This window comes from Salvelinus sp. IW2-2015, linkage group LG5 (assembly GCF_002910315.2).
Source record: "Salvelinus sp. IW2-2015 linkage group LG5, ASM291031v2, whole genome shotgun sequence".
In the NCBI taxonomy this organism is placed as follows: domain Eukaryota; kingdom Metazoa; phylum Chordata; class Actinopteri; order Salmoniformes; family Salmonidae; genus Salvelinus; species Salvelinus sp. IW2-2015.
Window position 1 is genome coordinate 16,749,316 of NC_036844.1, and position 70,969 is coordinate 16,820,284.

The 70,969-nt window shown below is 42.4% G+C and overlaps 4 protein-coding genes across 13 annotated transcripts in view; 2 read left to right on the forward strand and 2 right to left on the reverse strand.

Annotated features, from left to right (window-relative positions):
- The first annotated feature begins 6,783 nt into the window (after positions 1-6,783).
- On the forward strand, positions 6,784-20,250 carry smpd4 (sphingomyelin phosphodiesterase 4). 6 transcript variants are annotated; one of them, XM_023987591.1, is made up of 20 exons: positions 6,784-6,889; positions 7,304-7,389; positions 7,563-7,649; positions 9,674-9,810; positions 12,496-12,571; positions 12,681-12,789; positions 12,922-12,974; positions 13,089-13,240; positions 14,005-14,137; positions 14,238-14,309; positions 15,698-15,829; positions 16,569-16,717; positions 16,830-16,920; positions 17,049-17,146; positions 17,298-17,461; positions 17,606-17,811; positions 18,609-18,839; positions 18,966-19,097; positions 19,186-19,314; positions 19,401-20,250. In XM_023987591.1, the coding sequence occupies exons 2-20, from the start codon at positions 7,351-7,353 to the stop codon at positions 19,722-19,724; spliced, it is 2,514 nt and encodes an 837-aa protein (XP_023843359.1). In that variant the 5' UTR covers positions 6,784-6,889; positions 7,304-7,350; the 3' UTR covers positions 19,725-20,250. The 6 variants fall into 6 exon arrangements, with proteins under 6 accessions (XP_023843359.1, XP_023843362.1, XP_023843360.1 ...); XM_023987594.1 differs by having other exon boundaries at positions 15,698-15,787; XM_023987592.1 differs by having other exon boundaries at positions 14,238-14,303.
- A 2,347-nt stretch (positions 20,251-22,597) lies between these two features.
- Positions 22,598-41,452, reverse strand: LOC111963978 (mediator of RNA polymerase II transcription subunit 15). 5 transcript variants are annotated; one of them, XM_023987599.2, is made up of 20 exons: positions 41,400-41,452; positions 38,302-38,540; positions 35,588-35,678; positions 35,007-35,094; positions 33,438-33,489; positions 33,297-33,323; positions 33,009-33,173; positions 32,281-32,579; positions 30,901-31,224; positions 30,564-30,674; positions 28,925-29,035; positions 28,194-28,318; positions 27,920-28,050; positions 27,506-27,640; positions 27,356-27,419; positions 27,191-27,257; positions 26,853-27,013; positions 26,469-26,635; positions 24,300-24,398; positions 22,598-23,143 (listed from the first exon to the last, which is right to left on the reverse strand). In XM_023987599.2, exons 3-20 carry the CDS (start codon positions 35,662-35,664, stop codon positions 23,007-23,009), a joined length of 2,340 nt encoding a protein of 779 aa, XP_023843367.1. In that variant the 5' UTR covers positions 35,665-35,678; positions 38,302-38,540; positions 41,400-41,452; the 3' UTR covers positions 22,598-23,006. The 5 variants fall into 5 exon arrangements, with proteins under 5 accessions (XP_023843367.1, XP_023843368.1, XP_023843369.1 ...); XM_023987600.2 differs by lacking the exons at positions 38,302-38,540; positions 41,400-41,452 and having other exon boundaries at positions 32,281-32,576; positions 35,588-35,718; XM_023987601.2 differs by lacking the exons at positions 38,302-38,540; positions 41,400-41,452 and having other exon boundaries at positions 27,920-28,047; positions 35,588-35,718.
- Positions 41,453-41,685: 233 nt separating this feature from the next.
- On the forward strand, positions 41,686-56,469 carry LOC111963980 (crk-like protein). Its single transcript, XM_023987603.2, has 3 exons — positions 41,686-42,900; positions 43,419-43,887; positions 54,425-56,469. Exons 1-3 carry the CDS (start codon positions 42,590-42,592, stop codon positions 54,557-54,559), a joined length of 915 nt encoding a protein of 304 aa, XP_023843371.1. The 5' UTR covers positions 41,686-42,589; the 3' UTR covers positions 54,560-56,469.
- Positions 56,470-68,143: 11,674 nt separating this feature from the next.
- LOC111963636 (T-box-containing protein TBX6L-like) overlaps positions 68,144-70,969 on the reverse strand; it is a 3,916-nt gene continuing 1,090 nt past the window's right edge. Inside the window, exons 4-9 of the mRNA XM_070443475.1 lie at positions 70,316-70,480; positions 70,039-70,185; positions 69,860-69,936; positions 69,696-69,775; positions 69,368-69,605; positions 68,144-68,986 (exon numbers count right to left, since the gene is read on the reverse strand). Of these exons, the coding sequence (XP_070299576.1) occupies positions 68,512-68,986; positions 69,368-69,605; positions 69,696-69,775; positions 69,860-69,936; positions 70,039-70,185; positions 70,316-70,480 (1,182 nt within the window). The 3' untranslated portion in view covers positions 68,144-68,511. The remainder of the gene's footprint in view (positions 68,987-69,367; positions 69,606-69,695; positions 69,776-69,859; positions 69,937-70,038; positions 70,186-70,315; positions 70,481-70,969) is intronic.

The following is a 70,969-nucleotide window of genomic DNA, read 5'->3' on the forward strand; positions in this document are numbered from 1 at the left end:
CTAGCTACATCATCCACATTGATAATGTAGCGGCTGTATTGATAGTGTAGCTAATGTAACTAGCAATGTATCCACATTGATCACAACTGAGCAACTCTTGGTAACATAATTTTCTCTGAGTGTCACACTTGTAATTACGACTTGGAGAGTAGTTCAAGTAAAACTTCCCAGTCGGAACTCCGAACTTACAATAAATCTTACAGCATGTGAATGCCCCATATGTCATTTTTTCTTGTAAGTCATCATTTGCACTGCGTGCCTACAACACTGTAAATAAAACCTTAATTTTTATCACACTAGTCCATCGGGTCTCCAACTATGTGCTACAAAATCTAACTAACTAGGCTGACGGGTCTCCTAGAATTCATATGCAGAATACAATAATACCATATTTGGAATGTCTCAGTGAATAATAATGGCTTTCCTCTCATTTGATACCCAACTTCTTACAATCACTCTCTTGTGTACCCTCTTTTCGTCACCTTTGATAATCATTACCAAAAACTTTTTTCAAACCTATGCAACCAAACCTACACAATCAAAGGAGACACGCTCAGAAGTGGTTCAAATGATTTATGAATATAATGCATAGATACATCTTTAATCATCTGCTCTCATTTCACATTGAAGTGGTGCCTTGCATAAGGTGAATTAGCATTTCTGTTCATAATACAGGAAGCAGTTTGACTCATAGGTCCTTGGAGAGGGACCAGGGAACATTTTGTTTCCCAACACTGTTGCTAAGGAACCTGTTTAGAAACACATTTTTAAAAGGTGAGACCTCTGACACCGCTCACAATGAAAACTAAAATAGGCTGATTTTGTTGGTTTAATTCATTTCTAATAAATTATAATATCACACAGGGTCTTTGTTGCCTACAATGTCCTCTCCGGGTTTCCATAGGTTTATGGGGACTTGTTCTGCATAAGTGGTATGACGTAATGGGGTGAAAGGGGATTTGAGTCTGAGGGAAATGAATCGTATTATTATTCATTTTATTTGCTTGCCCTCCACTGCCATTTGTGGTATCACTGATCATGGGCCTTTTCTTTTCCTAATCAGGTTTTACAGTAATAGGAGATTAGAATCTTCTCCAAAAGGGCATGTCTTGGTTTACAGAGAATCATTGGACCATGGGATGCATACAGTACCTCATTCAACCTTTCGTGAGCATAAATACTATAGATTATCTCTTTTTAGGGGATATTTAGTGCTTAAATGTTGTATAATCCTGAGCAATTCAGGTTTTGTCCTGTAATCCTGTTTGTTTTTCATTTGGCCCAAAGCTGAATATCCTTAAATGAACGAAGACCAAAAGAATAATGAAATTAATTACATAAAAATGTTTCAGCTTATTTCTATCGTAGGTAAAGAATCCAAGCAGTACATCTCTCCACAATAATGTAAGATCTTCATAAATGTGTTCAATTATAAATCTACTGATGTCTTGCCACAGTTTTCTTACATGAATACAATGCCAAAAAAGATGCAACACTGTTTCTGGGTTGTCATTACAAAAGGAACAATTTGAGTTGATGTTTTCCTTAAACTTCTTCATATAGTGGTTGGCAGGATAATATTTAGGAATAATTTTAAAGGAAACTTCCTTAATTTTGTTAACAAGTAGGTATGTGTGTGGCAACATCCAAACTTTTTTCCAACAGATATTATCAATAAATCCATTCCAATGAGGCATGACATAAGGTATAGATACAACATCCTGTTGAAACAAGGTTCGTATCGCTCTGTTGTTGAATGGACCAAAAGAGAAACAAATCTTTCCTACTGGTGAGTCAACAGGGTCAATGGAAGGTAGGCTCTGAGTGTCAGGTCTTGACACACCCTGAATAATAAAGCAACACCTGAGGGAATGGCATCTAAAACAATTGCAAAATCTTTAGGTGTTACAGGGACCTTGTAAAGTGATAAGAATTCCTTATAACTAAGTAAAAGACCCTCTGCATTTACCAGTTGGCTCACCAATAGGATATTATTTCGGGAACCAATATTCTAAAAACAAAGAAGTATTTTTATACAATATATCCCGATTATTCCATATATAATATCTGTGTGGAGAAAAATTATGCTTATAAATGAAGGACCATGACAAGAAAACCTGCCTATGAAAAGCAGAAAGTTTCACTGGAACTCTGTCAATATTATAATTGCAAACCAACATGAAGTTAAGGCCACCAAAAGTAGAGAAGATGATGAGGAATAAAATTCCACATAGAAGTGGGTCTTCTTAGGAATTGTTTTATCCAATTGTTTTATCCACCATTCTCATGTGTTCATTGCAACAGTTTTCCTAATGTAATGGGTACGATTTCTCCACAGAAAGTTGAAAAGCATCTGGTCTATCTCCTTGATTATTTTACCGTCAAGATATAAAGATAGAYGGCCATATGTTAGTCTAGAGATACCTTCAGCCTTGGTTATTAGGACTCTTCCTTTTAAAGATAAGTCCCTCTGTAACCATTGATTTAGCTTCTTCTTGGGGTTTTTAATAAGAGGGTTAAAATGTAGTACGCCTCTAGACTTCTGATCCTTTGTAATGGTTATGCCTAGATATGTAAGTTCTTCTTTTACTGGAATACCATAATATGAAGGTGTCACACAATCTTTGACAGCCATGAGTTCACATTGATTAATGTTAAGATATAGACCAGATGCTTTGGAAAAGGATTGTATCACATTGATCGATATGGGAATTTGGTTAGTGTCGAATACTAATACTACCCACACTAACCGTACTATTTGGGACGTGAATTGAGTATATAGTATGCTTATTGGTTATAGTATGAATATAGTTAGTATGTCAAAAGTTCCCGGATGTCATACTAAATTCGCCAAAATATGAAATATACACGCAAGGGCCACAATTTCCGTACTTTAGGGCCCATAATGCAATTCTTCAGGAGATGGGCGTGGCTTTACATCGTTTTCAGATTTGAAGAAAACGCCGGAAAATATGCAGCCGAAGTACTAGAGCGGATACAAATTCATTGCTTTAATTAACTATGWCAAATGTTAAGCAATGCAATAAAGTAATTGGCTTTAGCTACCTAAAGTTAGTTGGCTACTTATACATAAAACTTGCTGGTATAATAACTATAGGCTATSTAACTACCCAACGTTTAATGACTTGATTATTCGTCATTCTTAGCTTAGCTAAATGGTATAGTCGTTTTGCATTCTCAGTGGACATTCGGGTGCTTTCAGAAATTCGCTCTTGCTATCTACTCTGATTTCAGAGCACTTTTGTCCGAGTGTACCGGAGCGCATAATAATGAATTTTACGAGTGCTCAACACGGGTTGAATATGGCCGTGTCAGCTAACGTCTCGGCAAAAAAAATAGTCATTCAATTGTTTTCACCAACGCTCTGGATAACATGAAAACTGCCTAACCAGCTCTGCTAGGTCGAGTAAAATGGTCAGAGTGGTCACCGAGCATCCAGTGTGCGCTCTGAATTTACAAACGGACAATCTGACAACGTTGTGAATTTACGAGCGCACCCTGGTACTCCATATTGAATTTAAGAACACACTCAAAGTCGTAAAATGTCTAAGTAGTAATGTGTTATGCTAACTAGCTAGCAAGATGACCGAGGTAAAGCCAGTTTGAAGTTGGATATTTGCGCTTTCAAACCACTTGAGCCACAGACTCCAAATAAGTGTCATGATGTTGGAAAAATTGCGCACAACATTGCACAGGTCTTATTTTCACGATTTGGACATTAATTCGCTTTCAAAAGCTAATAAACGTGGAAATATGAGCAGAATTTTGTATTCCTAGTTGAATTAGTACAAACTTTTTTGTATTCCTAGTTGAATTAGTACAAACTTGTTTTACATTTGAATTTCAATAGCTCCTTGGTCATGTGGCCTACTGACTTCAAACGAGGTTCAGAATGTCCACTCAGTGGGCCTACACATTGCACACCTTTTAGTTTGTTCATTTTCATCTCACACGTTTTTACATGAATTTTTCTAACTTTCAAATTTAAATAGCTCCTTGGTCATGTGACCTACTGACTTCAAACAAGGTTCAGAATGTCCACTGACATTAAAATTTGGAAAACATCAAGTAAAATCTTGTGAGATGAAAATGGACAAACTAAAGGGTGTGCAATGTGTAGGCCCACGGAGTGGACATTCTGAACCTTGTTTGAAGTCAGTAGGTCACATGACCAAGGAGCTATTGACATTTTTTATTTGGAAAAATTCATGTAAAATCATGTGAGATGAAAATGGACAAACTAAAGGGTGTGCAATATAGAAGTGTAGTCAGTGGACATTCTGAACCTCATTTGAAGTCAGTAGGTCATATGACCAATGAGCTATTGAAATTCAAAAATGTAAATAAATAATTACAAATAGTGTGAGATGTAAATGGACAAACAAAAAGTGTATGCAATGTGTGTCTATGCTATCTGGTTAGCAACAACCAGTTTTGAAAGTAAAGAGCTATTGAAATTTGAACAATTTGATTTGTCACTATGTTAACGGTCCCTAACTGCTGTTGGTGGATGTAAGGAAAACTACAGGCGAATATCCTTCAATATCCAACCTGAAACTGTCTTTACCTCGGTAGCAAGATGTTGCATGGCAACAGCATCAACTTCCGGGAAGACCTGTGAAGAGTTAGTATGCTCAACTGAAAGGATACTGTTCGTTTACAGTATAGTAAAATGAACTAATATTATATAGTATGTAGTATATACTCATTAAGTATGTAATATACAGTATGTTAGTATGGGTATTCGAACAGCTATAGTCTTTACACTGTACCCACTCAAAGGGGGATATGCAGTGCAGATCTCTTAAAAAGAGAGATTTGAATCTTGATCCTCTCTTTACACTACACAAGTATCGTTCCTGGACCTAGTTTGTGTCTTCTAAGTAGTGTAGTGTAAAGAGGTCTAGGGATGATGATGATATCCATTAAAACTGTGTTTTTACATTCCCTCCTATTACTTATCTCCTCTACCATACTCTAAAGCACCAGTAATCATACTTGAGTAAAATTACAAATAGAAAATGACTCAAGTAAAGTGAAAGTTATCCAGTAAAATACTACTTTGGTTTGTATTTGGTTTGATTGAAATTACATTTTTAAAATTCTTATTTACAATGAAGGCCTACTTTAAAGCATGGACAAACCCTACCTTAACGCAGACAACGCTGAGCCAATTGTGCGCCGTCCTGTTTTAAATATACTTAAGCATCAAAAGTAAATGTAATTGCTCAAATATACTTAAGTATCAAAAGTAAAAGTAGGAATCATTTCTAATTCCTTATATTAAGCAAATCAGACTGCACCATTTCCTTGTGTTGTTTTTATTTACGGTTAGCCAGGGGCACACTCCAACACTCAGACATAATGTATAAACAAAGCATGTGTGTTTAGTGAGTCCGCCAGATCAGAGGCAGGAGTGTTGACCCGGGATGTTCTCTTGATAAGTGCATGAATTAGACCATTTTTCTGTACTGCTAAGCATTCAAAATGTAATTACTTTTGGGTGTCAGGGAAAATGTATGGAGTAAAAAGTACATTATTTTCTTTAGGAATGTAGTGAAGTAAAAGTTGTTCAAAATATAAATAGTAGAGTAAAGTACCGATACCCCCAAAAACGACTTAAGTAGTACTTTAAAGTTTTTTTTACACCACTGCCTTTGTAACCTTTGTTTAACTAAGCAAGACAGTTAAGAACAAATTCTTATTTACAATGACAGCCTACTGAGGAACAGTGGGTTAACTGCCTTGTTCAAGGGGCAGAATGACAGATTTGTACCATGTCAGCTTGTGGATTCAATCCAGCAACCTTTCTTTTACTGGCCTACTGGCCTACGCTCTAACCACTAGGTAACCTGCTAATACCAGAAGAACACTAGTCCGTTTCATAATGATTGAATGAAACGCTTGTCAAGTGGCATTACAGAGAGAAAAAAAAGTTTAACATCAGCGATCTTGGCGAACTCATGAGGTTTTTAGTGTTTGAACATCAGAGGTATTATCATATCAGATAAACCCACATTGGCCTCCACAGAGAAAGACAGGAGATTATTGAGTGCCTGGACAGGGATGCACCTGCAATAAAGCTCTGCTTTAAAGTGATGAAATTAGAATTATTCATCAGCCATTGATTAATCATTTTGACATACTGCCTAATTGCCAGGCAGAACAGGGAACTCCAAGGGTATTTGTGAGGGGTGAGTGCACTTAAATCAAAACAGGATGTAATATGCTTTGTATGGAGTAGGGCTGGCCCCCTGGGAGTTGATACTCAATAACACAGGGGCATGTCACTGTGAAATTAAAACACAAATACACACAAACCAAATAGTTATGCCACATACTAGGCTACACAAGCACACTTATCTTTGCATTGCAAAAAGCATACTTTGCACTTATCTTGATTTAGATTAGTTGAATTCCTTATCCTATACATTTGCAAAAAGCATACGTTGCACTTATCTTCATTTAGATTAGTTTAATTCCTTATCAATACATTTGCATGCATATACTATCCATGATGATTGATTAACCTTATTGATTCATTGTTGATACACTGGTAAATGTAACAATATTTAACAGTTAGTAATATTGCTTTATCACAATTCCACGTGGTCTATGAGCCAGCTATGAACCTTGGTTTACTACATTTTTTTGTTTTGTTGCAACACTGCCATCTACCTAGATTAGCCTACCTGACTCTTCCTTCCCTAAAGTACTATCCACATGGGTGCGCTGTGTTCACAAGAAAGCGGCGGTCGGGTGCCATATCCTTTTAGGGAAATGACATCATTTTCGCTTCAATTTGCTGTGTCTAATGGAAACGCGGTAGATTGGAACTTGAAAGTCTGAAAATTTGTAGTCGAGGGAGGTAAGACACATTTTAACCAAGTGCATGTTGCAGTTTTTTCTATAATGAGACGAGACTATTTTGAAAAACAAATTGCTTGGTCAGCCCGTACCGTTAGCTGCTGCCTGCCAGTGCCACACTGTTATAGATGGGTTAGCTTAGTTGTACAGAAAGCTAGCTAGCAGACGTTAGTGCTAGCCGGCTGATATTAGCTAACGTTAGTTAGCTAGCCAAGCCATGGTTTCAGCCACGTCTAAATGTATCGTCTAGCTAGCTATCTTGCTTCCAATGTTTAAACATTTTGTATCCATCTCTGTACTCATAGCTAACGTTAGTTATCTAGCTAGKAATGGTGCTACTGCTAGCTAGTTTGCTTGACAGAAAGAAATGTCAACAAAGCCCCTCTCAACCCTTTCTGCTTTGTGTTCTCCCCAGGTGTCAAGTAGATTTTGAATCGTGACCCGTCTCGAATAGAATCTTATATGGCTGCCCCAGCCTTGCAACAGCCCAGTTTTCTTCTGGTTAGTGGTAACTCCTATATTGTATTGCTCATCATGAGCTAGTTACATGTGAAATATATGTTGCCTGCCTGAAGTTCTCATGAGCCAAAGTCAATGTCACAGAACGTCAGTTATCTAACACTGTTACAGCAGTAACTGTTGTCAACTCTTATGATGTTCTCTTCTCGTTACAGGCCAATCTGAAAGTTGACTCGACCACCAAACCTTTTCTCCAGCGGTGCCAGGAGCTGGTGAAGGTCATTGATGACTACCCTGCAAAGGTGCAGTTTGCTTGTATAGACCAGTGTTGTCTGTCTTGCATGAGTTGTTAGAGATTGAATTGTGCGTGCTTAGGTCCAAACTATCTAAAATTTGAAGCAAGTTGTCAAGTCTGGATAAAAAATCGAAWCAAATTGTATTTGTCACATGCGCCGAAAACAACGGGTGTAGACCTTACCGTGAAATGCTTACTTATAAGCCCTTAACCAACAAAGCAGTTCAATAATTAGTTAAGAAATTATTTACTAAATAAACAAAAGTAAAAAGTAATACAATAAAATAACAATAACGAGGCCGTATACAGGGGGTTGACTGACCTTGTCTTCAAGTAATGATGGTCTGTTGTTTCTCTTTGCTTATTTGAGCTGTTCTTGCCATAATATGGACTTGGGTCTTTTACCAAATAAGGCTATCTTCTGTATACCACCCCTATCTTGTCACAACACAACTGATTGGCTCAAACGAATTAAAAAGGAAATAAATTCCACAAATTAACTTTTAAGAAGGCACACCTGTTCATTTAAATGCATTCCAGGTGACTACCTCATGAAGCTGGTTGGGAGAATGCCAAGAGTGAGCATTGTTAGGTTAGATTACTTGTTAGATATTACTGCATGGTTGGAACTAAAAGCACATGCATTTCGCTACACTCGCATTAACATCTGCTAAACATGTGTATGTGACAAATAAAATTTGATTTGAAGCTGTCATCAAGGCAAAGGGTGCCTACTTTGAAGAATCTCAAATATAATATATTTTGATTTGTTTAACACTATTTTTTTTTTGGTTACTATATGATTCCATATGTGTTATTTCATAGTTTTGATGTCTTAACTATTATTCCACAATGACTTGGGTAACTGAAGTCTTTGAAAACATTTTGGGCCTTCCTCTGACACAGCCTAGTACATAGTTCCTGGATGGCAGGAAGCTTGGCCCCAGTGATGAACTGGCCCGTACACACTACCCTATGGAAACTGCTCGGTCTAATAACGAGCAGTTATCATACCAGGCAGTGATGCAACCGGTCAGGATGCTCTCAATGGTGCAGCTTTAGAACTTTTTGAGGATCTGGGGACCCGTGCCAAATATTTTCAGTCTCCTAAGGAGGAATAGGTGTTGTCGGGCCCTCTTCACGACTGTCTTGGTGTGTTTGGACCATGATCCTTTTTTGGTGATGTGGACACCAAGGATCTTGAAACTCTCGACCCGCTCCACTACAGCCGCGTCGATGTAAATGGCAGCGTGTTCGGCCCTCCTTTTTCTGTAGTCCACGATCAGCTTCTTTGTCTGGCTGACGTTGAGGGAGAGGTTGTTGTCCTGGCACCACACTGCCAGGTCTCTGACCTCCTCCCTATAGGCTGTCTCATCGTTGTTGTGATCGGCCTACCAATGTTGTCATTAGCGAACTTAATGGTTGTGTAGGAGTCGTGCTTGGCCACGCAGTCGTGGGTGAACAGGGAGTACAGGAGGGGACTAAGCACACACTCCTGAGGGGCCTCCATGTTGAAGATCAGTGTGGCAGCTATGTTGTTGCCTACCCTGTCATTCTTAGTTGCTTGGAGGTGTATGATTTATATAGAACGCTTACTAGGGTTTTATGTTATCTTTTGAAAGGGTTGGGGCAGACCCATAAGTTGGATTCTCCAGGCTTTCATGCCAATGTGGAATGTGTCTAGGCAGCTGTTACTGTGTGGTATGGTGGGATCAGAGGGGATATCAGGGTAGGGTGACACAGTGCCTGGAAATCAGTGTCTCAGGAACAGCTGCTACACTGCAGATGCCTCACTCTGCGTGTGCGCGTTACAGAGGAAGAGCACCTATCTGGCAATAGGTCAGAAAGAGCATTGAACATCCCTATCCAAACCGGTTCAACTCAACCATGTTATCCAATCTCATTCATCCTCTTGTCTTCCACTGGAAGTTTCCTCTCCATGATCTGATGACATTGTTGTGGAGGGAGACTAAAGCAGGGATAATGGAGGTAAGCTTGTGACTGACAGCATTAATATCGTTCTCTCTTCAGGAGCTGCACCTGATCTTCCCCTGGCTTGTAGAGAGTGTTTTTGGCAGTCTGGATGGGGTCATCGTGGGCTGGAACCTGCAATTCCTGCAGGCACGCAGCAATGAGTACAACATCGTCATGGACTTTCTCGATCCTAGGTAGGCCTCACAAGCTCCTTTGGTGTTAGCTGCTATTTTCAATGCGGGTGTATTTACACTACAGCGTTGCTCCCTATTGTATTCGGTTGCACAAAAACAGTCCGTGGGAAGCCAGAAGTTACGAATATATATGTATATTTCAACTTACAATGCCAGTGGGCAAGACGGTTGGTCATTAAAATGGGGATAATGTGAGACAAAATATCTAAAGAACGTATTATTAAACCGACTTTACAAACACTTAGGGTGTTAATATTACTTTGGTGTGTGTGTCACTTCACTGTGACACACAGTATGTATTACAGTGCATTCGGAAAGTATTCAGACCCCTTGAATATGCACAAAAATCTTATTTTTCTCATATTTTGTTCCATGTTTCATGAGCTGAAATAAAAGATCCCAGAAATGTTTCATACACACAGCTTATTTCTCTAAAATGTTGTGCACAAATTTGTTTACATCCCTGTTAGTGAGCATTTTTCCTTTGCCAAGGTAATCCCTCCACCTAACAGGTGTGGCATATCAAGAAGCTGATTAAACAGCATGATCATTACAGAGGTGCACCTTGTGCTGGGGACAATAAAAGGCCACTCTAAAATGTGCAGTTTTGTCACACAACGCCACAGATGTCTCAAGTTTTGAGGGAGCGTGCAAATTTGCTTGCTGATTGCAGGAATGTCTACCAGAGCCGTTACCAGAGAATTGAATGTTCATTACTCTACCAAGCCGCATCCACCATAAGCCGCTTTTTCCACATTTTGTTACGTTACAGCCTTATTCTAAAATTGATTAAATACTTTTCCCCCTCATCAATCTACACACAATAACACCATAAAGACAAAGCAAAAACAGGTTTAGACATTTTGCAAATGTATTTAAAATAAAAAAATGTAAATATTACATTTACATAAGTATTCAGACCCTTTACTCAGTACTTTGTTGAAGCACCTTTGGAAGCGATTACAGCCTTGAGTGTTCTTGGGTATGACACTACAAGCTTGGCACACCTGTATTTGGTGAGTTTCTGCCATTCTTCTATGCAGATCCTCTCAAGCTCTGTCAGGTTGGATGGAAAGCGTTGCTGCACAGCTATTTTCAGGTCTCTTCAGAGATGTTCGATCGGGTTGAAGTCTGAGCTCTGGCTGGTCCACTCGAGACTTGTCCCGAAGCCACTCCTGTGTTGTCTTGGCTGTGTGCTTAGGGTCGTTGTCCTGTTGGAAGGAGAACCTTCGCCCCAGTCTGAGGTCCTGAGCGCTTTGGAGCAGGTTTTCATCATGGGTCTATCTGTACTTTGCTCCGTTCCTCTTTCCCTCGATCCTGACTAGTCTTCCAGTCCCTGCTGCTGACAAACATCCTCACAGCATGATGTTGCCACCACCCTGCTTCACCTTAGGGATGGTGCCAGGTCAGACATGCTGCTTGGCATTCAGGCCAAAGAGTTCAATCTTGGTTTCATCAGACCAGAGAATCTTGTTTCTCATGGTCTGAGAGGCCTTTAAGTGTCTTTTAGCAAACTCCATGCGGGCTGTCATGTGCCTTTTACTGAGGAGTGGCTTCCGTCTGGCCACTCTACCATACAGGCCTGATTGGTGGAGTGCTGCAGAGATGGTTGTCCTTCTGGAAGGTTCTCCCATCTCCACAGAAGAACTCTGATAAGAGTGACCATCAAGTTTTTGGTGACCTCCCTGACCAAGTCCCTTCTCCCTAGATTGCTCAATTTAGCCTGGCTGCCAGCTCTAGGAAGAGTCTTGGTGGTTCCAAACTTCTTCCATTTAGGAATGGAGACCACTGAGTTCTTGGGGACCTTCAATACTGCAGAATTTTACCCTTTCCCAGATCTGTGCCACGACACAATCCTGTCTTGGAGCTCTATGGAGAATTCCTTCGACCTCACTGCATGTTTTTTGCTCTGACATGCACTGTTATCTAGATAGGTGTGTGTGCCTTTCCAAATCATGTCCAATCAATTAAATTTACCGCTGGTGGACTCCAATCAAGTTGTAGAAGCATCTCAAGGATGATCAATGGAAACAGGATGCACCTGAGCTCAATTTCGAGTCTTATAGCAAAGGGTCTGAATACTTATGTAAATAAGGTATTTTTGTTTTTTTATTTGTAATTTGCAAAAAAAAATCTACACCTGTTTTCACTTCGTCATTATGAGGTATTGTGTGTAGATTTGAAGAGGGGGGGAAATGAATTTGATCCATTTTAGAATAAGGCTGTAACATAACAAAATGTGGAAAAGGTCAAGGGGTCTGAATACTTTCCGAATGCACTGTATGTGGCTGTACAAGACGTGTATGACAATGTACAGCGTCTATTTTGTACCAGTACTGTGTGTCTATGACGATTTTCCCCTCAGGAACATTACATTTAAAAAAAAAAAAAAAATTTTTTTTATTGAACTTTTATTTAACAAGGCAAGTCAGTTAAGAACAAATTCTTATTTACAATGACGGCCTACCGGGGAACAGTGGGTTAACTGCCTTGTTCAGGGGCAGAACGACAGATCTTTACCTTGTCCGCTCGGGGATTCGATCCAGCAACCTTTCGGTTACTGGCCCAACGCTCTAACCGCTAGGCTACCTGCCGCCCCAGCCTAAATGACTTCATAAAAAGCATTTTTCGAAAAATAGTAATGTACTGTATACTGACTTAATTATGATTGTATATGCTTTTCAGTGGGCCAATGATGAAGCTTGTGTACAAGCTTCAAGCAGAGGAGTACAAGTATGAAATACCTGTCAGCTTTCTCCCTGTAAGTCTCATCCCTTTTTAAACATGTTTTTTTTTCTCAATTTGAAACATGGCAAGGTCATCCACAACAGTGATTGGTATAAAGCTTGGATGTTATTTTCCTCTTGCAGGGTCCTGTAAAGGCATCCATACAGGAAGGTGTCCTCCCAGATTGTCCACTTTTTCACAACAAGCTGCAGTTTCCTCTGTCTGGTCTCCAGACACTCAGCCTGGCGCTCAGTATCCTTGATGCTCAAACTCACACTCAGTCCTCGCCTTCTCACAAACATACAATGTGGACAATGACAATGTTTGCTTACATTATATACATTTGTTTTGTAGTCTGGTGGTATGTCCTTAAACCATCTGCAGATCCATTTGAATATTACATGTTCATATTTGCTTCCAGTCTTATCACACCAAAGGTAAACCCTACTCAACTGTCATTACAACAATAAATGTTTTGATAGTTTGGGATAACTTCCATGATAATCAGACTTATTTGACCTAACATGATAGTTTTGATGTGATTTTCTCAGAACTACCCTCTGGGCCAGCATGTGAGCAGCTTGGACAATGCGTACTTTGTGCTTGTGGACACCTACCTCAAGTACTTCCTCCCTACAGAGGGCAGCGTTCCTCCCTCTCCATTCGCCGACAATAGAGGCTCTGTGTCTCCACCTGCTCCCAGGTACTCTACAGTGGGGATAGGTCTTATCAAAATAAATGTTTCTGTCAGTGGTGTAAAAAGTACTCAATGGTCATACTTGAGTAAAAGTAAATATACCTTTTTAATAGAAAATTACTCAAGTAAAAGTCACCCAGGAAAATACTCTTAGACTTTTACTCAAGCAGTATCTGGTTTGAAATGTACTTAAGTACAGTGGTGGAAAAAGTACTCAATAGGCATACCTGAGAAAAAGTAAAAGCTATACAAACCAGATGGCACAGTTTTTTTTATTTACGGACAGACGGGCACACTTCAACACTCAGGCATAATTTACAAACACATTGTGTTTAGTGAGTCCGCCAGATCTGAAGCAGTAGAGATGACAAGTTGTTGTATTGATAGGTGCGTGTATTGGACCATAATTCTGTCCTGCCTTAACATTAGAAGTGAAGCGTACTTTTTGGTGTCAGGGAAAATGTATGCTAGTAAAAAGTACATTAGAATTGTAGTGGAATAAAAGTAAAAGTTGTAAAAAATATATATAAATAGTCAAGTCAAGTGCAGATACCCCAAAAATGACTTAAGTTGTACTTTAAAGTATTTTTTACTTCAGTACTTTACACCACTGGTTTCTGTGAATGTGAAAGGGTTGTGATCAGTAGGGTGAGAAAAGATGCTACCTGAACTTGTCCAATAAGAGCACACACTTTTACCTTTGGCTCTTAGTTTCTCCTTCCTTCCTCATGCTACAACTCAGAGCTCACGGTCATGTCTTTGGCGCCCAGGGCTCCCAGCGTGCCTTTTGCAGGGTATGGCATCCATAGCACCAGCCTCCTCAAGCGCCATATATCCCATCAGCCCTCAGTCACTGCTGACCCTGCAGCCCAGGAGATCTGGAGGTCAGAAGCATTACTACAGGTGAGGCTCCTTCATCCTTTGTCAGTCATGAATGGATTTAGTCTGAATGATGTCAGTCAGGTGTTTAGGGAATCGGGAATAAGACGTGTGTTACCCCCAGGTGTTTGTGGAGATCTGGCTGCATCACTACTCCCTGGAGATGTACCAGAAGCTGCAGTCCCCCCAGGTGAAGGTAAGAGCATGTCACATGGACCCTCCCACCACCAAGCTCCCCCCTCACCCCTGCACTGCAGCAACGCACGGCTGACTGGCTGATGACCCCCCCCCCCTCACTTGAACAACGGCAGGGCTCGTCCCACTCGAGTGCCATGCTAGACCTTCCTCCAAGCCACAGACATGGACCCCACATGGTGATCAGCGTCAAATCAACCTGTCCCCTGGCTGGGACTGGGACACAAAACGGGTCACATTGTCCTCTTTTCAACTAGAGGGGAGTGTTTCTATAAGACTTGCACTCCACACCTGGGCTATAAAAATGTAGTTTATATACACCTCCTTTGCACTGCATAGATGGGTATACTGTATATTAGTTGCTGTTTCTTATGCTTCTTTGAGGGTAACTGGAAAATCAGGCAGAGGGAGGTCTGGCTTTGGTTTGTACTGATCTATAGTCTCCCTATTTGCAGATTAGGAAACATGAATGCTATCAAAATGATCAAAGTTCACTGTTAAACCAATCAAAATAGGGCACAGGCATTTGTAATTTTATTTGAAAGGCAGGCTTATTTTTAGATTTTCTTTCCTTCGTTGCTGAATTATTGGCTTATGGGCAACTGCAGAGCAAATGTGCTGCACCGATTTGGCATGTGTATCTGGTAGTAGTGCTTTAGCTTCCCGCATGACCTGCGTGTGCCGTGTGTGTGTGTGTGTGTGTGGCACCATTAACTGTTTCAGTGCCCTTCTCTGTTGTTTATTTGGCTGTTGGGCTGCTAGGCTGGTTGCCATCTCTACTTCTGTTCATGTATCATTTAGCCACCACCCTTTGTCATGATCCATACACCTGTCAAATCCCCAATGGTGTACAGGCCATACCCTTCCCATCCCTGCTGTAACCTAGTACATTCCCAGTCTGTTAAATTGCATAGTTAAAGTTAAGTATGTGGTCCTCCATAGTGTAAGAGATGCAGTACCCCCTCTTCCCCCCTAAAACCCGACCTGTCATGGCCATTGGACAGAAACAATCATTTTACCTGTGGACTGTTCTTCTACCTAAAATAACAAACCCTGTTATTAACCATGTGTTGTGTCTTCTGTGCCTCATTGATGAGGATATTAACCGTTTAATCTCTCCTGTCTTGGGTGTGGAAAAGGCTACTGCATCACCCTAGCTGTCATAGCATTGTGTTCCTGTGGCCAATATCTTTTTGTTTGTTTTGTTTCTTGTTTTCTCCCATATTTGGTGTTCACTCCTTTTCCTTTGTGGATGCACTATATCCTTTTTTTCTCCTTTCTATTCTCATGTTCACCTCCTTCCCTTCTCCCCCTCTCTCCTCCTTTCCCAACTGTGTTYTTGTCGTTTCCCTCCTCCTCTTCCTCCCCTGGTTGTGACGGGTCGTACAGCTGGCGCTGCTGCACTATCGCCTCAGTATGTCCAGCATGCCGTGCCAACCCCTGACCCCTCCTGGCTCTGGGACCCTCGACACGTACCAAGTACTTTTACCTTTTCATCCACTCCCACCGGGCCTGCTGGAGGTAAACCTAGGCCCTGATGACAGAGTAGCATTAAGGTTAAGGTGGGGAGGTCAAGGGTACTTCTCTCCAACAAAAAACCAACATTTGAATGCCGTTACAGTGCATTCTGTAAAACCAACTGCCTGCTTGACGCAACCAGTCAAAGACCTATCCTTGGATGGACTCCATTTTGACGGCACGGAATTCACATAACGTCAAACATCTCACAGTAGAATCTGGCCCATAGAGAAGTATCCTTGAAAGGAGAATGTGCCTTCAAAGCATGTTTTGAATTTGAAGAGAGTGACGTTTTCATTGTATGTAGCATGTGGATGTCTGTTGTGTTGCACACTATCCTTAGTTAATGTGTGTCATTGTTTCTTTCCCATCTCACATTCTTCCATTGAGCAAACACTACTACAGTATACAAAACATATAAATAACCAAATTGCCCTAAATAAATTAAATAATTAATCATCAAATTGTCTACTTTCCTCATCATTCTAAGAATAATGGATCTGAATATCAATTTGAAGTACTATATGTGCCTGTTTCTGAGCTAGACACAGATTGAATTCTGTTTTCAGCTAGGCTTTTTCAACAGCAGGGTAATTTGAGAAACAGTAACAATGGCTAGGGGAGGAACCAGGATTAGGGGAATGTTCCAAGCCCAATGTGTGATTGGTTATTGTTATCCGAGGAGCTTTGTGTGATTGGCTGCTGCCCCTGTGGATCTCTGTATGACTGGCTGCTGTTTCAGGAGACTTTCACCCCGACAGAGGAGCACGTTCTGGTGGTGCGTCTCCTGGTGAAGCACCTCCATGCCTTTTCCTGCAGCCTGAAGCCTGAGCAGGTCTGCTCCTCGCCCTCAGCCCACTCCCACGCCAGCCCCCTGGAAGAGTTCAAGAGGTGAGCTGAGCAGTGAGCACCCCAATAGTCCGACATCAGGGTCCACGGTCTCTCCAGGAAATCACAATCGATCTYGTTTTGTCTGTAATTCACTGTGGCCCTGTCTCTGTAGGGTGGTGGTGCAGCGTTTTGTCCAGCAGAAGCTCTATGTGTTCCTCCAGCACTGCTTTGGTCACTGGCCTTTAGATGCCTCCTTCAGAGCGGTAGGTGTTCCAACTCCATCCTCAACCTTCTCAGCTTGGCTGGTGTCAATCACGACTCTCTCATTGGGTCCAGTTTTTTTTCTTTTTTTGTGCTCTCATCTCTATACCCCCACTGTCTCTGTGTTTAGGTGTTGGAGACGTGGCTTAGCTACATCCAGCCGTGGAGGTACACAGGAGAGAATACCAATCCTCAGACAGACCAGAACAAAGGTGTACCTGAGAAATGGTGAGTTATCTGTTGGATTACAGTATCGGTCAGGCTAAATAAATGTGTGCTAGCAGTGCTTCCTTGAAATGTTTTACTCAGAGGCACGGTTTAGTATTGGTATATTTGTCTTACTGATTCCAAAAATGTTCTGATCCATCTTCCTGACCAGGGGCTTGTTTGTTCAGGAGAACCTGCTCATGTACACAAAGCTCTTTCAGGGCTTTCTAAACAGGGTGGTACGCATAGACCTGGTCAACGTCAAAAATGCACTAATGGTCTTCAGGGTGGCCAAAGTCTTTGCTCAGCCAAACCTATCAGAGATGATTCAGAAAGGTAAGAACAGAAACAATCACCTAATCTTATGATACTTGTGTGATGCAGATGCACTAATAGTAATGTCCAACTACAGTAGACTGTGCTATCGCTAACCTGTCCTACCCTAAACCACCTATCTGTCCCCTCCCTGTCCCTCCCCAGGAGAGCAGCTGTTTCTGGAGCCGGAGCACGTCCTCCACCATCGGCAGCACCGGGTCTTCCTCACGCCAAGCCACGGTGGCAGCTTCCTGTCTGCCCGGCAGTCCGTGGTGACAGACAGGGTGTTCAGGGTGAAGAGCCACGTGTACGGCCTGGAGGGCCAGGACTGCCAGTACAAACAGATGTTCGGCACAGAGCTGAGGGGCGCGGTGAGTGGAGGGAACCATACTTGGGGGTAGTTTCATTGCAATTCCAGATTTGCAAGTTTGTTATTCCAATTCCCAATTCTGTAATTGAACCCAACTTTGTGAGAAAAGTGCTAATGAGGCTAATGCTGAGCTAGCTAGTGTTAACCACCTGCTACAAGCACATTCTGTGTGGACTTTATTGAATTTGCTAGGCTGACTGTTCACACATTTTATCAATCATCAGTTAACTGTAGTCTCAGTTGAGTAAAAGGAACTAGCTACGCTCTGCAAGATTAGATTGCTCTGAACTGTACTGTGTTGCCGACTTTCTGGAGAAGACTATGTTCTCCTTGCTTCTCACAACCGCCCAGGCCTGCCCTTCGTATTAGATTTACATTTGTCATTTAGCTCAGGGTCCAAACTCGGTCCTGCCTCCCCCTGGGTGAACATTTTGGTTTTTGCCCGACCACTACACAGCTGAATCAAATATCCAACTCATCACCAAGCTTTGATGATTTGAATCAGCTGTGTGGTGCTAGGGCAAAAAACTAAACGTGCACCCAGAGGGGGCCCCAAGACCGAGTTTGGGAAACCCTGATTTAGATGCTTTTATCCAAAGCGACTTAGAGTAGTGAGTGCATACATTTTCATACTGGTCCCCCGTAGGAGTTGAACCCGCAACCCTGGCATTGCAAGCGCCATGCTCTAACAACTGAGCCACACAGCACCACTAGAACCAATCAACAACTACTCCTTTAGTCTGATGTTTTGAGGCTGCATATAAGCATGGTCACTGTTGTCATCCTTCTTTGATGTAGGTCCTGAAGCTCATTCAGATCATTGCCCAGGCGAGGCAGACAGCCAAGAGGATATCAGATCACTCAGCTGAAGTGGCGGCCAATAACTCCTTCATGTCTTGGTTTGGAATGGGCTCCCCCGACCTCAACTACACCTTCAATGGAGGAGAGGTGGATGACACTGGGGAATGTGTCAAGAAGACCCACGAGTTCCTGGAGAGGTCACTGGACTACCTCTGTCAGATATTTCGGGTAGGTTTACACAGATGTTTTCCTTAAGATTTTAGCATGTGCTAAACTGCTGCAATTGATAATAATCAAACTTAATTCAACTAATGTTGGGTGAAAATGTGTCATGCTATTGTGTGTCGTCTCCAGCTGAATGCAGGGCAGCTTTCTCAGCTGATGGCTACCCTGGGCTCTGGTCAGGACGATGGGAACTCCAGGCAGCTACCAGACTGTGTTCAGGGTGAGAATGGACTCATCCTCACAGACCTGGGCCGAATGCAGGTCAGACTACTTATTCAACTCACGCAAAACTACAACCCCAACCATGTCATAAAGGGATTATTGTTAAATATGTGTGATGTTTTTGCAGATCATCAATGGACTACGTAGATTTGAGATTGAGTACCAAGGAGACCCAGAGCTTCAGCCCATCAGGAGCTATGAGAATGCTGTCCTGGTCAGACTGTTTTTCAAGATCTCGTCCCTGGTGAATGAGAGGGTATGTGATATGTAGCCTAACAGAATCTGAGTTATCATAGTTTTAGTCCAAGCATTCTGTAATCAGAACCGTTCTCCCCTCCACAGTTCGGAGGTCACATGGAAGCTCTGTGCTCGCGGCCGGACTTCCTGGGCCGTTTGGGACGACACTACCTGGCCAGCCCCGAGGTCATAGCGGACGGCAGGCAGAGGAGCCCAGAGACACGGCGAACAGCGGAGAGGAACCGACGGCCGCGGCTAAGTCTGCGCACACTGGCGAGCTACAGAACCCTGCTGATGCTTCTATTTCTCTACCTGTTTGGGGTGCTGTTCTCATTTGGCCCCATATCCAGCACACTGCTCATCCTTACAGGCGGCTTTCTCTATGGACTCTTCATAACACTGTTTGGAGATAAACTCAAGTCCCAGTAGCAGGGGAATGAAAAGGCTTTTTTTTGCCACTTGCCTTTGTGCTTGGCCATCTGTTATGATATATTCAGTCCCTTTTTATTCTTGTAAATAAATACAAGTGCATTGCTTTTCAGATGAAGTTTGCTAAATCTTTTTTTTTTAAGCAGTTTTACTGATTGACAGATATGAACGATAGTTGTATGATTTAATATTCTAACAAGATATTGAACATTGAAAGGATGGTGGTGATTATCCTCAAACTACAAGATTGACAGGTGTAATAAATAGTTACATGACTCTTGCACTAGTATTTTGAATTGATGATAATCATTTAACTGAAGATGGTATTCTTTGCCTTTATCATTTTTGTATGAATGTGTCAGCTTGCAAAGACGACAGAAATGTAGTTATACAATGTTGCATTCGAATGGCAGATTTTATTTACCGCCACCGATTGAGAGTCTGGTTGTCATGGCAACGTATGCAGGCGTGCTTGTCCACTAAAGACAGGTGAAAGGAAAAATAAATCGTAAGTGCACATGGGTAATCTGTGTATTGACCTTTCGTATCTCGTTCAATTGTTTCTAAACTTTGCACACTGTGGCGGTGAACAATCCATGCGCTCGGGAACGTTTGTGGTAAGGGTTCTGCACGATTATTGACGTGGGACTTGCTAGCTAGCCAAGTTAAACGGTCGTCAAGTTACAACAGTCAGTCATAAACCCCGCCTATTTCTACAATGTATCTTCTTAAAATGTGATTTTTAAACCTAAGCTTAACCACACCGCTAACCGTATGCCTAACCTTATAAGACAATGTCCTAAACTTAACCACACCGCTAACCGTATGCCTAACCTTAAAATAAGACAATGTCTGGCAACAGTCTTCTACCTGTCCGAAATCTACCCCACTGGTCCCGCGTTATATGCTTTGACAAGCCTTGCTTTCCACAACCACTTCCTGTCCCGGTCTATGAACTTCAACCGCTGTCCAAGTCAAGTCTCATCTCACCATGTATACCCGCATTGTTGCCAACTTAACGACTTAGTCGCTATATTTAGTGAGTATTCAGACCCTTCTAGCGACAATAAAATAAAAAGCGACTAGCGACAAATCTAGCGACTTTTTCTGGTGTTATTGGAGACTTTGAGACTGACGTGAAAGCACGTATCGTTCTTACTCTTCTCAACGAGCAGCGGGTGCTGCGGTGGGGGACCCACCCCCGTCCCAAAGCACTCACAGGCGGCCCGGTCGTCGCACAGCAGTCCCTCCCAGCTGCAGTCAGAGCACTCCTCTGCGTCCAGACTGCAAATGAATCGCGCATGCTGGAAGCCGCCGCTGGTTGATCCCGCCCCGGCTTAAATTTTTTTAAATTACCTGAATTAGGGCCAGACTAGTTACCATAATTTTCTCACATTGCCATTGACAGTTTTTTCTATTTTTTTCTCTTTTTGGTCCATTTAGATTGTATGTAAAAAATGTTATGGTTAAAAATGTTCATGTTTTACTGTGACTTGTCGGCTCCTAAGTGGACCATAAGGTTAAAAACAAAACCAAATTAAGGAAACTAAAATAAATTTAAAAACGAAGTAACTCCGCCAGAGTGTTAATTTTGGGTCACTTTTGCCGGTCCCAAGCCCGGATAAAGGAGGGTTGGAATTGTGACATTAAAAAAAAACAAGAATCGACAGAAGAAAGTTAATTTGTAGTTCTAAACATATTTAGGGTGTTTTTTACTCACTTTCTGTCTCCCACGACATCATTCCCATATCCTATTGCGTCGACGTCATTTAGCGACTTCTAGCTACTTTTAGGACAGCCAATGGGAAGACCTCAGAGTAACGAGTCATTTTTTGTTTACATTTTAACTATAAACAACGTGAGCAGGTCTCCATTTCCAACTATAGCGAAGCTGCCATTGTGACACAGTACAACAAAAATGGTATTACAACGTTCAGAAGGCGAGTTGGTGCCATCGTGTTCAATAGAACTAATAGGAGCTGGCAGGGTGAAAAATGCCCTAAAATAAGGCCTGTTTTTTCGTGATTACTTCAAAACTACGGCCGGCAGCTGGGATATGGTAATATTATGAAACTGGGTTCCACCGCGGATGCAATGAACTACTTTTTATTGGAAAAAAGTATTGTTAAAAATGTCATATGTCCACAGAGGATCAGGCTGAGAACAATGCATTGAGGGACTAGCAGTACAGCAGGCCCAGCCCACACTAACCCAAGCCTCTTTCACTAACAAAAGTAGACTCCTACTATGGCCATTGAAGGACTTCCAGGAAATTACTACTGACTGAATGTTAACTTATAAAGTTCAATTTATATTTCTCCCTATTAAACTTAATTTGGTGTGCCGTTGTTGGTCAAGTTAGTTGTATTTTGTCTTATGGGAATTGGATGTACAGGTAACTGCCAAAATAAACACCATCAGTGTCTTAAAGTAGGGTGTTGGGCCACAACAGCTTCAACGCGCCTTGGCATAGATTCTACAAGTGTCTGGAACTCTATTGGAGGGATGCGACACCGTTCTTACAAGAAATGTCATAATTTTGTGTTTTGTTGATGGTGGTGGAAAACACCGTCTCAGGTGCTGCTCCAGAATCTCCCATAAGTGTTCAATTGTGTTAAAATCTGGTGACAGACACCATTTAAACCCCCTATAATCCTTTGAGACAACTCTTTCCAAGACACTGAGATCACTTTAATCCTTTGAGACAACTCTTTCCAAGACACTGAGATCACTTCTAGCCACACTAGCCAAAACAATGAGCTACTGGGCATTTTATACATGACCCTAAACGTGATGGGATGTTAATTGATTAATTAACTCAGGAACCACACCAGTGTGGAAGCACCTGCTTTCAATATACTTTGTATCACTCATTTACTGAAGTGTTTCCTTTATTTTGGAAGTTACCTGTATCTAGGTTCATGAAAACACAGGTGAACAGAAAAGTTTTTATTCATGATAACAAAAAAAAACAAATCCCTTATGAGTATATATATATATATATATATATACATACATATACACACACTTCAAAGCTTTACACCGCAACGTGTTCAGTTATTGGTTATACATTTTCTCAACTCAAAATTCTTTACATAACTCATCCCAAATGGACCTTCTCATAATACAGTTTGTATAGAACCCTCAGCAGCACACCCTAGTGATAGGGGAGAGCTGGTGCTCCAAGATGTGGTAGCCCACTCCTTCCAGTTTGCACTGTCTTCGTGATAAGTTATGTTGTACCCAGCATGGTTTGCTGCACAGGTGAGGTGAGCTTCTTGTCTATGCTGCAGAAAGACAGGCTTGTCTGACACTCTGGGCCCAAGTATTGAGCAGTGCAGTCACTGAGTGCTTGTCTGGGAGCTGTAGGAGCTTGGAGGTCATGTTTCTGTGAACGTTTTGTAGGAAGGGGTTAGCACCTGGAGAGTAGAGGAAGACAAAGTAAAGCATAAATCAACTCGAAAATGCATTGAAACCTGAGACAAGCTAAAAATAAATATATAGATATATATATATATATATATTTGTAACATTTTAAACTGTCACGGTAATGTTGGGATACTTTCTCCATTACAGCCAAAGTTAAAGTAGAGTAAATTTGACTAATACAGTGCATTCGGAAAGTATTCAGACCCCTAGACGTTTTCCACATTTAGTTACATTACAGCCTTTTTCTAAAATGGATTAAATTGTTTTCCCCCCCTCAATCTATACACAATACCCCATAATGACAAAGCAAAAAAAAGTATTCAGACCCTTTACTCAGTAGTTTGTTGAAACACCTTTGCCAGGTTTCCTCCAGACGTGACTCAAAGTGGGCTGTCATGTGCATTTTACTGAGGACTGGCTTCCGTCTAGCCAGTAACCATAAAAGCCTGATTGGTGGAGTGCTGCAAAGATGGTTATCCCATCTCCACAGAGGAACTCTGAAGCTCTGTCAGAGTGACCACTGGGTTCTTGGTTACCTCCCTGACCAAGAGGTAACCGAGAGCCAGCTCTAGGGAAGTGTCTTGGTGGTTCCAAACTTCTTCCATTTAAGAATGATGGAGGCCACTGTGTTCTTGGGGACCATCAATGTTGCAGAAATGTTTGGTATCCTTCCCCAGATGTGCCTTGACACAATCTTGTCTAGGAGCTCTACGGACAATTCCTTCAACCTCATGGCTTGGTTTTTGCTCTGACATGCACTGTCAACTGTGGGACCTTATATAGACAGGTGTGTGTCTTTCCAAATCATGTCCAATCAATTGAATTTACCACAGGTGGACTCCAATCAAGTTGTAGAAACATCTCAAGGATGATCAATGGAAACAGGATGCCGCTGAGCTCAATTTCGAGCCTCATAGCAAAGGGTCTGAATGCTTATGTAAATAAGGTATGTGTGTTTTATTTTTAATACATTTAAAAAATGTCTAAAAACCTGTTTTCACTTTGTGTGTAGATTGATGAGGGGGAAAAAAGGGTTTTATCCATTTTAGAATAAGGCTGTAACATAACAAAATGTGGAAAAAGTTAAGGGGTCTGAATACTTTCCGAATGCAATGTACGGATACAGAGAAAGCCAGTGTGTCTTACCATACACTTGCCCGTCGTCTGCCCACTGAGGGCTCTGGTCTGGGTAGTCTGCTGGGATGCTGAGCTGGAGAGGAGGCACACTTGGCAGGTTCTTATCATCTGGAAGAGAGAGGCAAGGAATAACGTCAGACATCAATTTATTTTATATTTGAGAGAGAATAGTGTGATTTCCCCCGGTCTTCATCTCTCAATGCCCTACACTAGCGGTTGGCCCATAAGTGATTGACTCAGCCATGCCTTCTTGCCCATCCAATATTTCCTCATCTCCCAGCCCTTCTAATGCGACTATCCCCGATGCATCTCACTCTTTTCCCCCTGCTCCGCTACAAAGTTTCTCCCTGCAGGCGGTCACTGAGTCTGAGGTGCTAAAGGAGATCCTTCAACTTGACCCCAAAAAACCCATCTGGGTCAGGTTTAGATCCTTCTTTAAGGTTCCAGCCCCTATCATCGCTGAGCCTGTCTCTCCTCTCTGGGGAAGTTCCCATTGCTTGGAAGGCAGCCATGGTGCGTCCTTTATTTAAAAGGGGGAGATCAAGCTGATCCTGTTATAGGCCAATTTCTATTTTGCCCTGTTGATCAAAAGTGTTGGAAAAATGTGTCAATCAACTGACTGGCTTTCTCGATGTCTATAGTATTCTCTCTGGTATGCAATCTGGTTTCCGTTCAGGTTATGGATGTGTCACTGCAACCTTAAATTTCCTAAATTATGTCACCATTGCCCTTGATTCTAAGCAATGTTGTGCTGCTATTTTTATATAAAGTAGACCATTCCATTCTTGTGGGCCGGCTAAGTATTGGTGTCTCTGAGGGGTCGTTGCCTGGTTTGCTAACTACCTCTCAAAGAGTGCAGTGTATAAAGTCAGAACATCCACAGTCTCAGCCACTGCCTGTCACCAAGGGAGTACCCCAAGGGTCAATCCTAGACCCTATGCTCTTCTCAATTTACATCAACAACATAGCTCAGGCAGTAGGAAGTGCTCTCATTCATTTATATGCAGATGATACAGTCTTCTACTCAGCTGGCCCCTCCCTGGATTTGGTGTTAAACGCTCTACAACAAAGATTTCTTAGTGTCCAACAAGCTTTCTCTGCCCTTAACCTTGTTCTGAACACCTCATAAACAAAGATCATGTAGTTCGGTAAGAATAATGTCCCCCTCCGGTGTTATTACTACGTGAGGGTTTAGAGCTTGAGGTAGTCACCTTATACAAGTACTTGGGAGTATTGCTAGATGGTACACTGTCCTTCTCTCAGCACATATCAAAGCTGCAGGCTAAGGTTAAATCTAGACTTGGTTTCCTCTATCGTAATCACTCTTTCACCTCAGCTGCCAAACTAACCCTGATTGAAAGATGACCATCCTACCCATGCTAGATTACGGAGACGTAATTTATATATCGACAAGTAAGGGTGCTCTCAAGCAGCCAGATGTTCTTTACCATTCGGCCATCAGATTTGCCCCCAATGCTCCTTATAGGACACATCACTGCACTCTATACTCCTCTGTAAACTGGTCATCACTGTATACCCATCGCAAGACCCACTGGTTGATGCTTATTTATAAAACCCTCTTAGGCCTCACTCCCCCCTATCTGAGATATCTACTGCAGCCCTCATCCTCCACATAAAACACCCGTTCTGCCAGTCAAATTCTGTTAAAGGTCCCCAAAGCACACACATCCCTGGGTCGCTCCTCTTTTCAGTTCGCTGCAGCTAGCGACTGGAACAGTTCTCAATCTCTTCATTCAAAGACTAAAATCATGGACTCTGACACTTGTAGCTGCTTCGCGCAATGCATTGTTGTCTCTACCTTCTTGCCCATTGTGCTGTTGTCTGTTTCCAATAATGTTTGTACCATGTTTTGTGCTGCTACCATGTTGTCGTCATGTGTTGCTGCCATGCTGTACTGTTGTCTTAGGTCTCTATGTAGTGTTGTCTCATGTCATGTGTGTTTTGTCCTATATTTACATTTTTAAATGCAGCCCCCGTCCCTACAGGAGGTCTTTTGCTTTTTGGTAGGCCATCATTGTAAATAAGAATTTGTTCTTAACTGACTTGCCTAGTTAAATAAAGGTTAAATAAAATAAAATAAACAATTTGCAGAACATCCGCTCCAACTAAAATCGGCCCGCGACTGAATCTAGTTGCCTACCTCAGCCCTTAACTCACCTAGTTTACAGATGAGGTGCACAGTGCCGTTGTTACTGCAGAACGAGGGGTCCAGGTTGACCAGGAACTTGGCATTAAGACGGGCCACCTCCCCCTGAAGGATGTTGGGGATGGTCTGACGGTCATCCTCCTCGTGTTTCCTCTTCCGGGCCGCGATGATGGGGCCCCTGTGGAGTGGGAGAGAATAGACATGGGTGTCAGATGACGGCCTGATCCCAAAGCTACTGTACTCTTTAATACACTTTCTCTATGCACTGTAGGAAATTAGGATGGTCTTGTATCAACGACAGAGTGGTGGACAGATCTAAAGCAGGGATGCTCCACAATGCCCTGACCTAAAGTGTAGTGTTTCTGGACATGAAGGAGTGGTTAGGGTAAACTCACATGATGGGCGGCCCGTGGATGGCTGTCATGGCTGGGGCGAAGGTACGGTACAGGGAATGGTTGAAGACAGGCGAGCGGATGTTTGCCATGACGGCATCCAAGAGGGGCTGGCACAGGTACTGCTGCTTGGTGCAGGGCACAGGTGGAGGGGGTGGCGTCGGCTATAACAGGTTTAGGAAAAAGTCAGTTGTTAAGGAGCTAAATAAGCAAACGTTTTGTTGAATTGTTGCCGATTCACATTCAATGGGTAACCTTTAGGAATTCACAACAGAAAGACATTTTGAAAACCAAGGAGCAATATAACAGCACAAAGATTATCAACACAGTCTCATGCTTACCACAGCCATATCATTCTTCAGTTTCTCCAGTGCTATCTCACACTTCTGTAAGGTTCTGAGAGGACACCTGCAAGTCCGGGAGAGGAAATATCATTCAATAACCATTGCTGAGACAAACTTGGATGGACACTGACACACATAAGCAACACACTTGTATTATTTTACCTTGTGTTGGGGTCAGTGAGAATGTTCAGCAGGCTCTTCATCTTACTCAGGTCCTTTTTCCTATCTGTTGGGAACGCAAACTCCCTTTAGTGAGTGGGAACAGCCAAGACTGGCAAGAAAAGTAAGAAAGAGCATGGCGTGAGTGCATACCTTCATTTTTGTCTATCTTGTTGATCATCCTGCGCAGCGGCTCAATGTATTTGGAAAGCTGTTTGAGTTTCTCCATGTACTGCTGGTCCTCCTGCTGATTGGCCCCGGATGGACTCATCACTGAACTGGGGTTCCCTTCACGTCACCAGACAACCACGTGGTACAACAATTAGAATCCTCAGGTACATTGAATGTGTTTACATAGTCTTGGGGACACCGGGAAAAGGCTTGATTGGTCTTCCAATATTTGGCATAGAATGCAAATAGAAAATTATGTGGTTCCAGACAAATCAAAATCCTACATAGAGCCGATTTAAGAATGTAAACTATAGTAAGGAAAACAATCAGATGTGAGGTATGATATTTAGGGGCTTAGGCCCCCACCTCTGCTCCAGCGAGGAGCTGGGACAGTACCTGGGGTGTTGAGGGGTCCTGGGGAGGGGACGCTATAGTTCTGGGGAGTGCGTGCGGTGGCTGGGCTATGCGAGGGCTGGGGGGATGGACTAGGCTGGAAGCCACCTGGCGACGGTGTGGGACCAGAACTGCTGTGAAGAAACGCAATACAGTTGACACCAGAGAAAGTCATTCTATTTCAAGACTAGACTTGAAATAAAACTTTAGAATGCCATATTCAAGTCAATAAAAGCGCTACATAAAGTGAGAGAGTGGGCTTGTCATCTTTGCTCACCTGACTGAGTTGGGCTGGGAGGACGGGGGCTGTGGGGATGGCTGTGGCTGGGGAGGGGGTGGCATGGACTGGGGGGTCTGTACCTGTACCGGCGAGGGCGATGACATCATCTGGTGCTGCTGAACCTATGGAGGGTGTGAAAAGAAAAATGGGGGGCTCACACCAGACAAGCCAATCACTGGAGACCCCAGCACATCTTTAGCTGGTTGGATGCTGCATCACGTTGCCATCCATCCTAGATAGCAGGGGGAAAAGATCCTTCAGACATTACGCCGACCAGGGCCTGAGTGCCTACTGAGGAAGATAGGAAGAAAATACTTGTCTTACTGGCACTTACCATACACGATGAATACTGGCCAGACACCCTTACACTGAGCAAAATAAACAACAGCATTTCCAATCACATCTATAGGCCTACCCTTAATGGATTCCAAATGGGAACCTGCTTGTAGAAGGCACAGCTCTCTTTCCATGAATCCACATGCATATCTATACTGAGCATGAGAACAGATGTTTACTATCAGATCTAATTCCACTGGTCTGTATAAGAAGCAGGAGTGGAGGTTTGGGTAGAGTGGGGATGAAATTTGAGGGCTGCACTGAGGGATGAGGGTTGGCATAAGGAAGCACACCAGAGGGACACGGTTTTAGGAGAGGTGGTGGTCACCATGAGGGTCAGGTCAGGGTCAGAGTAGGAAGACTGCCTGGTCACTCTACCCTGGCGTAAATACCTGTGGCATTTGCTGTCCTCCCATGGCAGCAGAGTTTGGAGGTATGGCAGGGTTCGGGGCAGCACGGGGCAACCGGGGTGGAATTTGTATCCCAAGGCGGGGCATCATCATCTTGGAGGACAGAGGGGACAACATACACGTCACAAGCAAAACAAGAAATGCAATGCATCAGTGGAGATGATGCACATGCATGCACAAAAAAATAAAAACATTCGGACACATGCATGCACGCTCCCAGGAGCAAAATCTGTAAAATACATTGCACAAGCAGACATGCACAAACACATGGACGCACACTCATTGACACACAGACAGAGCCACAGTTACAGTCATATCTTAAACCCTGGTGAGAGAGAGACAGCGTTGCCAAGCATGTGACCCTGTCTCCGGAGTCGGAACAAACAGTTGCCATGACAACAGTGATGAGGCCTGCCTGGCCAGTGGGAACATGCTCCCTCTCCTCTTTAGGCCAAACCATGCAGTGTGTATGACAGTTATTTAAATGGCTTAGCTAAGTACAGTAGGTCAACATTGCCAACTGACTAGAAATAACATAGATCTCCATTTTTGGTTACTAAATTATTCAACATTCATTTATTAAACATTCTAGTCTGGAAAATATTTCAATGGTTTTATCAAACGACGGTTGTGTAGATAGGCATTGCATTTTGAATGGTGGAACCTCACTGGTACCCCCAGTAGGAGGTTTGGCAGGGATTTCCCAAACAGTATCTATTGGTCAATTGGATGAGAGAATGGGGGCCCTTCAATGATTGATGATGCCATGTATTTGCATCTACAGTAACAGTAGCGCTGGTAGATGCAGCAGCCGAGTTAAAGAATATTGTTGGTTTGCAGGGCAGAGTAAGCATGCAGTTGCAGCATTCACTGCATGAACAACACACATGCATGAAGGGGGAACAAGACATTCTAACGTTGCTGTGAGGTACAATAAAGAGACATCCTCTGGGAGATCAACTTTATTTTCTCTCAGCAGCCCACCCGTGGGTTTCATTCTGAGAAATGCAGTAGCACACTTCCAGGGATTTTCAATAGGGAGAAGTAGCGGTGGGGAGAAGAGGTCTAGGTGAGTTCTAGTTTGGTAGAGAAGGGATGGGGTAAGTGGCTTGTGGAAGTGAATCCTAGCTCCATCCCTATTTTGCTTGGAAGCGATAGAGACAGGAGTACCAAGCCTATCAAGGAATTCTCAGAAAGCATCATATTCAAATGACAACAAACTAAATTGATTTCCTGGGTTATGTAGGAGACTCATTATTCAGTTCAAACCAAAGAACCCCTGAGCCTGAGCCATCAAGCAGCAATGATGCAATTATTAGAATAGATGCTAACTTAAGTCTCTGTAGGTAACGTTGAGCTATAAAACAAGCATTACTACCTCCTGGCTATGGCAGTAGCTTAAGTATGGCAACAGGCAACACAGAAAAATATAATTTGTCTTCCTCAAGTCATTTAACACCAACAGAAGAGCTTGCGACCCAAAATTAAATCAACTGCTGAAATTTCAAAGGGGTGAATCTGAAAGCATGCACTCACTCCAGGCCAAGCTCAGTGACAAGTGTCAGTCCCCAGTCAGTCAATCAGTCCCACTACACACCAGCTTGCAGTGCTGTGCTCTTACCTGTCCAGGTACTGCTGCAGCTAGCTGGGCCTGAGCTGCCGCCTGTTGGGCTTGCTGCGCTGCCTGCTGGGCCTGCTGGACTTGCTGCTGCTGCTGCTGCATCGCTCTAGCCTGGCCACACACAAACAGAACACAGCACATACACACACACACACACACACGCATAGGGAAGCAAGCAAGCAGAGGAGTGTGTAAAAAAATATACTGGAATAGGTGTGTTATCCCAGAAACTATAGATTACAAATTTAGAGTGGACAACAAAAAGGACACCACTATTCTACAGAGGGTGAACTAAACTTAATGTTAATCTTTTTCCATAGCACCACCTCTGCTTTACCTGCAATGCTTGGATCTTGAGCTGTTGCTGCTGCTGACTGAGCGAGCTGATGGGCACGTGCTGTGTGGAGGTCATCTGTCCAGCGAGAGACTGGGGCACCATGCCCTGCTGCTGCTGAGAGTGGGGGGGTAGCTGGGCCGCCTGGGGCTGAGACTGGGCCTGAACCTGCTGCTGCTGAACCATGTGCTGAATGGACTGCGCCTGGGCTTGTGCTTGGGCCTGGGCTTGTGCTTGGGCCTGGGCTTGTGCTTGGGCCTGTGCATGCTGCTGTTGGAGTTGTAACTGAACTATCTGCTGTTGTTGCTGGAGCCTTGATGGGTGCATCTGAAGAGAGATGGGGAGGGCATGTAAATACTTAAAGATAGATTATTTGAAGCCCATAAATATGCTCATTTTATCCTTATATTTATTTACCAAAAGATCAACCAATTGAACTGCCTTCTGTATGTCTCTGTTAACTTTTGATGTACATCTAGGCATACCATCATGGTGGAGATTGGAACTTATACAGGGGCACAAACTGGTGAGGGGCCAAAAGTGAAAAGAATTGTCACAATACCAACATTTTACTAACGATGTGATACCAGGCCAAGTATCACGATTCCGAGTAGTATCAGGATACCACAGGGTTTGCCCCCCGATCACTTTTTATCCATCCAAAAACATGTGGCACGCGAGTAGTTTAACATTTCCAGCGACATGGTTTATAAAATTATATAAAATGTGTGCCAATTCGAGGTAGAAAGGGGGAGAAGGTAGCTCCGGTAAGGAGTGGTTTGGGCTAGAAACTTATGGCAAGCCTGACTGTCAATGTGCTCCGTTTTTCCTCTATGGCACTAAGAGGCTGCGTGAAGCCAACTGCCCTTCTTGTTCTTACAGGCGAAATTAAAAGAGGCGTATCCACTTCGCTTGCGCAGCGAGCCGCTCCAATAATGTCTGCACACCTCAGCTCGCCATCACGACAAAATAACATTTAAAAACTGATGGAGATGCACAGAAAGAATGGACAGAGAAGCAGCTGAGTAGGCTAATGGCTGGTTAGGGGATGTGGCTGGCTGCTCACAGCTGTCACGTGATATTGGATGAAGCACTCATTCTGACATGACAAATCTGACATCACGCTCTGAACTCTGATATTCTATTTGTAGGCAGTGTAGGGATGCATTCTGTGCTCAGTCATTCATTTGGAGAGAGAAGGTAGTGATCACAGGGAGAAGATCTGTTCGAGGCTCTTTTGTATAGCACTATGGGTGATACACTCTACGCCTGCACACTTTTTGTCAGTTTTTTACAGCTCTACACAACTCACGTGGATTACCTATTTTGAGATCCAAACGGCGAACATCGTCAAAAATGGACAAGTTTGCATCCCTGTTATACCTGGTTCTGTTGTTGCTGGTTTTGGGCCTGCTGCTGCTGCTGGTTTTGGTGCTGCTGTTGGAGCTGTTGGTTCTGATGGTGTTGCTGCTGTAACTGTTGCAGCTTCAGCTGCTGCTGGACCTGAAACTGCTGCTGCTGTATGGCTGTCTGTTGTTGCATAGCTGTCTGCTGCTGCTGCATGGCCGTCTGTTGCTGTTGTTGCATGGCTGTCTGTTGCTGCTGTGCCTGAAACTGCTGGAACTGAATGGACTGCTGCTGCTGGGCAATCTGCTGCATCTGCATCTGCCCTGGACCTCCTACTACAGGGAGGATGTGGACAAAACAGACACACATCCTCCAGCTGAGAACTTGGGGAAAGCCCTGGAGGAAAAGCACTACACCTGAGCGTTACTAAGGAAACAGAAATATGAGTGTAGAGCAGTGCCTGTGAGCCGAGTTGAGCGGTCGGAAATCCAGCTTATTGCACACAGAGCGCTCCACGTCCATTTCCCCAGCTGCAGTCAAATTGTGCCCACTCCGCTCCTCGCTCTGCTCCCACTCATCTCTGCTCACATGCTCTGAGCCTCATGGAGGACACAGGAATATGAGTTTGGAGGTCCCTGATCGAAAATCAAAATGTCATGACCAGTAGGCTACTGATCCAATTGTTTCTGTGGGCTAACAGGCGGCAGCATTCAAATAAACATGAATAACGTGAGAAAGTGAAATAGCTTCAGAAATACACTCACTCGCTTGAGGATTTCCAGCCACACCTGCCATTGCATGCTGACCCATTTGCATCTGCCCCATGGTCCCCATACCACCCATGGGTGCACCAGGTGGCCTAGGCCCCATGGCGATGCCCCCTGGAACCCCTGGAACCCCTGTGAGATTTGTAAGGGCATTCATGGGATCTGGAAGAGGGGAGACAGTATATACATTTTACACATGGGTAGCGGCATGAGTAGCTACATAGATATTCTTCTGAATGTCTTTCAGTAAAGGAAAACATATTTAGCGAAATCACAACAACTCACCCAGACCTCCTCCTTGTGCCTTTTTATCTGCAAAACAAAAAATATACCATTACGTAACTCAACTTTACAGAATAGTTGTCTCAAAATATGAACAAGAGTTAGACCTACATTGCAGATAGGAAAAGTATGTGAAGTACTTACGAATGTCTCTGAAGTGAATGATCAACCTTGCTACCAGGGACAAGTATTCTTCCTGTTCAGAAGTAAACAATAACACCATTATTATACTGAACAAAAATATGAATGCACCATGTAAAGAGTTGGTTCCATGATTCAAGTAAAAGATCACAGAAATGTTCCATTTGTGCACACATTTGTTTACATCCCTGTTAGTGAGCATTTCTCCTTTGCCAAGATAATCCACCCACCTGACAGGTATGGCATATCACAAAGCTGATTAAAAAAGCATGATCATTACACAGGTGCACCTTGTGCTGGTGCCAATAAAAGAGTACTAAAATGTGCAGTTTTTTCAACAACACAATGCCAGAGATGTCTCAAGTTTTGAGGGAGCATGCAATTAGAATGCTGACTGCAGGGATGTCCACCAGAGCTGTTGCCAGTGAATGTAATGTTAATTTCTCTACCATAAGCCGCCTCCAACATTGTTTTAGAGAATTTGGCTATACATCCAACCGACCTTACAACCGCAGACCACACCAGCCCAGGACCTCAACATCCAGCTTCTTTTCCTGCGGGATCGTCTGAGACTTGCAACCCGGACAGCCGATGAAACAGCGGGCTTGCACAACCGAAGAATTTCTGCCCAAACTGTCAGAAACGTCCTCAGGGAAGCTCATCTGCGTGCTTGTCATCCTCACCAGGGTCTTGAACCGACTGCAGTTCGGCATCATAACCGACTTCAGTGGGCCAATGCTCACCTTCAATGGTCACTGGCACACTGGAGAAGTGTGCTCTTCAACTGTACCGGGCAGATGGCAGACAGTTTAGTGTGTATGGCGTCGTGTGGGCGAGCGGTTTGCTGATGTCAACGTTGTAAACAGAGTGCCCTATGGTGGAGGTGAGGTTATGGTATGGGCAAGCATGAACGAAGGACAACGAACAGAATTGCATTTTATCAATGGCAATTTGAATGCACAGAGATACCGTAACAGGATCGTGCCATTTATCCGCCGCCATCACCTCATGTGCCGCCATCACCTCCACACAATTCCTGGATGCTGAAAATGTCCCAGATCTTCATGGCTTGCATACTCACCAGACATGCTGGTGCTCTGGATCAACATGTACAACAGTGTGTTCCAGTTCCCTCCAATATCAAGCAACCTCGCACAGCCATTGAAGAGAAGTGGGACAACATTCCACAGGCCACAATCAACAGCTTGATCAATTCTATGCAAAGGAGATGTGTCACGCTACATGAGGCAAATGGTTGTCACACCAGATACTGACTGGTTTTCTGATCCACGCCCCTACTTTTTCTGTGAATAACAGATGCATATCAGTCATGTGAGATCCATAGATTAGGGCCTAATGGATTCCTTTCAATTGACTGATTTCCTTATATAAACTGTAAATCAGTAAAATCTTTGAAATTGTTGCATGTTACGATTACATTTTCGTTCAGTGTAGATGAGATGGTCATTCTTCACCAATATTTCCAGTTAATTATATAGCATGTTACTGAGTGTTGTCTGATGACCCATGATGAGGTTACTAGGTGTGTGTAAATTAAAAACGTTCACTCACTCTAGATTTGGCTTTGACATAAACATGATTCTCCATATCATTGCTGGACTTCGTGTGTGCAGTCCCAGCCTTTCTCATCGCCTCTTCACTGAAAAAGAGATTCAGATCAAACGAATGTTGGAAGATTATATATTTTGCCTGCTGTATTTTGCTAACACACATTCCAGCGATATTATATTCATGGAAGATTAACTGCAACTTACTCTAAATGTGGCCAAGCAGAAATGTCACCGGGTCTGTGATGACTATACCTCGCAGCTAGCTAGCTAGTTACATAGGAAGTGAAGTAGCAATAACAAAGGCTAGTTGCCTGCTAGTTTGGCTAACCTTTAGCTGAACGCCCAATTAGTTCGTCTCAAAACTTCAGGCATTTTTTATGGTCAAATTATAACACATGCAGCTAACTGCATCAACCCAGATGATGCATTGCTTACGGCCTCATATCAAACATGTTCAGTAGCGAAGCTAACATATTTGGCTAACTGTGGTGTGCTAGCCACTGTCGTGATAATAGCGGAGTAAATACAATATCACAACGTGAGCAACGTTTACAAAGTTTTAATAAAACTAAATTGTCTCACATTTGTGCAACAACTTTCTGTCGGAATGCAGGGCTTCTCCAATCGCTTTCTGGTCCTGGGACCTCCATTGCAGACATCGTTTTCAGACAATCTGCAAACGTAGGCTTTGAATGAATGCAGCACCAAAAAGCATAAATAGAAAACATAAACGTACTTCCGGTTTAAATTCTCCATCCATTCAAGAGCTGCTACATCTCCAATAATGTAGCTGTAGTTTTCAAAGACATCTCTGATTAGATTGATTTTAGTAGTGCTTAATGTGATTTTAGTAGTGCTTAAACTAATCATAAACTAATCTCTGATTGTAAACGAATACTTTCAATGGGGGTGGAATTTTAGGAGTAGGCCTCTGAATTTCATGGATCTACAAAACGTTAAATTCTGAGTTTTGCAACATGAAGTGAGGCATCTGCATGGGGCTGTCAATCTGAACTGCAAGGATGTACAGTGTACATGTACAAGAGTACATAAACAAGAGTATATAAACCTAACAGACAGGGGAATTACATATCAAGATTAATTTTCAATTTGTTAAATACTTTTATGGTGCATATTGCTTTTTTGTTTTTACATTTACTGATCATTTCAAAGTAATATTTAAATTCTATCTTAAATAATGTGAAGAGGGGTTTGTTCTCTGCCCACTTCGTTTTATGGATAAAGAATCATCTATAAAAGATAAACAAATTAACAATGAAAGTTAAATCAGGGTCCATATCATTTGGATCAAAACAAAACAGAATATCAGTTTCTCAGATTAACATCAATAGTCATTTATTTTAAAATAAAATCTTCTAACTCACTCCAAAATCTTCTGACATAAGAACAGTCCCAAAATAAATGGTCAAGAGTATCTGGGTCACAACCACAAAATACACATTTGTTATCAATAGCTATTTTAAATCTGTGTATGATAAAGGTCTACAGGTAATCTACATGGTAGATTCTATGAATGAGTTTGTATGATACTTCTTTCACCTTATTAGATATACAATATTTACCAGACAACAATAAAACTTTGTTCCAATTCACTTGTCCTAGGGCTGCATTCCAGTACATTTTAGCAGAGGGAATAGTAACATATTGACATAATTTCCTTATATACATGTTATTACATTTATTGTTTAAAATAATGGACAAACAAACCGGTCTTACTTTGATGTGCATAGGACTTCAGTACATCCATCTTTGTCTGTCCTTCTTTCCAACACTGCCATATTAGTTGTTCTTTTTTGTGTGTGTTTTTATTGATTTGACTGAATTTGTCATTCTTGGATGAGGCATTTGTATGTTTTCACCCCCACTTGAACCTAGCAACCTACTTTTGACTGAGCTGGTGCTGCTTCCTGTGGGAGTCGTAATTTGAGTCATTCTGACCCATTTATTCATAATCACCAAATACCTTTATTGCAATAGAAGGCTCTGCCAATTACCAACATCACATGTTGGTAAATTCATCAAGTGAAAATGAAACAAATTACTTTTTTGGGAACCAGAATGCAAAAATGGTAGATAAATCAGTAGGTTCACAGAAATTCTGTAAATCTTTCTACATGGTATTTAATTTCCCTATTGGTCAGTGAAGTAGCCTAGGCCTATGTTTTGGAGTCAGCAGATATTATACATTCACATTAAAAAACTCCTGTAGGTTTTCATCCAATTTGTTGCACCAGTGAGCCTTTGCAAGAATGTGGGAATTGGCAGGCGTTAGCCATTAAGAATCAGTGGGTGCAAATCTATTAACATTCAGACTGTGTTGCAGTGATGAGACCAACTCTGTGCCAGTAGCAGTCTCAAGAGGTATGTACTCTGAAAACTCTTCTATTTCCAAACCAAGAGAGGAAGATAGAAACTGAATGGGACCAAATGTTATGGTTGACTCACAAAATCTACAAAACAACCTCTCATGCTAATGCTAGTCCTAATGTATTCATGTATTCATTTGCATTATGTTTTTTGGAGGGTCTTGGGTGGCAATGTTTCCTGCATTCACATGCATCCTGTCCCTTTCAGAATAGAATGCTATGCCAGATGACACTTCAGAGGAGCTTGAATGGAGGGGAAGTTGAGGATTGACAGGAATTGAAAATAGGGAAATATGCTGGTGGGGACATCTACTCATGAATCGTGTGTAGACTGACTAGCGTACACTAGGCTAATCATCAAGCAGGCCCCTATACCTCGAAATGTTGATTTGAAGCACAAATTGCCTGAATCACAGCACATTTAAAAACGATACATCAAATCAAATTTTATTGGTCACATACACATGGTTAGCAGATGTTAATGCGAGTGTAGCGAAATGCTTGTGCTTCTAGTTCTGACCATGCAGTAATATCTAACAAGTAATCTAACAATTTCACAACAACTACCTAATACACACAAGTGTAAAGGAATTAATAAGTATATGTACATATAAATATATGGATGAGCGATGGCCGAACGGCATAGGCAAGATGCAGTAGATGGTACAGAGTACAGTATATACATATGAGATGAGTAATGTAGGATATGTAAACATTATATAAAGTGGCATTGTTTAAAGTGACTAGTGATACATGTATTACATCCAAATTTTAATTATTAAAGTGGCTAGAGATTTGAGTCAGTATGTTGGCAGCAGCCACTCAATGTTAGTGATGGCTGTTTAACAGTCTGATGGCCTTGAGATAGAAGCTGTTTTTCAGTCCCAGCTTTGATGCACCTGTACTCACCTCGCCTTCTGGATGATAGCGGGGTGAACAGGCAGTTGTTCGGGTGGTTGTTGTCCTTGATGATCTTTTTGGCCTTCCTGTGACATCGGGTGCTGTAGGTGTCTTGGAGGGCAGGTAGTTTGCCACTGGTGATGCGTTGTGCAAACCTCACTACCCTCTGGAGAGCCTTACGGTTGTGGGCGGAGCAGTTGCCGTACCAGGCGGTGATACAGCCCGACAGGATGCTCTCGATTGTGCATCTGTAAAAGTTTGTGAGTGTTTTTGGTGACAAGCCAAATTTCTTTGTTTAAGCCAAATGTCTTTGTTTAAAGGTGAACCATCAAGGTCCTCCTATGATTTGGACATAATGATGTCCTCCTATGTGGTCAACATGATTAGATGTAGGTAGGCTAAGAACATGTTTTTACCTCCACTCATCATCAGTGGGGTTTTTCCAGGCAATTAGGGGGATAAGCCTACTAATTATCCAACACATTGTGTCATTTCAGATTGGCATCTACTTCATATAGGCAGGAAAAGTGATATAATTTTTTTCAGAAACCCACAATGTAATTTTTTTACCATCACTAGCTAGGTTTCTATCCAATTGGTGACAGATTTTCATGCACATATGCTCTGACAGCTGATGCTTAAAGTTAGAGAGGGAGATATGAGTCTCCAGCTTCAGTGATTTTTGCAGTTAGTTCCAGTCATTGGCAGCAGAGAACTGGAAGGAAAGGCGGCCAAAGGAGGAATTGGCTTTGGGGTGACCAGTGAAATATACCTGCTGGACCGCGTGCTACGGGTGGGTGTTGCTATGGTGAGCAGTGAGCTGAGATAAGGTGGAGCTTTACCTAGCAAAGACTTATAGATGACCTGGAGCCAGTGGGTTTGGCGACGAATATGAAGCGAGGGCCAGCCAACGAGAGCGTGCAGGTCGCAGTGGTGGGTAGTATATGGGGCTTTGGTGACAAAACGGATGGCACTGTGATAGAATGCATCCAATTTGCTGTGTAGAGTGTTGGAGGCTATTTTGTAAATGACATCGCAGAAATCAAGGATCGGTAGGATAGTCAGTTTTACGAGGGTATGTTTGGCAGCATGAGTGAAGGATGCTTTGTTGCGAAATAGGAAGCCGATTCTAGATTTAATTTTGGATTGGAGATGCTTAATGTGAGTCTGGAAMGAGAGTTWACAYTCTAACCAGACAVCTAGGTATTTGTAGTTGTCCACATATTCTAAGTCAGAACCGTCRAGAGTAGTGATGCTGGACGGGCGGGCAGGTGCAGGCAGCAATCCGTTAAAGAGCATGCATCTAGTTTTACTTGCATTTAAGAGCAGTTGGAGGCCACGGAAGGAGAGTTGTATGGCATTGAAGCTCGTCTGGAGGTTAGTTAACACAGTGTCCAAAGAAAGGCCAGAAGTATACAGAATGGTGTCATCTACTTGAGGTGGATCAGAGAAGGCAGGGAAACCATGCACTGTATACTAGCCTACCAGCATCTGCAAGCTGTTGGCTAGAGAGCATGTGCCAAGACCAGAGTAGGCAGATTTGCTATTTAACAACAGTTTTTGTGACAAAACTATCAGAGTTGAAAAAGCCATGGAAACATGTTCAACTTTAGATTTTTTAAAATCGGTAGGACTACAAGAAAACTTAAGCAAAAAGTAGTCTACGTTTTGTGTGCATTACCTCATCACGCACTGATTTTTATGCAACAAGTCCATTTGGTGGAAATACCAGTAGGAAAATGCACATATTTCTTTATGCAGATTCTAGACTATTCGCATGAAAATCTGTACCCTACTGCTGTTGGCCGTGCTTGAGCAGAAATGCTAGTGATGTGCAGCTTGCGAACGATTAGTTATTTTTGAACGACTCTTTTTACTGACTCGAGAGTCATGATATGTCTTTCTGATTGACTCGTTCATGTTAGTCGTTCGTTTGACATGATAGTGCTGGCCGCAATGAGTCCTAGGCCTACAGCATGATTAATACACGCTCCTCCGGCTCAGTGGCTCTAGAGACGTGCTCCGACCACCAACTGTGTGTCATATGCGCGCAGGGAAATATATAATGTGCATAGAGAAGAAAAATACATGTTTAGAACTGAGGATTGGCAAAAATGTATGCAATTAATTGGTTGGATGTTATTATTTACACATCTTTGTAAAACCAAAACATACACAGCCTGTATGATGTCAACGTCATACTTTCAAAATCTTAGCTAGCAGTCATCATGAATCAAGTCAACAATCAAGTTGCCTGGATTTAAGGTGTCCTATTTATATCAGTACACTCATAACTGAAACCTTATGACACTTCTATTTGATCAAATAAAATCCTCAGGTAGCAAATAAACCATAACTTTTTGTTGTTGATTAACCAGGTTTCCATCCAGCCTTTTTATGTGAGTGAAGTACATGTCAGATAAAAACAAATTCCATAAACGTTCCAAATGTTAACAAAACAAAATAAACTAGACAATGTGCGATCAATTTGTCTGTAAAATTAATTATGTGAGAAATGTCGTTGGAAACGCTTTGGAGTCACGTGATGACATGTTGCGTGGTATTCCCACAACGACTCATCAGGAAATCATGCAGTTTATTTGGCTACATACGAAATAAATGATGATGAACTTCACATGGTGGTGAAAGTGCAGGTGATGAGCTTGATGGTCCTTTCCAATAAATATCGAGGGTCTTATTCTGGTGACATGATTATCATCGATGCTTGGTTGCCATTTGACAAAATAATCTCTATTTTGTCCATAATAATCTCATCATGTAGGCTATACATGCAATATTGGCAAGAATTTAACTGCCAATACCGGAGGTGGCACACTCGCTATATAACGCAAATCTTTTTTGTGAGAAAACCATCAGTAGATTTGAAAATGCGATGGAATCTAATTTTATATTTAGAACATCCGGATTCACCCGCAAAATATAGTTTAATGTGCCCTACTTCCTCACGCACATACTTGTATCCACTTTTTTGATGGGGAAATGCGCATATTATTTTTATGAAAATCTGTCGCCAATTGGATGGAAACCACTATTGACCTCCATACAAAACTCTTTGCTTGGTGGGCGAAACAACGGAAAAACGCTACCTGCTGGAGGAAGAAAGATTTCCCGTCGACCTGGGCCTCTGTCTTCCTCTTCCGTAGCGCTCGCGCGAGGTGTCAGTGACGTAAAAATATACTTGGTCGTCACTAGTTGCAACAGTCATATACACTCCGCCTATTTCTACAATTTATCTTTTTAACATATGATTTTAAACCTAACCTTAACCCCAATCGTAAAGACTAAAAAGCAAATGTTTGTTTTTATTTAAAAAAATATATTAGCCCTTTTGACTTTGTGGCTGTGCTATCTAGTAGAACTAGAAAGACTGGGAGCGCACAGACCCGCCCTCTAGCCGCCATTTTTCGGTCTCGGACTCCATCAGGCAGGAGGAGTGGAGCCGAGTATAAAGAAGGGAAAGGCAATTATAGAGGGACCCTATTATTCAATTTTCCAGAGGATACAAATATACGCAACAAACTCTACATTTTTGTGGCTAGAAATGCATGCATTGGAGCGGAGTCACTATTTAGTGAATTAATTTTGTGAAGACGTGTTGCAGGCCGCCATTTTTGTTACTGCCTCAAAAGTCTGTCGGGACTCCAGAATATAATTTTTAAAATATATTTCCCCGAATCGTGCCAATGTTCGACCAAGAAATTCCAAAATTACAATTTGGCCTCCAGCGCGCAGCTATTTGCAACATTGTTTCGACATGGAGATTCGTTTAATCTAGAAGTGAGGCGACCTTTTCCGTTCTCATTTAGACAGTGACTGGATATATATTGTTTCATGAGATAGATACGATTATACTTTTTTCGGAAGAGGGAACGAAAAGGGGAACCTTGATTGAGCATTGTTGCAGCCAGGCATTCTAAATGTGTGTCACTTCTCGTAGTTTGACACCGAGATCTGCCATTTATCATTGACAATAAACGTAGAAACATTATGCTTCGAAGTTGGCTCAAGCTAGTCACAGCCTGTCTCTGAAACGCCAGGTAACGTTTCTATTGGATGTAGCTAGCTGAAACCTGCAGCCTTCGGCTAGAAATTGATTCAAGACGAGTATAGGGCGACGGCTTGCCCTGCCCTGGATCTTCAACATTTAGTTGTGAAAATCGGTTTCACATCGTTGTCTATCTAGCTTATTTGGTTAACTAGTGTATTTGTATTTATTTATTGTTTAAACTAATATATTTGTTATTTCTATTTTGAGTTAATCTAATTTAGATCAAATATGTCATCTGCACGGTTTGATTCATCGGACCGGTCCAGTTGGTATTTTGGGCCGGTGTCGCGACAGGAGGCGCAGAATAGATTACAAGGACAGAGGCATGGCATGTTTTTGGTTCGGGATTCCTCGACCTGCCCTGGCGACTATGTGCTCTCAGTATCTGAAAACTCCAAAGTGTCCCACTATATCATCAACTCCTTGCCAAGCAAGAGGTTCAAGATCGGTGACCAAGAATTCGAGCACCTCCCAGCTCTTTTGGAATTCTACAAAATCCACTACCTGGATACGACTACACTGATAGAACCTGCCCCCAGGTAAGGAACTGTCATTCATAGGCTGCACCTGCGACCACAAACCACTCAAAGGAATGCAGTTAAAAGCAATTAGGACTTAGGTTCGCAAGATATTTAGAATTTCAATTATTTGACACATTTCCTGATATGTGATTGACCTATTAGAAACCGATTCTGATGGTTGTACCCCATTTCAATCATAAACTATAGGCTACCAGGCTTATACTTAATAAGTGACCTGATTGACCTCTCTTGTAATGTCAAGTCTAACAAGGAATTGTGTAGTCCCTTCCAGTGCTAGCCGGTTTGAGTCATTGTTGCTGCATAACCATTTGAACCTTGTCTAGTTGTATGTTCACAAAGAGGGTCACACTTTAAAAACAGTAGTGACTTCTATTTTGTGAGAGGAATGTATATATTTCCATCTAGTCAGCTGATGGTTTCAGTAGTTCAGCAGTAAAACTTGTTAATATTATCTTGAAACAGTCTTTTGAAAATCTACATGTTAATCTGTATTTTATGCTCACCCTCCTGCCCAGGTATCCTAACACAGCGATAGGCACCGGCCCCATTCAGACGATGGGGGGCCCAGAGGACAACCTGGAGTATGTGCGAACTCTGTACGACTTCACGGGCAGCGACACTGAGGACCTGCCATTCAAAAAGGGGGAGATCCTGATCATCCTGGAGAAGCCTGAGGAGCAGTGGTGGAGCGCCAAGAGCAAGGAGGGCCGCGTGGGCATGATCCCTGTGCCCTATGTGGAAAAGCTTGTTCGACCCTCCCCTCACCCTGGCCAGCCCCCTCACAGCTCCCGCAACTCCAACAGCTATGGCATCCCAGAGCCGGCCCACGCTTACGCCCAGCCTCAGACGCCCTCGCCCCTGCCTCCTGGCACCCCTGGAGCAGTCATCACCCCCCTACCCTCCATGCAGAACGGGCCAGTCATGGCTAAGGCCATCCAGAAACGAGTGCCCTGTGCATATGACAAAACTGCCCTGGCTCTAGAGGTAGGAGTTCCTCACTTTCTGTTCTAGTATGGCTTTGTGAAGGGAGGCCTAAATGCTCCCAGTTGTCCCCTATTCTCATATTTGATTAGTTGGTTCACTATGTTGTGTACATTTTATTAGATTTAATGAGCTGGTACTGTGGAAGCTGCATTGTAGTTTGTCAGGAACTATAGCCTGCAGCCACAGTACACATTGTGCCAAATATTATGTATCAAGTCATTTAAATACAGTTGAGTTTGAGACAGTTCTGATGCAGCAAGCATATTCTGTCTTGCATCCCTCATTTTTAAGTAATCTCCTTTCCTCCCTTTTCTCTTCTCCTGACCAGTGGTATAGATTCCATCAATCAGTCTGTGTAGATTTTTCGTGAGGAAGCACAAAGTTGTCAGCTTTTTCTGGAGTATAAATGCTGAGGGTGGCGGTGGGTGGCTCTGAGCTCTCTGGACTCCTCTCTCTATTTGTTAAGCTCATCCTCCAGAGCCACCCGCTAGGCTTGGGCGGTATACCACATACCGGGTTATTAGGAAATAGCCACGAGGTGGTTTTTCAATGCTGTTGAAACTGTTTTTCAATACATTTCTATATGGTTAGCAACTTTTAACTTTTTAAGTAAATACCTGCAGTCAAATTGTACAATCCGTTAGGAGATAAAGCAGATCGCGTTCTTCATTTCACCTGTCACATTATTTTACATTTGGAAGCTTACTGTAGTTCCCCAGAACAGTTGAGCCAGTCATGTTTGTTTGTAAATAGCACAATGGGAGAAAGTGGGAGCAAGTGAGTCCAGCTGTGTGTGACAGGAGCGCATTTTATGTTGAAAGTCAGGTGGGTTTTTTTTTTTTTCAATAGAGTGATCAGGGATGTGCAACTATAGTTTATCTTCACAGAAAATATATTAGTGCAACACATTTGGCAGAAAATAGCTTCATTGTCATCAGATGCCAACAGAAGTGCAACACTATTTGGCTGGCAGCCACACAAGTAAATGAGCTTACAATGAAAAAGCAGGGGGTTTTTTTTGGGGGGGGGGGGGGCACGATGAGTGGCCATCATATTTCTAATGTTTATCATAGAAAAAATGTAAACCGCTACATTTCAAAATGTTTTAGCAGAGAAGTAAGCTAGCTACACCCAGAAAAGTATCTACACATCAGTCAGAGCGCTGTCTTTTGATAGAATGCCCATTTGTGAATTCTCATCCGAGTGGAGTAGTGCGTCTGAAGCACAAAATTAGTTTGATGAGCAGAAATTACAATAAGAAAAATTTTAGGTCTGCGTGTAAACGCAGATCACCCCTTTGGATGAGTTATCTGTACAGCTGCCACTGCAGCTTGATTTCCTTGTGTTTTCTCCTCTGTTCTGGGACCCTCTGCTTCTCCCCTATCTTGTCAGAGCAGGCAGGCCCATTGCCCTAGTGACACCCACTTTATAAGCTGATTGACTGTTTTTGTAATTCGTTTATGTTTGCTTGCGCTCGTTAGCATATTTAGCTAGCAGCGTCCATGGAAATTCGTTATTACTTGTGCTGATTTTGTTAGCATTCTGGTAATAGGTTTTTTGAGTTTTTGGTGACCCCATGTGTACTAAGCCGGTAATACCGTAAATCCCGGTATGAGAGAAGGACTGCATGAGAATATGAAAATCTGGATAACGCCCAACACTGGCTCCCGCTCTCCCACAGATCACCCCTAATGGTCAGGTACCCCACAGGGGGAAGCTAGGGCCGATGATATGCCAGGTGGGATTCTAACACCACCACTCAAACTTCATTTTTGGTCTGTTTAACCATTGAAGTCAACTCTTGATTATTCTCTGTAGACCTCTTGCTCTGAGAGAGAGAGAGAGAGAGAGAGAGAAATCCTGAGATTATTCATTCATTAGAGGGACGTGTTTTGTGAGTCAGGTCAGTTTGTTCTCATCATGTATCCTCCAGAGCAGATGGAAGGTTTGTGTTTAAATTCCCATCTGCCAGAAAGAGAGTCAGGGGTTGTGTGAATTGCACCACCACTTTCACAAACTAGAGCAAGGCTGACTAATGCCTTGGATTTACCATCCTCCCCCACAATACAGCAGAGTTTGAGTCAGTGGAGAAAAATTGGGTATTACGATAACTTCCACCACCTTGGATTAAGTCATCTGATTTAATCATGGAAACTGCTGTGGCTCCACATCAGAATCTCTCAGCTTTTTTCCTCCTGTCTCTGACTCTGAATATAGTTTCCATCACACCACCTGAGGGAATGGTCACTCCTCCTAACTCAGGTGACTTATTTCATGACTTTGAATGTATTGGTTTGGTATGAACATCTGTAGGCAATGTCCAGTCTCCTTTCACCCACAGCCCTCGACTGTAGCAGTATTTGGAGATTGGAGATTAGCATATTGTCAAATGTGCTATTAGTCATAGTGCACATTTTCAGAGGGAGAGAGAGATCTGCAGCATTAGTCATCAGTAGCTAGTACTAGACCTCCACACTAAAGTAAACCATCTCTCATTTAGAGATTCTGCTCATGGTGCATCCGTGTTTCCACAGCAGGCCTCTGGTGGGTACACGTCTGTTGGGGACTTCCCCCTGGTGTTGCTGCACTGTCCTCATACACCCACTCATCATACATCCACTCTTCATACACACACTTTAAGGCTTAAAGTTTAAGCTTAAAGTTTAAGCATTTATGAGCATGGTCTTATTTCTATTACAGCATATTGGTTGACTTATTCATATTCCATTCACCCAAGTCTGTAACATGGATAGGTTTAGGCTACTACATGATATTGTGTTAGCTTTGTGTTACACATCATCAGGTTGCTACAACCTAGCTTATGAATTAAAGTTTATAACGTAGGTGCACAGGTCTAGAGAATTTTGAATAATCAAGGTGATAGTGACACATTCAATACCGCTTTGCACACTCTTGCCTGCATCTAGCTGATCTAGGGTGTAATCATTAGTCCAACAGTGTGAGTTTCTGTTGGACAAATTCAGGTATTTTTTATCTGTTTTCTGTTTGCTTTTGTTTAAGAAACATTTTTCAACAGAATCAGCGGAATGAATACACCCCTGATCACACGCAAACACAGTTCACTTTCATAGCAGCCACATAAAAACAGCATGATCACTTTGCTCATTGTGTATATATAATTCCTTTTCGCAACTACACTGAACAAAAAATTAAAATGCAACAATTAAAATATTTTACAAAGTTACACTTCATATAAGGAAATCAGTCAATTGAAATAATTTCATTAGGCCCACCTCTATGGATTTCATTTGACTGGGAATACAGATATTTATCTGTTGGTACCTTTAAAAATAAGTAGGGGCGTGGATCAGAAAACCAGTCATTATCTGGTGTGACCACCATTTGCCTCATGCAGCGCAACACATCTCCTTCGCATAGAGTTGATCAGGCTGTTGATTGTGACCTGTGGAAAGTTGTCACACTCCTGATCAATGTCTGTGCAAAGTTTCTGGATATTGGCGGGAACTGGATCACGTTGTCGTACATGTCGATCCAGAGCATCTCAAACATGCTCAATGGGTGACTTGTCTGGTGAGTATGCAAGCCAAGTAAGAACTGGGACATTGTCTGTATCCACAAATTGTGTACAGATCCTTGTGACGTGGGGCCGTGCATTATTATGCTGAAAAATGAGGTGATGTCGGCGGATGAATGGCACGACAATGGGCCTCAGGATCTCGTCACAGTATCTCTGTGCATTCAGTATGCCATCGATAAAATGCAATTGTGTTTCGTTGTCCGTAGCTCATGTCTGCCAATACCATAACCCCACTGCCACCATGGGGCACTCTTTTCACAACGTTGACATCAAGACCCTGGCGAGGACGACGAGTACACAGATGAGCTTCCCTGAGATGGTTTCTGACAGTTCGTGCAAAACATTTTCAGTTGTGCAAACCCACAGTTTCATCAGCTGTCCAGGTGGCTGGTCTAAGACGATCCTGCAGATGAAGAAGCTGGATCTGGAGGTCCTGGGCTGGCGTGGTTACACGTGGTCTGCGGTTGTGATGCCGGTTGGATGTACTGCCAAATTCTCTGTAGAGAAATTAACATTAAATTCTTTGGCAACAGCTCTGGTGGACATTCCTGCAGTCATGCCAATTTCACGCTCCCTGAACTTGAGACACCTGTGTTGTGACGCACCTGCACATTTTAGTGGCCTTTTTTTGCCCCCCGCACAAGGTGCACCTGTGTAATGATCATGCCGTTTAGTCAAATTCTGGGCATGCCACCCCTGTCAGGTGGCTGGTATATCTTGGCAAAGGAGAAATGCTCACTAACAGGGATGTAAACAAATTTGTGCACAACATTTGAGAGAAATTAGATTTTTGTGAGTATGGAACATTTCTGCGATCTTTTATGTCAGGCCATGTAACATGGGACCAACACTTTTTACTTGTTGGTTTTATGTATTTGTTCAGTATATAGTACCAGTCAAAAGTTGACACACCTACTCATTCCAGGGGTTTTCTTTATTGTTACTATTTTCTACATTGTAGAATAATAGTGAAGACATCAAAACGATGAAATAACACGTATGAAATCATGTAGGAACCAAAAAAGTGTTAAACATATCAAAATATATTTCAGATTCTTCAAATTAGCCACCCTTTGCCTTGACAGCTTTGTGTACTCTTGGCGTTCTCTCAACCAGCTTCATGAGGTAGTCACCTGGAATGCATTTCAATTAACAGGTGTGCCTTGTTAAAAGTTAATCTGTGGAATTTCTTTCCTTAATGCGTTTGAGCCAATCAGTTGTGTTGTGACAAGGTACAGGTGGTATACAGAAGATAGCTCTATTTGGTAAAAGACCATGTCCATATTATGGCAAGAAAAGGTCAAATAAGCAAAGAGAAATGACAGTCCATCATTACTTTAAGACATTACTTTAAGACAGGTCACTCAATCTGGAAAATTTCAAGAACTTTGAAAGTTTCTTCAAGTTCCGTTGCAAAAATCATCAAGCTCTTTTGGTTCCAACTGCCATGTCTTTGTGAGAAGCAGAGTAGGTGAACAGAGGATCTCCGCATGTGTGGTTCCCACCGTGAAGCATGAAGGAGATGGGGGTGCTTTGCTGGTGACACTGTCAGTGATTAACCAGCATGGCTACCACAGCATTCTGCAGCGATGCTCCATCCCATCTTTTTTGGTCTTATAGGCTGACCACACTGCTCGTGTCGCGTGTGCGAGCGTTGCAAAATCATTTTAGAAATCTATGTTATTCAATTTTTGCACCCACACTGTTCGCACATGCCATCTCCTCATTGGTAATACCCACGTGGGTGATTGAAAGACGAACTGTGTTGCCGGTTGTCGTGGTAATACTATGAAAGTTTAGATGCCAATCACCATATAAGTTAAACGATGAAATAGCCTGGGAGGAGGAGAGATGACTAGAAACGATTCGGTTGACCATTTTATGTGTGGATTAATTGTTGGAGTAGAGGACCTTGTGCATTTCAGGTAAAATAACAACCTAATGTTTATATCCCAGGGCAAATTAGCTAGCAACAGCAAGCTAGCTAAATAGGACAAATTAGCTAACAAGTGCAAGCTAACTAGCTAAATTGCCATGAATGTTTAATGCTTTTTGACCTGTCCCCAAATTAATGTCATTGGTTCAGAGTTTGTTTTGATATTTTAACCTGCGTGTCGTGATCGTGTTTGGTGTAGGGGAACAAAATACATTTATGCACGATGGGGCATGCGCGCAGCAGGTTTGGGTTCTGTGTTACGATTTGTTTTTCAACAGGACAATGACCCAAAACACACCTCCAGGCTATTTGGTCAAGAAGGAGCCTGCTGGAGTGCTGCATCAGATGACCTGGCCTCCACAATCTTTAAAAAAATATGTATTTCACAATTTTTCTGATATTCACTTAGACGTATGGTCCTCCCTAGGGCTGTCCCTGACCAAACCCCCCCCCCCGCCAACTTCTTTCAACCAATCGATTTAGCCAACGTGTATTTTTCCATATAAAGACACACCCCTATGTGTTTTAATAACATCAACTATATGTAGGCTACTGCGCTTGTCTGATGCATTAAGCACACTGTGATTAAATAATTAAGACGCACAATTGATTCGAGGGAGCCAGAGATCAAGAGCCTAACCAGAATTTTTCCCGAACCACCTTCTGCTGGCTTTCACAGATTCTGGCACTACGCTTCCGAAGTTGCCGGTAATAGTCTACACCAGGGGTTGGCAACCTTTTCCATTTGGAGTGCCAATTTATCTTGTCAATTCTATCGATCTGCGTGCCAGTTATGTTTTTCATATGCACATTTTCGTGGATTAGTTTATTTTATGATAGTCTTCGTATCTCAGTCATTGTCATGTGATTCAATGAAATTCTATGAAAATTATGCAAATCTGAAAGTAACTTCTATTGCCAACTTTGTAAAAAATATCCTAGATAAAGCCAACAAATAAAAACATTGCAGCCTGACGGTAGAAAATATCCTGATTTTGAAAAATAAATAACTTTGGCTACTCATGGCTTGTCTGCAAGGAACTTGAAACATTTGTATCAACTTGGTCCAGCCTTAAGCTTGTGCTAACAAACTTGCAACATTGTATTAAATATTCTGGACCCTCAGTTAACCATGCTGGTGAGCTCCGGATAGGCACAGCTGTAGGCTATTTGCGTACAGGATAAGAAGTAATCAGGTATTTTCTGACGTTTCCACCCACTGGATCACAGCATTACATTTGTTTTCTCTTTCACACAGTGGTTATTGAAAGGGACAATTATTGAAAGGGACAATTTTTCAAATAGGCTACATTAAGGAACTATTGTCAATGGATGTAAACACAGACTTTGTTTACTTGCTGTTTGAGGTGAAGATAAAAATGACTGAGAGGCTCCACAGCTCAGTAGTGCTGAGTTAAGACAGTCAGAAATACTACATTTGCACGCAGGCCTGGTAGCCTAGGCCTACTTCTGAGTAGTCAGGTGCACCTTACTCAACATTGACAGGAACGCTCTAAACAAAACACAATGAATAAATTGACAACTCGGAAATGGATTGAAATTAACCAATATTTGTTTCTCACAAGTGTAGCCTAGGTTGCGCGCGCTGTAAACGTGTCAACTCCAAAAATGAGAACGCTAAAAGACTGTAATAATATATTGAATGCAATAACAGAAATTACAGTTACCAAACATTGTAGATTAAAAATTATGTGAATTAACAGTAAATATGATACTGGTGTGGCATCCCCGAGGCCTCCACAGTGGATTAGTCCACTGAGATAGGTGTCAATCAAGACAAAAAAATTCTCGCTCGACCAAACAATCGACCAGTCAACTAAATTGGGTCAGCCCTAGTCCTCTGAGGAGCCTCCACTGGTCCATATGTGTAAAGTGTTTTGTTATTAGTCTTTTACACTTCATCTATCTCTTTCTGTCTTTTTTTTCTAGTCTTCTCATCGCTCGCTCACTCTCTTTTCCTCTCACACACTCACTAATGCGATCTCTTTCACTCTCTGAATTGCTTAGAGTAGGTCATTTCCTACAGCAGAAACCTACAATTTAGCAGCAGTCTATTTTGGGGCCTATCTGCTTCCGGAAACAAAGTCATTATTCTAACTCCATCTGAAGGGAGGAATATACCCTGTAATCTACCACCCACTCTTACAGAGAGGCTTACTGAAATCTGGTTATTACTAAGGTATATTACTTTAGTAATATACTATTACTAAATATATTAAAGTTATTCTTAACATAATTTACATTGTAATGATAAGAACCATTTGCAAAATCAGTTTAGGAAAATTGTATCACCACACAACAGAATCATTTCTGATCTGAAGAAAGTGCTAGTAGCCTACACATTGGGATTTTACACAGTGGTTATGCAGGACCACATTCACCTACTAAAGCTTTTTGGTCGACCTGACCCAATTCACATAGAAATGTGATTTATAGATCTGTCATTCTTCATTGAAAGCAAGTCTTAACCTTTCACGAGCCTCTACCCCGGGTCCGGGATCACCCCCCACCCCCCCCCACACACTGATTAGCATAGCTAGCATAGCTTCACAAGTAGATAGTAGCATCTAAATATCATTAAATCACAAGTCCAAGACACCAGATGAAAGATACAGATCTTGTGAATAAACCGCATCATTTCTGTTTTTTAAAATGTTTTACAGGGAAGACACAATAGTAAATCTATTAGCTAACCACGTTAGCAAAATACACCACTTTTTTAACTACACATTTTTTCCTGCATCAGTAGCTATCACTAATTCGGCCAAATAAAGATATAAATAGCCACTAACCAAGAAAAAACCTCATCAGATGACAGTCTGATAACATATTTATGGTATAGGATAGGTTTTGTTAGAAAAAAGTGCATATTTCAGGTAGAAATCAAGTTTACAATTGCACCGACCATCACAACTCGACTAGAATTACTACAGAGAGCAACGTTTATGACCAATTTACTCATCATAAAACATTTCATAAAAATAGACAAAGCATAGCAATGGAAAAACACACAGATCTTGTGATTTCAGACAATATTTCAGATTTTCTAAGCGTTTTACAGCGAAAACACAATAAATCGATAAGTTAGCAACCACATGTGCAAACGTTACCAGAGCATCGATTCAAGCCAAAGAGAGCTATAACGTAATCATCGCCAAATATATTAATTTTTTCACTAACCTTCTCAGAATTCTTCCGATGACACTCCTGTAACATCATTTTACAACATACATATAGAGTTTGTTCGAAAATGTGCATATTTAGCCATAAAAAAACGTGGTTATACAATGAAAATAGTAGCAAATCAAACCTCAAAATGTCGGACGTCATCTTTCAGAGTGATCTAGTTTTAATCAAAAGCTAATCATATACTGACTAAAAAATACAGGGTTGACAGGAATCGAAAGACAAATTAGTTCTTAATGCAATCGCTGATTTACACTTTCTAAAATTATCCTTACTTTCTTATACAGCGTTCGCCAAGAGAAGCTATAACAAAAACAAAATGGCGGAAAATGCGTTTAAAATATTTCGACAGAACAACGATTTATCATATTAAATATTTCTTACTAGAGGTGATTTTTCCATCAGATTCTTGGGCAATGTATCCTTTCTTGGGTCTAATCTTCTTTTGGTCGATAGATGTCCTCTGTCCTTCGAAATGTCACTAACATCGACCGAGACCCCGAAACGTGCCCAAAGCTTCAAAGTGCACGACAAAGAAATTCCTCAAAATCGCACTAAACGGATATAAAATTGCTATAAAACGGTTCAAATTAACTACATTATGATGTTTTTAACAACTATAACGAGTAAAAACATGACGCGGAGAATATTGCTGCTAACACCATTTGGAAGGAGGCAAGTCCGATGTCCATCTTGCGTAAGACGCACGAAGGGAAAGAACGGTACTTCCACGTTTTGTTGTTTTATAGTGGCTCTGATTGCGCAATCGACTCCATTCAAAGCGTCATGACGTACTGACACCCAGAGGAAGACGTAGGCAGTGTCGGTTTCTCCATAGCATTTACAGGCACCTTAAAACCGACCCCAGATCAGGGGTCAAAATTTCTGAAATCTGACTCCCTGTCAGGAAAAGTGCTGTAGAAGTAGTTCTGTACCACTCAGAGACAAAATTCCAACGGCTATAGAAACTAGAAAGTGTTTTCTATCCAATAATAACAATAATATGCATATTGTACGATCAAGAATTMAGCACGAGGCAGTTTAATTTGGAGACCAAAAAATGCTAATGCGAAACAGCACCCCCTATAGTTCCAAGAAGTTAAGAAGCAGGAGATCTGTTCTATGTACTCTATTTCTATGCTTCCTGTTTTTAAATTTCGTTTTTACTTCTTTTACTTTCGTTTTTTGTACACCAATATATTTCAGTGGTTTATATGGTACAATGATTCTCTACACTATACATTGTTTTGTCACATAAACTGAAATTAAGCATACTATTATAATTTTAGCAACCGGGAAATGATGGAGCGATTTGTGCATAATGCGCCTTTTTAAATGTTGACTAGATTAACATGTTCTTTCACTATGCAAGAAGAGCATGCGTTGATTACAAATGGCAGTATTAAAGCTGAGGAATTTGTCTGAAGGATTATGGATTGCAGATAGGTCTGGATGACTTCAATGTCCATGAAGCCTCATCTGATCTAATCTTTCTGCAACAACATCTAGAGCCTTCCCTCCACTTTCAGGTTTTAATCTTCCTCTTAACAATGCCAACTTTCCGCATTTAATCCTGAGTAAATAGCATGTGGTCTGCAGTTTGGGGTCACGCACAGTGTCACAAAGCATACAATTTATGGCTTTCTGCTCAGTCTGTCATAACCATAGTACAGTGTCAAATACATGAAGGGTTGGCCAAATCACTTTTTCAGTGAGTCAGTCAGTACTTTGTTAACATGTGATGGCTGCTGTTGGCACTTATCTTAAATTTTACACCCCATTTTTCTGTGTTATTAAGGAAAACTCTTCTAATGCCATGCTCCATTTCTCCTCAGGTGGGTGATATAGTCAAAGTGACGAGGATGAACATCAGCGGTCAGTGGGAGGGAGAGGTAAATGGCCGGAGAGGTCTCTTCCCCTTCACCCACGTCAAAATAATAGACCCCCTGAATCCAGATGAGTGTGAATGACCTGGACCCCAACCAACCCTTCCACAGTGACACCCAAAATGCTGGCTGTCTCCACCCCGCCCGCCAGTGTCACCACGGTTACGCGCTTGCCTGCTTGAGGCTATACCGCAGCGCTCCCTGTTATTGTCACGCCAACCATCGTGCAGCTTCCTGACTGTTTACAGCTACAGACTTAACTAAACTCCTACATCCCCAACTTGGTTACAGTTTGGTCTGTGGTTTTTGCCTTCATGTCCTTTAATGTGTGTTGCCATGGCTCCCACGACGCCATGTCTTACCTGGTCATTTTTTTTATTTGATATTTTGTTACATTTGATTACTTAGGAATTTGTTGAGAGCTTGCTTGTGTGTTTCGTGTTGTGGATGGGAGGAGGTTAATGTAAAAAAAGAAGGGGGGAAGAGAGTGAAATGTGACTGAACATCACATGAACTGACTGAGGTCAGGAGAGCAAAGGCATAGAGGGCTTCAGGTGGGGCCTGAGGTTAGAAGCAGCCAGTTAACTGTCTCTCACCAAACAATCATTCACTGTTGTACCTTAACCACAGCCACACATACACACCGGTAGACCATTACTTGTTTAGGGCAACTGCTGTGTGTGTGTGAGGATCAGTCTCTTTTCAGCTCAGCTTGTGTCAGACAGGGACAGGAGGACAAGCCCACATGGATCCTGCCTTGTGGAATAGCCCACAGCCTCAGTGACATGAACCTAGTCGACAGAGTTCCCTTATTTATGTTTTCCCAAGACAACATGTGAAATGGCCATGTGTGATGACATCTTTTTGTTTTATTTGTGCCAGAAATTCAGGAGTTCTGCAAGGTGTTTGTCATAGTGTAAATGCATGGCTGTGACCAGGCTATAGCCAATGTTATAAGATGGCTTATAAATACTTTTGAGGGGTAAGGGCTTTTCTATGAGACAGATGCCTCCTGCATCCAATGATATGGGTCATGGGAGGCGGGCAAAGGTTTCATCCAGCCAATGACACCCCATCAATACCTTTCACTGAAAATGCAACTTTCGCACAAGCAATCCTTTCCTGTTCTCTCTCTCTCCAAGTTCCCTAAGGTGGTGATTGGGTACACTTCTGTCTTGCTTGTAGACGGTGTTGAATGTCGAGCACAGGTTCTGGGCAGAAAACATGGTTGTCTTTGGTATGTCTGTTGTGATGCCAGAGCTGTCCTGCTCTCAGGTGTGTGTGTGTGCACGGGCTGATAAAGTGCTCTACTAGATCTCTGCTGTAAAGAAGAAAAGACTTACCCTTGCTGTTCTCTCCCTGAGTGCTTTCCCTCAATCCCCCTGAGCTTTTTCATTGGGTAGAGTAATACCATTGTACAGCTATCAATCGTGTCCCAACTGTACTGTTTTTGTTTATTATGTTAGCCAGCTGTTAGACTGAAAATTAGACCGAAGGTCGCTTTCTAAAAAGGGAGAAAAAATGCCTGTTGGTGGCCTCTGCATGACTTCTTGGCCTTGAGGTTTTTCTTCCTGGTCAAATGCTGCTTTGTCAGTTCTAATTTCCTCAAAGTATGAATTAGACTTTTTTTTAATTATTTTTTTTACATTATCTGTGGAATAAATCCTTTCAAATGTAGTTTGGATTTCCTTGTCCAACCTCCCATATTAACCCATCTGATTAAGCAATACACCAATCCTAATTATTGTTTTTGTTAGGTGAAGACGTTTTCAACCTGCTTCAGATTTTTTTCAAGGCATTAAAAGTATTACTGTGCTTTTCCCCTCGTGTTTAAGAGAGCCTCCATGTTGTATTCTTAATTCAAAATGAAAAATTGTGCCTTTTTATTTTCTTATACCATTTACATGTGTTAATATTTCCCATGGTTAACACCCGTGCTGGTATGACCCTTTATGTACAGAACAAGTCAATAAAATGTACATCTACTTCTTTAAGTTGCTCTGACGTCTTTCTTATGAGATGGGAATACGAATGCCCCAAATAAGTCTCCTGCTCAGCATAGATGGGGTGGGGGGTGTGTACGTTAAAGTGGAACAGGAGAGGAGTGGGATGTTTTTGCTCTCTGCTTCATTTCTGTCAGTTCCAGTTTTGATTGTGGCTGTGCCCAGGAGAAAGGAAGCAATTAATTAATGTTAATGAAGTGCTAATAAAAGAAAGCTTGCACACACAGCGCTGACCTAGAGAGAGACACTTTTAAATGGCCAGGTTTAGTCTCTTTTCTCCTTACATGACCGGTATCCAAATATGTACATTTAGGTCTACTGCATGCAATGCAGCCATCTGAGGTTTCAGGTTAATAGGGTATACTTTTGGAAACGTACTCCATTCATTCAATATCAGCTTAGTTTGGGCATTGTAAAACTATACTGAACAAAAATATAAATGCAACCTTTTCAAGTTAGTTCATAGAAGAAAATCAGTCAATTGAAATGAATTATTTATGCCCTAATCTATGGATTTTACATGACTGTGCAGGGGTAGGCCTGGGAGGGCATAGCCCCCCCCCCCCCCCCCCACCCAATTGGGAGACAAGCTCAGCCACTCCGAATAAGTTTTTCCCCACTAAATGGATTTATTACAGACAGAAATACTCCTCAGTTTCATCAGCTGCCCTGGTGGCTGGTCTCAGACGATCCCGCAGACAGTGACCTGTATTCATGGATGCAAAGGGATGCCAGGCTACCTGCCCCCCCACAAAAAATACAAATTATGTAAAATAATTTATCTTTTGTCTCTGTGTTTCAGAATTTTCCTTCAATTTGCAAGAGGCTGAATGTATCTCACAAGCGAAAGCATCTGAGCGAGCGAAACAGCGCCCCTCTGTCTCTCTACGTGTAGGCCATCTATCTATCTCATACTGTCTGGTCCAAACGAGTATGACATTGTTGTCACCCATAGCATTGAATGCAAGGGAAGCCAGTGAGCATTTGGCCTCCCTTGACAAAAAAAGTATGCAAAAATAGCCAATCATCGTTGAGCTAGACTGAGCGAGCTCAACTGTGAATGGTCCTGGCGAAAGAAAGAAAAAAAAGTGTTTGGGGAAGCCAGCTTGGATTTGGCGTCTCTTCTATCAAATCGCTTTGAGAGCATACGTCATTAACAGAAACAACTTATGTTGTTGCATCTCGTTGTCTTGTTCTCAGATGGCTAGCTAGCTAGCTAAAATGGTCCCTTTCCTAAATTAGCCATGGTTGGAGATAGGGATTTGGACTTGTAGTTTTACTTAATTCTCCGTACTGGCCAATGATTATAACGGTGATTCTGATCCAACCATAAATTCATACATTGTTGTGCCCCTGGCCTGAATGGATGGAAGTACAATATGTAGCTAGATGTAGAAGGCTAATGTTAACTAACATTGCCCATAATTGGAAGTTAGGCTAGTGAGCAAGCATTTTAGCCAGGTAGTCTAGGACAACAAAAAATACAAGTGTGTACTGTCATAGACCGCTTCGTCAACATGAAAGAGAGGAAGATGGCATTGGCGTTTCTCTACAAGTAGGGTGAGTCAACATGTTTTTCTACTTGCATGAACGCATGAGCAAGCACACAAACAGAAATCAGAACCATGGACAGCCACATCATATTTAGCTTATGTTGATTGGACTAAATCATTTTTGGTATATTTTAGTTGTCACTGTATTAGACTAAGCAGAGGTGATTTGATGATGTTGAAATGTTGAAGTTGAAATGGTGTTGGAATAGTGGAGGCAGCTCCTGTTTTCTTTGTGACTTGCAGTAACTCTCTGTGGTTCTAAATCAATAGTTGTTTAGTGGTCTGAAAATGTCTGAAACATTAACTTGCTTGACCATGCTGTAGGTCATGTAACTGTCTATTACATGCGATATGTGTCATGGACTTCTCCGGACAGAGGTTGCTATCCCGTTTTGTGATAAAACAAGGGTGTGGTTGAATTTATTCTGTCTCTGTCTTCTCATTGTCTCGGCCTTTAGGCCTATATATCACAGACACAAGGCATATGAATTAACAGCAAACAACGCAATTATTACACACAACACGTAAGTTGTAATATGGCTTTGGGGTTGGGTACGCAGATGAGCATCTCTGAGACGGTTTCTGACAGTTTGTACAGAAATTCTACAGTTTCATCAGCTGTCCGGGTGGCTGGTCTCAGACGATCCCACAGGTGAAGAAGCTGGATGTGGAGGTCCTGGGCTGGCGTGGTTACACGTGGTCTGCGGTTGTGAGGCCGGTTGGATGTACTGCCAAATTCTCTACCTTATGGTCTGGTGAACATTCCTGCAGTCATCATGCCAATTGCACGCTCCCTCAAAACTTGAGACGTCTGTGGCATTGTGTTGTGTGACAGAACTGCACATTTTAGAGTGGCCTTTTATTGTCCACAGCACAAGGTGCACCTGTGTAATGATCATGCTATTTAATCAGCTTCTTGATATGCCACACCTGTCAGGTGGATGGATTATCTTGGCAAAGGAGAAATGCTCACTAACAGGGATGTAAACAGATTTGTTCACAACATTTGAGAGGAATAAGATTTTTGTGCTTATGGGACATTTCTGGCATCTTTTGTTTCAGCTCATGAAACATGTGACCAATACTTTACATGTTGCCTTTATATTTTTGTTCAGTACATCTTTTTGTAAGGTCTTCATGGTGAGAAAGAAGATTGTGGTCTGTGTTGAAGGAGGGGAGAGCTTGACTTATCTGGCCTGTTGGTATGGAAACCACCATGGCACCCAGCCTCGACTAGGCTATTCGTAGACTTTGTCCAACAAGTCAGATGATAAAAAAACATGCCCTCCATAGTGTGGTCTTTGGAGATTTCATTACACAACAGAGGTGCATTGCACATCTGTGTCTATATCCACTCATCTTCCAGTATCTCTTCACACTTGATTGAGTGGCTGACTCCTGCTCCTAGCAGTCTATGTGGTATATTCTACTCTTTGAGCTCAGTGTTTGTCATCTCCAGCCACTGCAGCCCAGGCTGACTGGAGGGCCACAGATGCTCGCAATGATACGCAAGAACAGGTGCATACGAGCAGAGTGCTCAACTACGGCCAACTCTGGGGTTACCACCGCCAATGGGTGTCTCGCAGACAAAGTGGCACTACACTGGCGGCGATATAAATAAGGCCATTACGTAACTGTTTCTAGGCCCGTATGCTTCTGAAATAAATGATACAGTAGTCTAGATGTAACTGCATACACAAAAGGGCATTGTTTTACCCCAAATTTGAAGCTGTTGTGCTCCTCTTTCTCCCAGCCTCCCCTATTGCTCCTTCCTCTTCAGGTATGGGCCCCCATTTGATCGCATGGACTTCTACCCGCTGCTCCACTCCAGCCAAGCTTTTTCAGGTACATGTAGACTTCTCTACATTCTCGCCCATGCCACAAAGTACCGAAATCAGACCAACCTGCATCATCTTCTGTCCTATTTAGCTTCCAACACAAAATGTCAGGTTAAATTAGAGTCATTAAAAGCTAACTTGATGTATTCATTTAGACTGTTGTGGCTTCAATGGTACTTCCTGAAATGAATCAGGCTGTGTAGCACAAGGTCGATACAGGCCTCTCTCCATTCCATTAGCAGCTCACCCCCAAGCTATCTGTTGGTGGCTGCCATGTTGGAGTGTTGAACCCATAGTGATGCGTGTAACCCTGGGAGCTGTGAAAGAGAAGGCAGGCTCTATCTTCTCTACAATGTGTATATGCTAAGTAGTGGAGCAGGATGCAATTCTGTGGCAGTCTAGATAGGTTAATGAGTCAGCATTGATTGGCTTTGTAAATGCTAGTGTTTACCCAATCCATATATTCTTTTGGCTATTTTCAGTGTGTGTGTGTGTGTGTGTGTGCATGTATGTGTGTGTGCATTGGTTTGTGTGGGTGTTAGTGTGTGTGTGAGAGAGGAGATGCTCCCTGACTTTCTTCAACCTCAAACAGAGAAAGGGAAGTCTTTGTGGCATGCCTCTCCTATGTCATGTTCTCTCCCTGTGATGGCCTTTCCTCAACTCTGCTTGGTCAGTCACGTCTTCCTCTCTGTCGCCTCATCTCCCCTCTGGTCCATCCATTTGTCCTGTCCGGGGAAAGGAATCCGATTTTCTCCTTGGTTGACTTGCTCAAATGCAGCAGAAAGCACTGAATGAATGATGAGCCTATTTTTAGCCAGTTTTCATTAGTCACGGACAGCTGAACTTATGGCCAGCTCAGGCTCTTGTCAGGCTAGGAACAGCTAAAACAGATTTTTAATTGGCACACTGGTCCTGGAGTATCACAACCACTGTCTGTACTCAAGCAGCTGCAGTGGTGTAAAGTACTGAAGTAAAAATACTTTAAAGTACTACTTAAGTAGTTTTTTGGGGTATCTGTACTTTACTATTTATATGTTTGACAACTTTTACTTTGACTTCACTACATTCCTAAAGAAACTCATGTACTTTTTACTCCATACATTTTCCCTGACACCCAAAAGTACTCGTTACATTTTGAATGCTTAGCAGGACAGGACAATTGTCTAATTCTTGCAGTTATCAAGAGAACATCCCGGGTCATCCCTACTGCCTCTGATCTGGCGGACTCACTAAACACAAATGCTTTGTTTGTAAATTATGTCTGAGTGTTGGAGTGTGCCCTTGGCTATCTGTAAAAAAAAAGATAAAAGGAAATTGTGCTGTTTAGTTTACTTAATATAAGCAATTTGAAATGATTTATACTTTTACTTTTGATAAAATTGTGCCGTTTGGTTTGCTTAATATCAGCAATTTGAAATGATTTATACTAAGTATATTTTTGCAATTACATTTATTTTTGATACTTAAGTATATTTAAAACCAAATACATGTAGACTTTTCCTAAAGTAGTATTTTACTGGGTAACTTTCACTTTTACTTGAGTCATTTTCTACTAAGGTATCTTTACTTTTACTCAAGTATGACAATTGGGTACTTATCCCACCACTGAGCAGCTGTCACTCACAGTGTTTGCATGGGCATCAGTCCAATAATAATTTTCTACCTAGTTTAATATCTGTGAATATGTTTTCTGCGCTTTTGTGCGATTTAGATTAGGATAATATAAAAGATAAGATTGTCTAAATAGTTTATGAATATTGTATTTAAATGACTGAATAGGAATGCATTTTGTTCATTGCATTGCAGCTCCTTACATTTCAAAATAGGTTCCACTTCAGAGTTGGGGCCAATATTTGTTTTTGGACCATTTCCATAAACTTCATGTCCACTTTGATTTCCTGAATAAACTAACAATCTAACTGATCTGCTCTCAGGTATGAACTAACAATATCTAACTGATCTGCTCTCAGGTATGAACTAACAATATCTAACTGATCTGTGCTCATGTATAAACTAACAATATCTAACTGATCTGCGCTCATGTATGAACTAACAATATTAAGCTGATCTGAGCTCAGGTACAAACTAACAATATCTAACTGATCTGTGCTCAGGTATAAACTAACAATATCTAACTGATCTGCGCTCAGGTATGAACTAACAATATCTAACTGATCTGCGTCAGGTATAAACTAACAATCTAACTGATCTGCGCTCAGGTATAAACTAAACAATATCTAAACTGATCTGCGCTCAGGTATAAACTAACAATATCTAACTGATCTGCGCTCAGGTATGAACTAACAATATTAACATGATCTGTGCTCAGGTATAAACTAACAATATCTAACTAATCTGCGCTCAGGTATAAACTAACAATATCTAACTGATCTGCGCTCAGGCATAATTGCAACCATCTACACATGCCCTCAGAAGTTCATGCCACAGTATTTAAGAGGACGATGAGACTTGGAGCTTTAACATGGCTTTGTGGAGAGCGTGCTCCCAGAAGCTCTATGGCCTAGTTGCAGACAGTCTCTCTCTCTCCATTAAACATTTATTACCATTAAATATTTATTACCGGGGAAACCAGGCCAGCCTTATGATTATCATAATCTCTTTCTCTCTGTGTTTTTCACAGTGGTGTAAATTACTTAAGTAAAATATTTTAAAGTACTTAGGTAGTTTTTGGGGTATCTGTACTTTACAATTAATATTTTTGACAACTTTTACTCTACTACATTCCTAAAAATAATGATGTACTTTTTACTCCATACATTTTCCCTGACACCCAAAAGTAATTGTTAATCATTTTTAGCAGGACAGAAGAATAGTCCTGCAATTAACACACTTATCAAGAGAACATCCCTGGTCATCCCTAATGCCTCTGATCTGGCGGACTCACTAAACACAAATGCTTAGTTTGGAAATGATGTGTGAGTGTTGGAGTGTGCCCCTGGCTATCCGTAAATGTAGGTTTTGACATTCTTACGTAGGTGTCATAACCAGCCATAAAATAATGCAATATATGCCACAACATATCATGGCAGTGTTATGACTGTATTATGACAGGTTATGCAAGTTATGTCAGCTGTTGTGACATTGTTATGACCGTGTCATAATGTGTTATGACCCTGGGTGTCAAGTAAACTTTTACCAACTATTCGTAGTGCCCTTCTATGTCCGTCTGTACCCTGCGTTACCAACCATCCTATGAGAATGACAGACTTATGTAATTGTGGACTTGTTTGCGTGCTGCTGTGCGGTTTGTTGCTAACGCTACTTTGCTACCTGCCAACTTTACGGTTTTTACTTTTTAATTACCGTTTTATATATTTTTTTATTAATTAAACTTTTTCACCCTAGACGCTTTATCTGGACATGGTTCTACAGGACCTCCACCAGCCGAAGCTAAGTAGTAACATTAAGCCTTCTAATTGAAGTTGCTGTACTCATAATATACAGGAGAACAATCGCCTTACGGAACCCAAACCGGCTGCGCGCCTGCGCCATCGTGCATACATTTATTTTGTCCCCCACACCAAACGCGATCACGACACGCAGGTTAAAATATCAAAACAAACTGAACCAATGACATTAATTTGGGGACTGGTCGAAAAGCATTAAACATTTATGGCAATTTAGCTAGTTAGCTTGCACTTGCTAGCTAATTTGTCCTATTTAGCTAGCTTTCTGTTGCTAGCTAATTTGTCCTGGGATATAAACATTAGGTTGTTATTTTACCTGAAATGCACAAGGTCCTCTACTCCAACATTTAATCCACACATAAAACGGTCAACCGAATCGTTTCTAGTCATCTCTCCTCCTTCCAGGCTTTTCCATCTTTGAACTTATATTGTGATTGGCATCTAAACTTTCATAGTATTACCACGACAACCGGCAACACAGTTCGTCTTTCAATCACCCACGTGGGTATAACCAATGAGGAGATGGCACGTGGGTACCTGCTTCTATAAACCAATGAGGAGATGGGAGAGGCAGGACTTGCAGCTATCGGTGTCAGAAATAGAAAGGACTTCTATTTTAGCCCTTGGCAACGCAGACGCTCGTTGACGTGCACGAGCAGTGTGGGTGCAATAATTGAATACCATAGATTTCAAAATTTATTTTGCAACGCGACGCGCACGCGACGCGAGCGGTGTAGTCAGGGTATTATGGTGAGGTTAACCCTGCTGCGACCCCAGCTTCAGACGCAATCGTTAGGCAAGGGTAATTTAAGTGTAGGAAAGGATGAAACTGTCTGTGCCACCAATAAGTGCAGATAGTAGTATAAATCCCCTCGCAAAATCCCCGCAGCCGGACAATTTTCTCATGGCTTCTGGAAGGAAATGCTGTAGGAATGCTCTACCGATGTCGCTAATTCAGCCGATAGAAACTTTCAACCAGTTCTCCCCATTAAGCAACGAGTCGGAGTCAGAGGCCAAGCCTTCTCTGGTCTCTCCTCCCGTTACGGGGTCTGAGACGCCGAAGCTTCCCACCATTAGCTCTGACAAATTGAAATCCCTAATCTGAAGATGGTGCTGGCTAAGGCTAAAACTGGCGAGTGTAGAGTATAGGGATATTGTTATTCACGAAGGCACCAACGATGTCAGGATGAAACAGTCAGAGGTCACCAAGCGCAACATAGCTTCAGCGTGTAAATCAGCTAGAAAGATGTTGACATCGAGTAATTGTATCTGGCTCCTCCCAGTTAGGGGGAGTGATGAACTCTACAGCAGAGTCTCACAACTCAATCGCTGGTTGAAAACTGTTTTCTGCCCCTCCCAAAAGGTAGAATTTGTAGATAATTGGCCTTCTTTCTGGGACTCACCCATAAACAGGAACAAGCCTGGCCTGCTGAGGAGTAACGGACCCCATCCTAGATGCAGTCGCACCCCTAAAAACAAAAAACATTTGTCATAAGAAACTAGCTCCCTGGTATACAGAAAATACCTGAGCCCTGAAGCAAGCTTCCAGAAAATTGGAACGGAAATGGCGCTACACCAATCTGGAAGTCTTCCGACTAGCTTGGAAAGACAGTACCGTGCAGTATCAAAGAGCCCTCACTGCTGCTCGATCATCCTATTTTTCCAACTTAATTGAGGAGAATAAGAACAATCCAAAATGTATTTTTGATACTATCGCAAAACTAACTAAAAAACAGCATTTCCCAAGCAAGGATGGCTTTAACTTCAGCAGTGATAAATTCATGACCTTTTTTGACGAAAATATCATGATCATTAGAAAGCAAATTACGGACTCCTCTATAAATCTGCGTATTTCTCTAAAGCTCAGTTGTCCTGAGTCTGCACAACACTGCCAGGACCTAGGATCAAGGGAGACACTCAAGTTTTTTATACTATATCTCTTGACACATTGATGAAAATAGTCATGGCCTCTAAACCTTCAAGCTGCAAGCTGCATGCCCTATTCCAACTAAACTACTGAAAGAGCTGCTTCCTGTGCTTGGCCCTCTTATGTTGAACATAATAAATGGCTCCCTATCCACCGGATGTGTACCAAACTCACTAAAGGTGGCAGTAATAAAGCCTCTCTTGAAAAAGCCAAACCTTGACCCAGAAAATATAAAAAACTATCAGCCTATATCGAATCTAAGATTCCTCTCAAAAATTGTAGAAAAAACTGTTGCGCAGCAACTCACTGCCTTCCTGAAGACAGACAATGTATACTAAATGCTTCTGTCTGATTTTAGACCCCATCATAGCACTCGGACTGCACTCGTGAAGGTGGTAAATTACCTTTTAATGGCGTCAGACCAAGGCTCTGCATCTGTCCTCGTGCTCCGAGACCTTAGTGCTGTTTTGATATCATCGATCACATTTTTACATTTGTCCTCTGACAAATCAACTACATTTCAGTGTTCCTCAAGATTCCGTTTTAGGACCACTATTGTTTTCACTATATATTTTACCTCTTGGTGATGCCAGCTGGAAACATAATGTTAGCTTTCACTGCTATGCGGACGATACACAGCTGTACATTTCGATGAAACATGGTGAAGCCACAAAATTGCCTACCCTGAAAGCCTGTGTTTCAGACATACGGAAGTGGATGTCTGTAACCTTTTACTTTTAAACTCGGACAAAACTGCTTGTTCTAGGTCCCAAGATACAAAGAGATCTTCTGTTGAATCTGACAATTAATATTGATGGTTGTACAGTCGTCTCAAATAGAACTGTGAAGGACCTCTGCGTTACTCTGGACCTGATCTCTCTTTTGACGAACATTTCAAAACTATTTCAAGGACAGTGTTTTTCCATCTACGTAACATTACAAAATCAGAAACTTTCTGTCCAAAATTTATGCAGAGGAATTAATCCATGCTTTTGTCACTTCTAGATTACTTTCCGGCTACCCGGATAAAGCACTAAATAAACTTCAGTTAGTGCTAAACACGGCTGCTAGAATCTTGACTAGAACCCCAAAATTTGATCATATTACTTCAGTGCTAGCCTTCCTACACTTGCTTCCTGTTAAGGCAGGGCTGATTTCAAGGTTTTACTGCTAACCTACAAAGCATTACATGAGCTTGCTCCTACCTATCTTTCCAATTTGGTCTTGCCGTACATACCAACACGTACGCTATGGTCACAAGACACAGGCCTCCTTATTGTCCCTAGAATTTCTAAGCAAACAGCTGGAGGCAGGGCTTTCTCCTATAGAGCTTCATTTTTATGGAATGGTCTGCCTATCCATGTGAGAGACGCAGATTCGGTCTCGACCTTTAAGTCTTTATTGAAGACTCAAGCATTTCGCTACACTCGCATTAACATCTGCTAACCATGTGTATGTGACAAATAAAATTTGATTTGATTTGATCTCTTCGGTAGGTCATATGATTGAGTGTAGTCTTTTGCCCAGGAGTGTGAAGGTGAACAGAAAGGCACTGGAGTGACGAACCGCCCTTGCTGTCTCTGCCTGGCCAGTTCCCCTCTCTCCACTGAGATTCTCTGCCGTAACCCTATTACGGGGCCTGAGTCACTGGCTTACTGGTGCTCTTCCATGCCGTCCCTAAGAGGGGTGCGTCACTTGAGTGGGTTGAGTCACTGACGTGATCTTCCTCTCCGGGTTGGCGCCCCCCTCGGGTTCGTCCCGTGGGGAGATCTTTGTGGGCTATACTGGGCCTTGTCTCAGGGTAGTAAGTTGGTGGTTGAAGATATCCCTCTAGTGGTGTGGGGGCTGTGCTTTGGCAAAGTGGGTGGGGTTATATGCTGCCTGGTTGGCCCTGTCCAGGGGTATCGTCGGACGGGGCCAGTGTCTCCCGACCCCTCCTGTCTCAGCCTCCAGTATTTATGCTGCAATTGTTTATGTGTCGGGGGGATAGGGTCAGTCTGTTATATCTGGAGTATTTCTCCTGTCTTATCCGGTGTCCTGTGTGAATTTAACTATGCTCCCTCTAATTCTCTCTCTCTTTCTCTCTTCTCTCAGAGGACCTGAGCCCTTGGACCATGCCTCAGGACTACCTGGCCTGATGAGTCCTTGCTGTCCCCAGTCCACCTGGTCGTACTGCTGTTCCAGTTTCAACTGTTCTGCCTGCGGCTTTGGAACCCTGACCTGTTCACCGGACGTGCTACCTTGTCCCGGGCCTGCTGTTTTCAACTCTCTCTCTCTATCGCACCTGCTGTCTCTAACTCTGAATGATCGGCTATGAAAAGCCAACTGACATTTACTCCTGAGGTGCTGACGTGTTGCACCCTCTACAACCACTGTGATTATTATTATTTGACCCTGCTGGTCATCTATGAACATTTGAACATCTTGGCCATGTACTGTTATAATCTCCACCTGGCACAGCCAGAAGAGGACTGGCCACCTCTCAGAGCCTGGTTCCTCTCTAGGTTTCTTCTTAGGTTCCTGTCATTCTAGGGAGTATTTCCTAGCCACCATGCTTCTACATCTGCATTGCTTGCTGTTTGGGGTTTTAGGCTGGGTTTCTGTACAGCACTTTGTGACATCGGCTGATATAAAAAGGGCTTCGTAAATAAATTTGATTGACTTATTTACATGTGTTCCTGGCCTGTCCTCCTGTGGGAGTGAAGGACTCACCTCTGTGTCCCTTTGTATCTCTCTGTCATGCAGTTTCTGCTGGGTAACATTGATGACCCTTCATGTTGGAATCACTTATGGCTTGTGTGAAACCTCTTAAGAGTTGTCATATTTACAACAGTTATGATGTAGAGAACTATACCGATATGGGAATCTTATTATTATTTATTTTTGGATATCATGACATCCTTTTGGTCATAATCTGATCTCAATTATCATCATTTTGATAAGTAAACAAACAAGCATACACACATCACATGCGTAATACAAGCATGAATGCCCACAAACATTTGAATGCAGTTCATATGGAGCACCAGGCACAGTATGAGGAGGCTCAGTCAATTAAGTCCAGTATATAGCTCAAATAGCCTTCTGCTATTTCCGCTAAATAGGACTGCAGCTCTGCATAGACTTGGAACAGAAAATTGCACACACTCCTCTTGACACACATGTCCATAGCAGAGAACAATTTTTTTTAAACATACTTGACGATATCTTGGTTTGGACCTTCTGAAATGTCACAAGTAGCATTGTTCACAGAATGAAACTCAGCTCCTTCACTTTGTGAGTCGGAGTCAGCTATTCTGATCATTATCCAAACTCAAGTACTGGCTCCAGCTCCACTCTGCCTCTGTGTTGCCATGGTGATGGACGCTGCGTTGGTGGGTGCCGTGGTCTGCAGTCAGTGTTTGACTGGTGAAGAAGGGCAGGTGGTGAGTCAAGGACTGTCCAGGGTACTGTCCTGTACCACCCTCACTCCACTGACCCATGCCCTGGTTAGTAGTGTAGTGGCCATAGAGGGGGTAACTGTAGCCCAGGTACCCAGGGTAGGTTTTGGAGGACGTGGGCAGATGGACAGGGGACATTCTATAGTCCTGGGGCATGGCTGGAGCCAAGGGGGTGTGTCCCATGTCTCTGACAGGGCCAGGACTGTTAGTCTTGTGCCCAGGGACAGTGGCTACATCACGGAGGTGAGACTCATAGCTGCGCCTGCCTTTGCAATCCTCCACTGCAGAAGATGGAGAGGGAAGTCTGCCATGCTCAACAGACCTGGAGAGAATAAAAAATATGGAGCGGGTTACTAATATGACTTCTTAGTTATTGTCATCAACCCACATACAGTATGTGAACTCAAACACTCGCTGACTCAAAGTGTCACTTTTAATTGCACAGTATGGAGGTGTATTCTGCACCATAGAGTGCCTGTTAAGTATAGCACTGAGTCACTGAGTTTTCTATTGGCATAATGGGTCAGGAGTCTGCATATGCACCTTTGTGGGTGTGCAGGCTGTTAGAGTGGGGATTCGCCTGTATGTTGGGTTTCACCTCCAAAAAAGGTATGCTTTACAAGATTGTTTTACAATCTAGTTTATAATGCTACAATGTTGCGCTTATACATGCGTGCGTGTGTGCCTGGTGGTTGTACAGTACCTGCATGGTTGGTAGGACATAGATGCAGGGCCAGGCACCATCTGCTCCTCAGTGCTGTATTCCTGTCTGTGGTCGTGGAGCTCCAGTAGTTCAGTGTGCAGGCTGTGGCTCTGGGATGGGTCCTTTTCCATGGCCCAGGGGGAGAAGAGATCCTCCTTAGCCGACACTATGTTCTCTGTTGTTCCCAAGGTTATCCCCCGTTCTGCTGGCTCACAGTCTAATGTTGCCCTTTGGAGGTCTAAATGGGAAAAGATTGTGGATCAATGAGACTGCCTATAGGCCTATGGGCTGGACATCTAATCTTACTGTATAGAGTTAAGATTCATACCTGAAGGACTTTTGAATTCTGTTTCTCTGTCTTGTTTGGCTTTCTTTGAAGCATTTCCAGGACTCTTGTTGGATCGACACCTATAAAAAATAGACAATAACAACTTGTAAAGCACATCTCCCCGACTCACACACACGTAGTGTTATAGTTCTATTGATCCCTACCTCTTGCTATGAGTACGGGTGTTCTCCCCTTTGAATCCTTTAGCAAAGGGGTTGTGGTCAATCTTGAGTTTAGCGATCTGAAAGCAGGAGTGGAGATGAAGACATCCATTCCCAAAGAGCAAGTTAATTACGTGGGTGCGCCGTTTGTATGTTCTTAATACGTGAGTTGATAGACGGACCTTAGTGTTCTGGTAGGCCGTGACTGCAGTGAAGGAGGTCTCAGGGAAGGAGAAGTAATGGAAGTGTCCCCAGCGCACACTGTGCAGACTGTCAGCCTGGACCACAGAGAAGCGTGGGATGTAGCGATGCATAGAGTGCAGGATGATCTGAGGAGAGAACAGACACCACTAATGAGTCAACTAATAATGTTGTTTACAGAAATGACAGCTGTCTACTCTCAGACTGTGAGAGGTTGCGGGCTGGCGATTCAGTAGAGAAGGGGATACGTGTTCTTACATGGCCGTGCTGGTCCAGTGTGTGGTTGGTGAGTTTGAGCTTGAGAAAGGACACCGATTGTTTCATCCAGTAGGAGCCCGGGGTGGGGGAGTCTGGATGCACATACGTCCGACAGGGGAGCTGGGGCTCGGCTTTCCCAGCCATGTCCCACTGGCCTTTATTCCACTACAAAGAGAAAGAGAAGGGGGGAGGGGATGGGCGTTACTCAGGTGTGAAACGAACCACAAGACAAGCCTCAACACGTAGACACTCCACAAAAACTCACATACCCCCAGTATTTACACTGATATATATAAGGAATCTGTGGTGCATATTATTGCAAGCTTGAACAGTATCCTGTAGGTATGTATATAATTGCATATAATCTACCAACATATACAGGAACTGCTATAGCAAAGGAAAAACACTCCTCTCTCTCTGGAGCATATGGTCAAAAGCAATGTGTACTGAGGGGAGGGCCAGTGGTTGCATGGAGGGGGTATTGCTCCCCATTCACTTTGATTGGAGCGGGGGGGGGGGGGGGGGAGGGGGCGGTTTGCTAAAATGGCTGTGGCTGAACCTCCAGCCGGGGGTAGAAAAACAGGGGGTAGAAAAACAGGACGTAGTAATGGTCTTTGATATGCAGTGTGTGTGGTGATTGGCTGGGTGTGGGCG

Bases quoted from the DNA above. Each gene is read 5' to 3' on its own strand.
- LOC111963978 (XM_023987599.2), bottom strand. From the start codon at position 35,664: ATGTCTGCAATGGAGGTCCCAGGACCAGAAAGCGATTGGAGAAGCCCT. The intron at 27,258-27,355 runs GTAAAATAATAC...CCGGACTTGCAG, and splicing joins CTCACTGACCCCAACACAAG to GTGTCCTCTCAGAACCTTAC. The intron at 24,399-26,468 runs GTGAGTTAAGGG...TCTCTCTTCCAG, and splicing joins GCACCTCATCTGTAAACTAG to ATGATAAGAACCTGCCAAGT.
- smpd4 (XM_023987591.1), top strand. From the start codon at position 7,351: ATGGCTGCCCCAGCCTTGCAACAGCCCAGTTTTCTTCTG. The intron at 9,811-12,495 runs GTAGGCCTCACA...TATGCTTTTCAG, and splicing joins ATGGACTTTCTCGATCCTAG to TGGGCCAATGATGAAGCTTG. The intron at 17,147-17,297 runs GTGAGTTATCTG...CTTCCTGACCAG, and splicing joins AAAGGTGTACCTGAGAAATG to GGGCTTGTTTGTTCAGGAGA.
- LOC111963980 (XM_023987603.2), top strand. From the start codon at position 42,590: ATGTCATCTGCACGGTTTGATTCATCGGACCGGTCCAGTTGGTATTTT. The intron at 42,901-43,418 runs GTAAGGAACTGT...CCTCCTGCCCAG, and splicing joins CTGATAGAACCTGCCCCCAG to GTATCCTAACACAGCGATAG. The intron at 43,888-54,424 runs GTAGGAGTTCCT...ATTTCTCCTCAG, and splicing joins AAACTGCCCTGGCTCTAGAG to GTGGGTGATATAGTCAAAGT.